This window comes from Lolium rigidum, chromosome 4 (assembly GCF_022539505.1).
Source record: "Lolium rigidum isolate FL_2022 chromosome 4, APGP_CSIRO_Lrig_0.1, whole genome shotgun sequence".
Lineage (NCBI taxonomy): Eukaryota > Viridiplantae > Streptophyta > Magnoliopsida > Poales > Poaceae > Lolium > Lolium rigidum.
The window spans coordinates 31,463,358-31,535,446 of NC_061511.1; the positions used below are offsets into that span (position 1 = coordinate 31,463,358).

General features: G+C 45.6%; 3 protein-coding genes, 1 long non-coding RNA gene and 1 pseudogene across 6 annotated transcripts; 3 read left to right on the forward strand and 2 right to left on the reverse strand.

Annotated features, from left to right (window-relative positions):
- The first annotated feature begins 24,954 nt into the window (after positions 1-24,954).
- LOC124706878 (calcium-transporting ATPase 4, endoplasmic reticulum-type-like) lies at positions 24,955-30,266 on the forward strand. The gene is made up of 8 exons (XM_047238543.1): positions 24,955-26,361; positions 26,887-26,956; positions 27,082-27,203; positions 27,316-27,594; positions 27,769-28,146; positions 28,674-28,783; positions 29,009-29,237; positions 29,356-30,266. The coding sequence occupies exons 1-8, from the start codon at positions 24,955-24,957 to the stop codon at positions 29,929-29,931; spliced, it is 3,171 nt and encodes a 1,056-aa protein (XP_047094499.1). The 3' UTR covers positions 29,932-30,266.
- Positions 30,267-34,745: 4,479 nt separating this feature from the next.
- Positions 34,746-36,410, reverse strand: LOC124706879. 3 transcript variants are annotated; one of them, XM_047238545.1, is made up of 4 exons: positions 36,202-36,410; positions 35,945-36,104; positions 35,384-35,519; positions 34,746-35,296 (listed from the first exon to the last, which is right to left on the reverse strand). In XM_047238545.1, exons 1-4 carry the CDS (start codon positions 36,393-36,395, stop codon positions 35,103-35,105), a joined length of 684 nt encoding a protein of 227 aa, XP_047094501.1. In that variant the 5' UTR covers positions 36,396-36,410; the 3' UTR covers positions 34,746-35,102. The 3 variants fall into 3 exon arrangements, with proteins under 3 accessions (XP_047094501.1, XP_047094502.1, XP_047094500.1); XM_047238546.1 differs by having other exon boundaries at positions 35,388-35,582; XM_047238544.1 differs by having other exon boundaries at positions 35,384-35,582.
- Positions 36,411-38,188: 1,778 nt separating this feature from the next.
- Positions 38,189-39,472, reverse strand: LOC124705754. Its single transcript, XR_007004150.1, has 3 exons — positions 39,346-39,472; positions 38,855-39,053; positions 38,189-38,770 (listed from the first exon to the last, which is right to left on the reverse strand). It is a non-coding gene; the product is annotated as an uncharacterized LOC124705754 (long non-coding RNA).
- Positions 39,473-53,538: 14,066 nt separating this feature from the next.
- Positions 53,539-54,378, forward strand: LOC124649229 (receptor-like protein 2). The gene has a single exon (XM_047188882.1). The coding sequence runs from the start codon at positions 53,539-53,541 to the stop codon at positions 54,376-54,378; it is 840 nt and encodes a 279-aa protein (XP_047044838.1).
- Positions 54,379-65,905: 11,527 nt separating this feature from the next.
- On the forward strand, positions 65,906-66,858 carry LOC124706567 (annotated as a pseudogene).
- Positions 66,859-72,089: the final 5,231 nt, after the last annotated feature.

Here is a 72,089-nt window from a genome sequence, read left to right on the forward strand (position 1 = left end):
AAGTATATTCGGAAGATAATCGGAAACAAAGCCAAGATTGAAGCATGCATAGCCGAGGCAACGTGCCTTCGGGAGATGGCAGATGCCGCAACAACATACTATCCTGATGAAGTTCCCACTCTGCATAACCCGGTCTCTCGTTACAATGTCGACGTGCCCATGAATGACCCCAAGCTTCAACTATTCCAATGTCCCGGTGGCAAGGCTGGTAAAGGACAAAAATATAGATTGGAGAGGGAAGAGAAGGATTGCATAATGCTCTATGTGCTTATGAACATGAAGGAAGTGGTGGGGGGGGGGACGACGATGATGGAGGTCACGATTTCATTAGGTAACATGGTGTACAAATTACTTTGTATGTAGTTTCGATCACCTACATGGTCTCGGTCTAATGCTTATTGTATCCTTTCAGCGAATTCACGGATGAACAATGGTGGCTACCGCGCGATCCCACGGGCGCGGAGTTGGACACTCTACTGAAAGAGGGTGCTCCCGGAGTAAAAATAAACTTTGTGTCTTGGTTCATGAAAAAAGTAATGTCTAAGCTGTCCCGCTTACCTACCAATATGTGACTTGTCCCTGTTATTCCACGTAACTAATGCACATAACAAATTTCAACCGTGCTTGTAGGGAGCTGATGCAAACGTTGAGATGACAGATGAGTTGAGATGTGTATCCCAAGGTTGTAACCGTGACGTCATGAAGTATGAAAAGTATGACGTGAATGGGTTTCGCTTCCATACGGAGACACACCGTGAAGGGCCGGGCGAATCCAAAAACGATAAATACCGGTGTCTTCACTAGAGGATCCGATACCTTTGATTACTACGGGAGGTTAGAGAATGTATACGAGCTGACCTTCAATCGTACAAACAAACAACTCAATCTCGTTGTGTTCAAGTGTCATTGGTTCGACCCAAGAGGTGGACAGAGAATTACCAAGTCCATTGGGTTAGTTGAAGTTAAGCCTTCCACCACCTATACCGGAGCCGATGTCTATATTGTTGCTCACCAAGCCAAGCAAGTTTATTATTTACCGTACCCATGCCAGAAAGTGGCACTCAACGGCTGGGAAGTCGTGTTCCGTGTATCGCCACATGGTAACCTACCGATTCCCTCCGAGGACGATTACAACAACATTGACCCCGTAACATACGAGGGAATTTTCTATCAAGAGGAAGAGGACTTCGGGCACTTTGAGTTAGAATGTGTTCTTGAAGAGGACCTCGGGAACGATGCGTAAACTCGTGGTGAGTCAGTGGTGGATCTAAAGGACATAGATATGCTCGAGAAGTTACAAGTGGAAGATGATAGCGATGATGAGCCTCCACCCGTCTATCAAGATCCAACTTACTACTCAAAAGATAGTGATAGTGATAGTGACAAGGAGAAACAAAATGAGATTGACGATGAGATTGATGACGGCTGGTGAGGGTCTTTTATGTGTTTATGCTTCTTATATATTTTTCAACATGCTTCTTAATTGTTTAGTGTCTTTATGCTTAGTATTTATATATTTTTCAACATGCTTCTTAATTGCATAGTGTCTTTATGCTTAGTATTTATATATTTTTCAACATGCTTCTTAATTGTTTTCTCTTTCTCAATGCAGGTGATTGAACAATATGAGCGGCGGCAAGGAGGACTCGTCGAGCTTGCTTAAGAAGATGCAACAGCGCAAGAACAATGTTACAAGGAGTGGGAGGGAACCGCGTCGCAATCCGCGTTACGAGGACGGCGCGGGAGGAGGAGGAGGACGAGGACGAGGACGGGGACGAGGTGGTGGAGCTGGAGGTCGAGCTGGAGCTGGAGGTGGAGGTGGAGGTGGAGGTGGAGGTGGAGGTGGCTGGGGAGGACCGGACTTTGAGCCACCACCCTCGGCTTCAGGCGACGTTGCTTCCGGGTTCTTTTTGGAGGGGCCGTCTACAGAGGAGGCGGAGACGGAGTCTAGAGCCGAGGAGGACTCTAGCCGCGGGTTTGAGACTCCGGAGGAGGATGGGCGGCCGAAGCCACTGAAGATTCGTGGGGAAGCGAGAGTCCCCGATGAGAGGAAGGAGCCTAAGACCCATGAAGCGAAGACCCTTATTATTCCTGCTGGCCCTGAGTAAGTGTACTAATTTGGCAATTTCGATTTTCATGTACTAATGTTTGATTTTCATGTGCTAATGTTTGATTTTCATGTGCAGCAATTGGACATTTCCTCCGGGGGTCAAGGGGCGCCAGCCTAGCAAGCATGATTGGAGCTTTGCTTAGGAAGTTCTGGCCGGGCAAGTACTATCCCCTCGGCACTCGTCCCAGCTGGCGAGAAGAAGCTAGCCACTACTTGGACGGACTACGAGAGTGCCCCCGGCGTAGGCTTCCCGACGGCCGCCGAGGCCGTGATGAGAAAGTTTTGGGTAAGACATATTTTCTCGAGCTTCGTTCATATTTGATGACCCCAATGTTCTAACTCATGACTCTCACAATTGTTTTTTTTGCATGATTGAAGTGTTTTTATCGTGTGGCGCCCGAGGTTGAGGAGACGGCCGCGAACAGGACTTTGCGGGCGACTTGTGAGAGGTTGACACCACAGGTGTGGTACAACCAAAGGATCACGTCCGCGGGTCACTTCGGGCGAGAGAGGCGAGAGGGTCCATAAGCCGGACATTGTCGGTAAGAATGCTAAGGCCGAGTACGAGATGACGGTGGAAGACTACATGTCGGTGAGTAAAATGTCAATGAGATTCTACATTGCTAGTAAGTTGCGATTGCATTAGATTGAGTTGAGTATTGCATTTTCAGGTTATCCCCGATTGGGCCGAGCCGCATGCCGAGGCATGGGAGGAGATGGTTAGGACGAGGTGGCTCAAGATGGACGAGGACTTTGCAGCCGTGGCGAGGCGGAACGCGGAGAACCGAGGCGACGGTGGCACACACCGTGGGGGAAACCTCGGCTACGAGCGCTACAAGGGGAAGACGGTATGTATACATTTTATTTTCCTTCAGGTTCAAAGTTGGTACTCACAACATTTCCTTTCGCGATGCAGAGGGCCGCGTTAGGACCCGAGGAGGAGATGTCGGACCTCGAGATATACAACAAGATGCGGCTTAAGAAGCCCGATCTCTCGCAGCCTCAGCCCTCGCTCCCCGAGTACTTCGGCACCTACGCCGAGGACGTCGACAACTACCGCGCGATGGTGAGGCATCGTCACCCGGAGGTGGATGACCCCATGAGCGCGGAGGTCGACGAGGAGTCGTTGGTCCCGTCGTCCGGAGGGTTGCCGCATGGCCGTCTCGCCATGATGAACAAGGCCGTCAAGCATACCCTCACCACGACCTTCACGCGTCTCAAGGCGGGACTCACCAAGGACAGCCCCCTCTCCCGCCTCGTCGCCGGGCTCGGCAACCCGCATACGACGTAAGTTTCTCTCATTTCCATCCTCTTTCCGACTTTCGTTCATACATTGCTAAGTGCTAATGAGACATGAATTTGTGAAATTGTAGCTCTGACTTCGAGGCGGCCTACGTGGCCGCTCATCAAGAATATCGGTGGCCTTCAACCAAGCACCGAGCAGCAGTTCATGGAGTACATGGCATATATACATGTAAGTTCCAACCTTTGTTTTCGCAAATGATGACAAGTCCCACTTTCCCCTAGTTTGATGCTTCATTTCGCAAAGACCGACATGTAAACTATCTTGCGAGCGTCATTTGTGGGCAATCAAACTGGACGGACAGCGGATTTAGGGCCGATGCCTCCCTTTCCGGGGCCGGCGCCAAACATGCCATCGAAGGAAAATTTCGCTGCGGAGTACTATGGGAGAACAACGGTAAGTTCTTCGCCAAACCGAATACTACGGCTTTCCTTTGCCTCGCAAATTGCTAACATCTCGGGAACATGTGTGTAGGGAACGGGATGTTCCGGAAACCAGGGTGGTGGGAGGGACATGACACCGGTTCATCATGGTGGTCCTTCTCCCGGTGCTACACCCGGTACTTCTCCCGCATCTTCTCCCGGTCCTTCTCCCGGTGGTTCTTCCGCAGCTTCTACCGGAAGGAATCGGCCCGGGCCGGTGTTTAGCGGCGACGAGCTCCTCTAGTAGTCCCATAGTAGCTACTTATGTATCCGCACTATGACACTACGACACTTGTACCTATGTTATGAGACTACGACTATGTATCCGCAACTATGTTATGAGACTTGAACTTCGTGTTATGTCTATTTGCACTTACTCTATTTCGTGTGAATTAATTTGTGATTTAATGTGCTGCTAATCCTGGGAAACAACCAAACCAGCAAAAAAAAGAAAAAATGATCATGTCTACGCCGACGGGTTCCCCCTCGGGGTAGCGTCGACATGAACCATATGGCACCCTCTACGCCGACGGCTTCCCCCTCGGGGTAGCGCCGAGTGAAACAGGGGCGCGACGCGTGGCAGTCTACGCCGACGGCCACCCGCTCGGCGTAGGATGCGCCACGGCCCGCCAGGACGCGCCGCGTGGCAGTGTACGCCGACGGCCGCGCCCCTCGGCGTAGCGTGCAGCGCAGCTCGCCAGGACGCGCCGCGTGGCGGTGTACGCCGACGGCCGCGCCCCTCGGCGTAGCGTGCAGCGCAGCTCGCCAGGATGCGACGCGTGGCGCGGTACGCCGACGGCTGCTCCCTCGGCGTAGCCGTAACGGCCGTCAGCACGACGGCGCCCGTTAGCGTGCTACGCCGAGCGCTAGTACGCCGACGGGTGGCCTGGCCCTCGGCCCTCTCGTTCTACGCCGACGGTCGCCGATACGCCGAGGGCCACGTGGCTTCTGCCGAGGCCAACCTTGCCCGAGGAGCTACGCCGAGGGTCCCCGTCGGCGTACCGTACGCCGAGGGCTAGGCTGTGGTACGCCGAGGGCCGGAGGCCGTCGGCATAGGTAGAGATTGTTGAAACAGTGTTTGTAGGCACTCTTGGATGTACATTCACCTGAAGGGGTTAGTTTCCACACCAAAGTGTCTTGCCCATCTGAATTAACAATGGGAGTTTGGAGAATTGCATTAGCAGTATGGGAGGTAAACAGAGAAAGTACTAAGTCTACATTCCATGCCTTCTGATTTGGGAGCCAAAGATCCTTAACAACAGCAGGATAAACAAAAGGCGTGGGTTGAATAATAAGATTATCATAAATGGTTTCCCATTCTGAAAACCAGGGCGTGCTCCGGACTGAACTACCACCGTCGAAAATTTGATAAAAGGCTGCTGAGATTAAAAGTGGCCGTACCTTGAGGATGGCAGTCCAGAAAGCAGATTTCGCCTTGTTTGGCTTGGCTCTCCAAATTGAAGTATCATGGTGGTACTTTGCCTTGAGAATTTGAGCAAGATGACTTTGTGGTTCTTTTGCTAATCTCCATGCCGCCGAGAGGATGAGTCCCTGGTTGACTGCCTGAAAGTTTCTCACTCCTAATCCACCCAGTTTCTTATCTATGCAAATATCAGCCCATGCCCGAAGACACAAGCTTTTTGTGGTTTGCTCCTCTTTAACACCTGTCCACCAGAAGTTTCTTATGATAGCTGTGAGCTTTGCTAGAAATTTCTTTGAGAAAAGAATATTAGACATATAATAGACAGGTATCGATGCAAATACAGATTTTATAAGAGTGAGTCTAGCAGCATGGGAGAGCCTGTTGGCTTTGTAAGCAGATAATTTTGATTTAAATTTATCGTATACGAAGTTATAAGCCGCATATCTGTCTTTTGCAGGTAGGATGAGTGGGTGACCAAGATGAATGGTACTGGGGTCTAAATCTGGAACCTGAAAAATCTGTTTTACCTCTTGTCTCACCTGTAAAGGTACATTTTTACTAAATAAAATGGCAGATTTGTTCCAGTTGGGGACTTGACCCGAGGCTTGACAAAATTGTCCTAGTATCTGGGAAATAGTAGTGGCTTCATGTGCACTGGCCTTACCACAAACGAGCAAGTCATCGGCAAACATCAAAGAATGTATTGGAGGGCAATTTGGTCCAAGAGAAATACCTGACATGAGGCTATCTTGTAAAGCGTCTTGTAGGGTCAGCGAGAGCTCATTCACTGCAATAACAAAGAGAGATGGAGACAAAGGGCACCCTTGCCTTATGCCTCTGCTGCTTTTGAAACAGCCAAAAGATTGGCCATTGATGATAACCGAAAATGTTGGTGAGGAGATACATGCATGGATGAGTTTTATGAAATGCTCATGAAGTCCTTTACGTGCCAGAGCAGATGTAATGAAATGCCATTCAATTCTATCAAAAGCTTTGGCTAAATCAATTTTTAGCATGAAATCAATGCCATCCCAAGAAGGAAGAGAGAAGGAGTGGGCAATTTCTTGAGCTACAATGATATTATTACTAATACGCCTACCTTCGATGAAAGCTTGTTGTGAAGGATGGATATAATTTGGCAAGTGATCCTCCCCCCTTTGGATGAGTAAACTACTCCAAGTAGCCCGGTATACGCTAGGAGTCATAGTTTTAGCTGACCTGGTCTCGAATCATATGGATCCAAGCAATAAAGCCTCTGAGAACTTTCGCGGAAGCACCGCGCCCAGGTATGCATATTCTCATGTCTAGAATAATCACGCCTGATTGGGAACAGCATTAGACTAGGATTACCACTGAAGTATAGTTAATCAAGAATCCATTCCAATGAATAAACGTATTTACTTACTCACAACTCAACATAATTTAAGTTTGAACAATGCATGTTATAGACAAAAATATACCAGATCAATATTATTAGGTTTGCAGTAAAATATATTTTGATAACATATTTATTTCATGTTGTAGTTGTTTATATTTTCTTTTTTAAATTTAATTGTACATATTAAGTTTTAAGTTTTGACTAAATTTATAAGGCTTATCCATCAGCCGAGGTAGTACGTATTAGTTGTTGTCATTTCTTTCGCCGGTTGCCCTTGAGCTGTTTCAGCAGGTAATGTTGTTTGATGATCGATGCGACTGTTAATTCTGGAGCATATGCTCCCAAGATGCTTAATAAATTATTAATACTAGAGTAGTACTAGTTACAGTACTAGTTATAGAATAGAAGAATTAGCAGAAGGAAATATACGTTGTCGAAAGAAAACAAAAGCAGCATGAAAGATACAAAGCATGCACGGCACGTATGTGTGTAGATTACAGTGGCTACGTGGTGGTTGAGTGGAGCCAAAGCGAGGTATATGTACGAGATGTCTCAATCATCCGTCCGTTGCTTGCTTGCAAGCATTCGATCCATCGATACCCAAACTATCCGTTTGTGAATGCAAGGTATTGGAAGAATGAGTATTTCTTTCCCACCCGGCTTTTGTTGATACATCCACTAAACTAACTTCCATGGTGAGTGTTTATCTCACCAAATGTAAAAAAAAGCATTATGGATGCTTTGCCCCATAGAGAATCAGAATATGTTCGTCTACTTCGTAAGAGCATCTCTAAAAGATTTTGTATAATCCAACCCTTAAAAACTCGTATATAGGACACCTTAAACTGTTTTTACGATGTGAAAATGACCCGCACAGAATAGAAACTATAATAGACCGTCGCCGTCCCTAGCGCCCACCCCCGCCCCAACGCCCGCCACCGCAACAATCCTTAAGACTAGTCATAGTGGGGAGTAACATAGAGTAGTAACATGCACATGTTACTACTCTATGTTACTACCTCTATAGTGGGAAGTAACATATGTGTAGTGTCATGCAAAACCATATTAATTAGGTTGTAGGCTCATCTAATCTTGGAAAATGTGATGTTATAGTAACATAGCTAGTTACCACAATGCTCTCTTTTCTCAATTAATGATGTGCCATGTCATCAAAATACTTAGTTGGCATTGCATGTAGCTCTATGTTACTACCCAAGTTACTCCCACTATGAGTAGTCTAAGGTCTAGCTGGCTGGTGGAATTGATCGTGTGGTTGCTCGCTAGAACCAATCGTGCCAGATGCGTTTGCATGCAGTGCTCACTTGCACCGCCCTTCCTGCGTCCTAGTCGTTTGTCGGAATCACCTAGAACATGGTGGCTCGCTTGAATCGGTTTATATCGAGGCGAATCGACGGAATTGGCAAAGACTTGGTTGGAATAGGAGCTCGGTAGCGGGATCTTCGAATAGCGGTGCACGAATTTGCATGTATACTACCCTCCGATAGGTAGATATAACGGTCAATGGTTCACATTTTTATAATATATGTTAGGGATACTCTAAGCAGCTATGTGGAGGCACCTCTGTACCTGATGTTGATGTCCTGATCTCGACAAAAGGATGGTCAATCCCCGGGTGTCCATGATGGCAAACATATTAGGGCATGTTTGAGTCACAAGATTTCACAAACGTAGGAATAGAAAAAAAAAATAAAGGAATAGGATAGGAATGCATAGGTCCATAGGATTGTGAAAGTATAGGAATTTGCTATATTGGATGTTTAATTCGTAGAAATAGGAAAACACGGGAATCTTTAAAACCATAATTAAATTATGATTAAAATAAATGTAAAGGTAAGATTAGGTCATTACCATGCAACTTATGACCTTTGCTTTGTTCTTTATGCATAGGATTGTGAAAGTATAGGTTTGAGTGGATTGTAGAATTTATTTGGTTTCTCTATGAATTTACCCCAAAAGAAACATTCCTAGACTTCTCCTATGCTCCATTCATTTGAATCAAATGGATGATTCGTGTCGCCAAAGGAAAAAATCCTATTTATATGGTTTTCCTCCAACATTCCTATGAATCAAAAATGCCCTTAATCTTCTCTTCTCTACAAGCACGAAAGAAATCTAACCTCTAAGAGAAAAATTAATGCAAAAAATAAAATTGCCTAATCACATTAATATTTTATATAATTTCAAGCATAATCACAAAGTAGAATGGTAATAGAAACATATTTAAATAAAAAATAAAACCTAAAAACATTCAAAAACCATAAATGTAGCATGAGCTACATGTAGCTCGCTTTAAAAAAGATTCAGAACTAGCATTTAAAAATTTTAGAAAAATCTAAAATAAATCTAAATGTAGACAATGTTGTGTTCTACGAGCGCAAAAAAATCAACGTGAAATACCTAGATCTGACATTTATAATAGTGAATAAGGCGGAAAGATTTTGTCATTTTTATGCTGCACCCAATGTAAGGTATCTCAAGTCTAAATTTTCCAAGTTGGTAGAACACTTATCTGCATCTAGATTTTTTAAAATTGTATTAAAACTTTAAGATATTATTTTTGAATTCTGAAAATAAACGAGCTACCGTATAGCTAAGCCTGCAAAAATCTCCACTCTCTATAGACATACCGATAAAAGAACGTCGTCGTATGTGTGACAGAGACGGGGCGTCTAATCGCGGCGCACGGTAGCATTCACCTCAGAATCACCATGATCAAAGAAAAAAATCCACCCACCGTGCCACCATCGTCGAGTCTTCCAAAAGAACGAGCTTTATTGAAAGAGGTTTTGGTTGAATTCCTCCCCATCGCCTCCGGCTCCGACCTCCGGAGCTCCGCTGCAAGAAGAATCACCACCGGTAAGGCCCAGATCCTACCCAGACAGATCGAGTCCCCACCTCCCGGAAAGAATTTGTAGACCATTGTATATCCGAAACCAAACCCTAAACCTAGTCCTAGGACACTTAGTATGTACAGATTGAACACTTAGTAGCCCTTAGGGCATGAGCAATGGAGGCAGCTGTCCAACTAGGTTTGGATAAAACTTTTGACATATGCATGCCATGTTATGGTCCCATTAATATGTCTTTCTCTTAAAAGCCGATTTGAGTTTTCTCTTTCTCTCTCACATTTTCACTTTATGGATGAAAAGGCTGCCTCCTGATGAAGAGGCTGCCTCCTTATCCGAACCTAATTTGGATCACCCGAACCAAGATAAAGTTGTGAGGCAGCACCCCTAGGGCTATGCATTGGGCATGCCCACGAGCAATGGTGGCATACACAACTAGATGCTTCATGTAAAAAAGTTGTCAGAAGCAACATGGTGAATTTTATCTCTCCAATGGAAGCTACACCTTTAGTCAGAAAAAAGAGAAAAGAGACCCCACAAGTATGACACTATGTATCTCTTTCTCTCAACAAAAAGCATGCTTTTAAGGCTTAAGATCCCACTTCTTGAAGAGGAGGCTGCCTCCTCATCCGAACCTACTTTGAACCACCCGAACCTAGCTAAAGGTGTGAAACACTACCTCTAGGGCAGTGCATTGGGCATGCCCTTAGTCCCCTCAGACAGGTACGTCACTAAGGAAGGCATGAGATCAGATGAGGAGCTTTTGAGAGATGAGAAAAGAGCAGATGAAATGTCTTTGTACCGTGTACGTTTAATCTGTCGGATTCGCATCGTTCACTGTTATCGTGTTGCACTGAATTATTAAGTTTTATCGTGTTTCAAAAATCTTGGTCGAATTAATTTGCAATAAAACATGTATATATAGTGCACTCGAGGTCCAGTAGTTTTGCTGCTCCCAAGAGAGCGGTCACAGTGTGGATCTCATCTTGCCGTCCCTAGTGCTCTTCTGGCCATGGCAGAAAAGGACACCAGCTAGCCACTATCCTTGCAATGCATCGATGGTCATCTCTGCTCAGCTGGGGTGATGTGTGACGTTTCGATAGAGTAGACTCTGCTTTCGTCTGGACTCTGGACCTCTGCAGGGTCGTCGAAGACTTGTGCAAAATGGGAGGAAAAGGAGAGAGACTGCTCATTACTGCGTGTGTGTGTGTGACAGAGATAGAATGCGGAATGGTTTCAATGTCTAGCTACTCTTTCTCTCTCTCTCTATACCTATCTACTCTATCTCGACATCAATCTTTTTCTGGACTCCCTTGTGGAGAATTTGAAAGCAGAGAGAAGTTTCAAATGGTTTTTAACCAGTGGAAATGCACGATTATTTGTTTGCCTGGTCGACCGGGGACAAGTCGAGTGGACTGCATGATCAACGTAGAAGTTTACATGGCCGAGTTCAAATACTCCCACGTCATGGTCCAACGTCCACCCTGCCTTCCGTTCTTTCTCCATCAGCCAATCTGTTTCGGTACCAAGAAAATCTGGCCATTATTTGGAATCAAAGCAAATCAATGGCGCTTCATAATCGTTGGAAAATGACCTGAAGAATCGGGATTGGTTTGTTTGGGTATTTCGAAGTCCATGAGGTGGTTGTAGACAAGTCAAACATGCAAATATGTATGGACCATGGCTCCCTATATCATTCTAACTTGTATTCTTCCTTCTGTACTCCCTCCATCCCTAATTCTTTTTTTGTCGCGAAGACCAAGCAAAGGTGATTAACGACAAATATGGTCTTCGAATCAAGAACTGAGCAAGCTTCCATCCACCTAATCAGTTTAGTGAATATGTGACAACAGTTACAAGGCAAAGGTCAAGAGACTTTCTCTGTTCATTTATGTATTGTTTGAAGCAAGTGGGACATTACCATTCATGGAAATATACATGATGCTCCTATTATTTAGGGAAAACAGCCGCCTAGATCATACTATCAACCATCGATGTGTCGATTGCCTATGGTTTGAAGCAGGTAGCAGTTGCATTGAAAACTTCAGAATTATTTGAAAAATAATCCAGCTTGACTTTGCGAAATACAACATGTCACTCCAACTAATTTACTACCAGGTGACATTAGAGGCTGAATTTCCTGTCAAAATCCAGATAGCACGTCATGCTAAGGCCCTTAACCAATGCAGTCTTCGAATCGAGGAATCGAGCTTCATCCATTTATTTTACCGAAAATGTGACAACGAACATCACACATCAGTCAGCAATATAGTTTTTGTTCCTCCATCACAAGATTTTGAAGTGAATAATTATCTAACAAAATCTAAATATTTATGATTGATTACCGGTCAAATATAGCCAAGACCGAGCAAAATCTGAGACATCCTTTTTTCCCGGCATGGAGGTTGTGAAAAGAACTGAAGCTAGTATTTCCCGCAAAAATTCAAACAACACATTATGCTAAGGCTGCCAGTTAATCAATGTATTAGTATTCAAATCAAGCAATCAAGTTTCATCCATCCGGTTTATAGAAAATACGACAACAAGCATCACACATAGGTCAACAAAAGTTTTCCTCCTCGCAATGAAAAAAAATTCTTGTCGATATTTTCTTTGTCATTTTAAACAGGTGAGATTATCATTATTTTTTAAGAACAAATAGCCCTCAGTTAATTATGCTAGCACACTGATAATTCTATAAAAATCTCTACAATAATTGATGATTTTTGCCAAGGAATAATTGTTGTTTCATTTGTCTATAGTTCAAGGCAGGTAACATTCCCGTTGAAACCTACCAAAAGTGTTTCTTAAAAACAAACCAGTCTTACTTTGCTACATACACCATATATGTAATCTAGTTGTGTTATTTACACTACGACAGCTGAGTATATGAGATTTAGTCGGCTCTTTTATATCTACCTGTCACCATCAAACAAGAACAATTGGCATGTGTATCTGCAAAAAAATGAAAGGAACAAATCAACTGCAAATCCAAATGGCCAACTATATATGCGGTGCATGCAAATGCATTGCCAAAATTTATTCTTTGGACCTCTGTCCATAAATAGATGTCTTAGATTTATCAAATTTTGGATGTATATAGACACTATTTAGTGTATAGATTCATCCAAATTTAAACAAATATAAGACATCTATTTATGGACGGAGGGAGTAGAATATAATTGAGGGTGCTGGTTTTCTATGCACCCTCGAACGACACCATGGCCCACTAATAGTTTTTATTTTTTTCTTTCTTATAAACCATCACACAACCTAAAAAAAAACATCAGACATAGGGCAACAACATTGTTTTTTTTTCGTCACAAGATTTTTTTTTGTCGATTGTTCTCTTAAAAAGAAACTGCTCCCACTTGGTCAAGTTACACTAGCACACAAGAATGCTAAAAAATCTATAAGAATTAATGTTTCCATTATCTATAGTATAAAATTTTGTTGAACTTTCTTAGTTGTCTAAACCATATGAAATTGTTGTTATTATTTAAGAACAAATTGTTCTCCACTTATATAATTAAATTAGCACAACAATGAAACCGATCACAAGTATTTTGAAAAAAAAAAGAGTTCTCTCTTAAAAAGCAAATATTTCTAACACATATATGCACTATAATTATGCTATTATCGTCATGAAAATAGAGTTTTCATCATATATAAGATTTAGCTTTGTCCAGGTGGTTAACAATTTTTTTTTTCAAATCAAGCAATCGAGCTTCATCCATTCAGTTTTTTTTTTAAAATATGACAACAATCATCATGATCTACACATTGTAGCAGGTAGCTACGATGTTGGAGTATTATCTATCTCCTCTCTGTTCAAACTTTTTGAGGGTTTAGATCTTCATAACCTCGATTGAGCAATATGTGTAAAAATTAAACAAAAATCATTATCTTACCAATGATTCTTGTTGCAAACTTATGTGTTACTATGAATTAGTTGTCAAAGATAGATAAAAATTAGACATCTTATATATTTTTGGAATGGGGGTGATACGTCTCCAACGTATCGATAATTTCTTATGTTCCATGCTACTTTATTGATGATACCTACATGTTTTATGCACATTATATGTCATATTTACGCATTTTCTGGAACTAACCTATTAACAAGATGCCGAAGAGCCAGCTTGTCGTTTTCTCGCTGTTTTTGGTTTCGAAATCCTAGTAAGGAAATATTCTCGGAATTGGACGAAATCAACGCCCAGGGTCCTATTTTTGCACGGAGCTTCCAGAAGACCGAAGAGATAACGAAGTGGGGCGACGAGGCGCCGCCACCATAGGGCCGCGTGGCCAGAGGGGGGCCCGCGCCGCCCTATGGTGTGGGCCCCTCGTCAGCCCCCCGACCTACCCTTTCGCCTACTTAAAGCCTCCGTCGCGAAAACCCCGAGTACCGAGAGCCACGATACGGAAAACCTTCCGAGAGACGCCGCCGCCGCGAATCCCATCTCGGGGGATTCAGGAGATCGCCTCCGGCACCCCGCCGGAGAGGGGATTCATCTCCCGGAGGACTCTTCATCGCCATGATCGCCTCCGGAGTGATGAGTGAGTAGTTCACCCCTGGACTATGGGTCCATAGCAGTAGCTAGATGGTCGTCTTCTCCTTGTTGTGCTTCATTGTTGGATCTTGTGAGCTGCCTAACATGATCAAGATCATCTATATGTAATTCTATATGTTGTGTTTGTCGGGATCCGATGGATAGAGAATACTATGTTATGGTGATTATCAATCTATTGTTTATGTGTTGTTTATGATCTTGCATGCTCTCCGTTATTAGTAGAGGCTCTGGCCAAGTTTGTACTCTTAACTCCAAGAGGGAGTATTTATGCTCGATAGTGGGTTCATGCCTTCATTGACACCTGGGACAGTGACAAAAAGTTCTAAGGTTGTGATGTGCTGTTGCCACTAGGGATAAAACATTGATTCTATGTCTAAGGATGTAGTTGTCGATTACATTACGCACCATACTTAATGCAATTGTCTGTTGCTTTGCAACTTAATACTGAATGGGGTTCGGATGATAACCTCGAAGGTGGACTTTTTAGGCATAGATGCGGTTGGATGGCGGTCTATGTACTTTGTCGTAATGCCCGGATTAAATCTCACTATATTTATCATATCATGTATATGCATTGTTATGCCCTTCTCTATTTGTCAATTGCCCGACTGTAATTTGTTCACCCAACATGCTTTTATCTTATGGGAGAGACACCTCTAGTGAACTGTGGACCCCGGTCCTATTCTTTACATAGCATACAATCTACTGCAATTGTGTTTTACTGTTTTATTGCAAACAATCATCTTCCACTCGATACGTTTAATCCTTTGTTACAGCAAGCCGGTGAGATTGACAACCTCACTGTTTCGTTGGGGCAAAGTACTTTGGTTTTGTTGTGCAGATTTCACGTTGCCGCCGGAATCCCTGTTGTTGCGCCGCATCACATTTCGCCACCATCAACCTTCAACGTGCTTCTTGGCTCCTCCTGGTTCGATTAAACCTTGGTTTCTTTCTGAGGGAAAACTTGCTACCGTGCGCATCATACCTTCCTCTTGGGGTTCCCAACGAACGTGTGAGTTACACGCCATCAAGCTCTTTTTCTCGGCGCCGTTGCCGGGGAGATCAAGACACGCTGCAAGGGGAGTCTCCACTTCTCAATCTCTTTACTTTGTTTTTGTCTTGCTTTATTTTATTTACTACTTTGTTTGCTGCACCTAAACAAAACACACAAAAAAATAGTTGCTAGTTTTACTTTATTTATTGTCTTGCTCTCTATATCAAAAACACAAAAAAATTAGTTACTCGTCTTTACTTTGTTTGCCTAGTTTACTTTTTGATTATTGCATCATGTTTCCTCCTAAGTACACTCTAAAAGACATACCGGTAGGCCGAGGGTCTATAATTGGAAGAGATAATATAGAGGAATTTTTCACTCATGTTAGCACAGCTGAAGATTTTGAGGATAGACACTTGGTAGAACTTGCTCCTACTTATGAAATTGTTGTTGCTTCTTTAGTACACATGCTGGAAATTAAATTTGTTAATCTAAATCCTATAATCCAACACATGTTTCTCACACTTGGTGATATGGAGGAAGGAGAGAAGAAAGACTTTGTTTTAGAAACCGTTCTTAAAGAATTTGGTGGTGTAGCAAGAGAGGCTAGAAAAGTCTTTGCTAAATATAAAATGCTTGGTTCTTACACCAATTTTGTTAGTCTCCTTGAAAAGATGGACATGGAGAGAGTAAAGTACACTAATAATATTAATGATGGTGGGGAGGTTAAGACAACAATACCATGTAAACTCCTAGGAATGCATGAAGCTCTAGAAAATAACTATGGTTGGTTTGTTCCTGAAAATTTGTTTGATGAGAATAGCAAGCCTAAGAATAATGAAAAAGGAGCCTCTGAAACTTACATAGACGAGATAACATGCATTGTGGAGAAAACTCCCAACTCCCAAGGTAATGATGTTGATGCTTCATCTCTCGATGTTACTTGATTTGCACTTTCTGCGCCTAGCTGAAATGCGTTAAAGAAAAGCGCTTATGGGAGACAACCCATGTTTTTACTACAGTACTTTGTTTTAATATTTGAGTCTTGGAAGTTGTTTACTACTGTAGCAACCTCTCCTTATCATGTTTTTGTGCCAAGTAAAGTTTCTATGTCAAAGTTGATGTTATATTTGGGATCGCTGCGGAGAAACAGCATTGCTGTCTGTCACGAATCTGGGCACAGGCCTCTGTAGAAAATTCGAAAAAATCTGCCAATTTACGAGCGTGATCCTCAGATATGTACGCAACTTTCATTAGTTTTGAGTTTTTCCATTTGAGCAAGTCTGTTGCCAGCTTTAAATTCGTCTTTACGGACTGTTCTGTTTTTGACAGATTCTGCCTTTTATTTCGCATTGCCTCTTTTGCTATGTTGGATTCATTTCTTTGATCCATTAATGTCCAGTAGCTTTATGCAATGTCCAGAAGTGTAAATAATGTTTGTGTCACCTCTGAATGTGTGAATTATTAATTGTGCACTAACCCTCTAATGAGTTTGCTTGAAGTTTGGTGTGAAGAAAGTTTTCAAGGGTTAAGAGAGGAGTATGATATACTATGATCAAGAGGAGTGAAAGCTCTAAGCTTGGGGATGCCCCCGTGGTTCACCCCTGCATATTTTAAGAAGACTCAAGCGTCTAAGCTTGGGGATGCCCAAGGCATCCCCTTCTTCATCGACAACATCATCGAGTTCCTCCCCCGAAACTATATTTTTATTCAATCACATCTTGTGTTCTTTACTTGGAGCGTCGGTTTGTTTTTGTTTTTGTTTGAATAAAATGGATCCTAGCATTCACTTTGTGGGAGAGAGACACGCTCCGCTGTTGCATATGGACAAATATGTCCTTAGGCTTTACTCATAATGTTCAAGGCGAAGTTTCTTCTTCGTTAAATTGTTATATGGTTGGAATTGGAAAATGCTACATGTAGTAATTCTAAAATGTCTTGCATAATGTGATACTTGGCAATTGTTGTGCTCATGTTTAAGCTCTTGCATCATATGCTTTGCACCCATTAATGAAGAAATACATAGAGCTTGCTAAAATTTGATTTGCATATTTGGTCTCTCTAAGGTCTAGATAATATCTAGTATTGAGTTTTGAACAACAAGGAAGACGGTGTAGAGTCTTATAATGTTTACAATATGTCTTTTATGTGAGTTTTGCTGCACCGGTTCATCCTTGAGTTTGCTTCAAATAACCTTGCTAGCCTAAACCTTGTATCGAGAGGGAATACTTCTCATGCATCCAAAATCCTTGAGCCAACCACTATGCTATTTGTGTCCACCATACCTACCTACTACATGGTATTTCTCCGCCATTCCAAAGTAAATTGCTTGAGTGCTACCTTTAAAATTCCATCATTCACCTTTGCAATATATAGCTCATGGGACAAAATAGCCTTAAAAACTATCGTAGTATTGAATATGTACTTATGCACTTTATCTTTTATTAAGTTGCTTGTTGTGCGATAACCATTCTTCTGGGGGAACGCCATCAACTATTGTTGAATATCATGTGAGTTGCTATGCATGTCCGTCTTGTCTGAAGGATCTATCACCTTAGTGGTTGGAGCATGCAAAATTGTTAGAGAAGAACATTGGGCCGCTAACTAAAGCCATGAATCATGGTTGAAGTTTCAGTTTTGGACATATATCCTCAATCTCATATGAGAATAATAATTGTTGCTACATGCTTATGCATTTAAGAGGAGTCCATTATCTGTTGTCCATGTTGTCCCGGTATGGATGTCTAAGTTGAGAATAATCAAAAGCGAGAAATCCAAAATGCGAGCTTTCTCCTTAGACCTTTGTACAAGCGGCATGGAGGTACCCCTTTGTGACACTTGGTTGAAACATGGCATGCAACGATCCGGTAGTCCAAGCTAAGTAGGACGAGGTGCGTGCACTATTAGTATACTATGCATGAGGCTTGCAACTTGTAAGATATAATTTACATAACTCATATGCTTTATTACTACCGTTGAAAAAATTGTTTCATGTTTTCAAAATAAAAGCTCTAGCACAAATACAAGCAATCGATGCTTTCCTCTTTGAAGGACCTTTCTTTTACTTTTATTGTTGAGTCAGTTTACCTATCTTCCTCCACCTTAAGAAGCAAACACTTGTGTGAACTGTGCATTGATTCCTACATACTTGCATATTGCACTTGTTATATTACTTTATGTTGACAATATCCATGAGATATATATGTTATAAGTTGAAAGCAACCGCTGAAACTTAATCTTCCTTTGTGTTGCTTCAACACCTTTACTTTGATTTATTGCTTTATGAGTTAATTCTTATGCAAGACTTATTGATGCTTGTCTTGAAGTACTATTCATGAAAAGTCTTTGTCATATGATTCACTTGTTTACTCATGTCATTACTTTTGTTTTGATCGCTGCATTCATTACATATGTTTACAAATAGTATGATCAAGATTATGATGACATGTCACTTCAGAAATTATCTTTGTTATCGTTTTACCTGCTCGGGACGAGCGTAACTAAGCTTGGGGATGCTGATACGTCTCCAACGTATCGATAATTTCTTATGTTCCATGCTACTTTATTGATGATACCTACATGTTTTATGCACATTATATGTCATATTTACGCATTTTCTGGAACTAACCTATTAACAAGATGCCGAAGAGCCAGTTGCTGTTTTCTGCTGTTTTTGGTTTCGTAAATCCTAGTAAGGAAATATTCTCGGAATTGGACGAAATCAACGCCCAGGGTCCTATTTTTGCACGGAGCTTCCAGAAGACCGAAGAGATAACGAAGTGGGGCGATGAGGCGCCGCCACCATAGGGCCGCGCGGCCAGAGGGGGGCCCGCGCCGCCCTATGGTGTGGGCCCCTCGTCAGCCCCCCTGACCTACCCTTTCGCCTACTTAAAGCCTCCGTCGCGAAAACCCCAGTACCGAGAGCCACGATACGGAAAACCTTCCGCAGACGCCGCCGCCGCGAATCCCATCTCGGGGGATTCAGGAGATCGCCTCCCGGCACCCCGCCGGAGAGGGGATTCATCTCCCGGAGGACTCTTCATCGCCATGATCGCTCCGGAGTGATGAGTGAGTAGTTCACCCCTGGACTATGGGTCCATAGCAGTAGCTAGATGGTCGTCTTCTCCTTGTTGTGCTTCATTGTTGGATCTTGTGAGCTGCCTAACATGATCAAGATCATCTATATGTAATTCTATATGTTGTGTTTGTCGGGATCCGATGGATAGAGAATACTATGTTATGGTGATTATCAATCTATTGTTTATGTGTTGTTTATGATCTTGCATGCTCTCCGTTATTAGTAGAGGCTCGGCCAAGTTTGTACTCTTAACTCCAAGAGGGAGTATTTATGCTCGATAGTGGGTTCATGCCTTCATTGACACTCGGGACAGTGATGTAAAGTTCTAAGGTTGTGATGTGCTCGTTGCCACTAGGGATAAAACATTGATTCTATGTCTAAGGATGTAGTTGTCGATTACATTACGCACCATACTTAATGCAATTGTCTCGTTGTTTTGCAACTTAATACCGAATGGGGTTCGGATGATAACCTCGAAGGTGGACTTTTTAGGCATAGATGCAGTTGGATGGCGGTCTATGTACTTTGTCGTAATGCCCGGATTAAATCTCACTATATTTATCATATCATGTATATGCATTGTTATGCCCTTCTCTATTTGTCAATTGCCCGACTGTAATTTGTTCACCCAACATGCTTTTATCTTATGGGAGAGACACCTCTAGTGAACTCGTGGACCCCGGTCCTATTCTTTACATAGCATACAATCTATCGCAATTGTGTTTTACTCGTTTTATTGCAAACAATCATCTTCCACTCGATACGTTTAATCCTTTGTTACAAGCAAGCCGGTGAGATTGACAACCTCACCGTTTCGTTGGGGCAAAGTACTTTGATTTTGTTGTGCAGATTCCACGTTGGCGCCGGAATCTCTGTTGTTGCGCCGCATCACATTTCGCCACCATCAACCTTCAACGTGCTTCTTGGCTCCTCCTGGTTCGATTAAACTTTGGTTTCTTTCTGAGGGAAAACTTGCTACTGTGCGCATCATACCTTCCTCTTGGGGTTCCCAACGAACGTGTGAGTTACACGCCATCAGGGGGCTATAAAGAAATCGAGGGCATTATTTTCCTGGAAAAAAAGAATAGAACGTGATGCTTTTTTTTTGAAAGAGAATAGAACGTGATGCTAAGGATGTAAAAATGAATGTAGTTTTTGAATCGAGCCACTGAGACTCATCCATTTAGTTTAAAGTAAATATGATGTCAACCATCAGGCATCGGTCAACAACATAGTTTCTTCCCTTGATAGCAAGAAAACAAGTTAGGTTTTCTCATTGGTATTTTCTTTGTCGTTTCAAGCAGGTGGCAATAACATAATTATTTAAGAACAAGCTGCTCTCACTAAGTTATTTGCGGTGGCACGCTGATGACGCTACAAAAATCTCTACAATGATTGATGATTTTTTTTGCAAAGGAATAATTGATGTTTCTATTGTCTATAGTTTTAAGCCAGGTAACATTCCCGTCGAGACCTACCAAAAGCATTTTAGAAACAAACATGTCTGACTTTGCTACACACTATATATATATGCACTCTAATTATGCTAATAACTCTATGCCAGCTGAGTATATATACTACGAAAATTTAGCTGGCTCTTTTATACCTACCTCTCAACATCACCAGACATAAACAAGAACAACTGTCCTCCTGTATCTCCAAAATCGAATGAACCAAAGCAAATGCCAGCTGAAAATGCCAATGCGCAATGTCCAATGATATATGGGTGCCTGCATGCAAAACTATTATTTGGAAGAAATAGAATTCGGGGTGCTGCCTTTCCGTGTACCCTCCAACGGCACCCTGCCCTACTGGAGTACTACCCCTACACGACTTTGGTATGTTTGTACTGGTCGGTGGGGCCCACAATCCAGGAATTCTACTGGTCTGTGGGCCCACGGGCACAGGGCCAGAGGTACAGGTCGAGGCAAAAAAGCGAGCGCATTCTGGGGTCAAATTCCATGACGTGGCAGGATGCGTCACGGCATGGGAGGAAGCTTCCAGGAAGGAAGTGGAAGTAGGAGTAGATAATTAACGAATCCAAAACCCCCGCTGACAAATGCTTCGGCCGCCAGGGCATATTCGCTACCCCCACGCAACTGATTCGTCAATCACCCTAGAATATAGATTACTGCACTAGCCGCAGGGTTTTAGTAGAGAAATCAGCTAAAATCCGTGGCTTGTATCACTTCCAACAATGAACAATGTTCGACGCAATGTATCGCTGTGATGAGCAATGCTATACGTACGATAGAAATTGTCGGATGATTTGGTACGATCAGACTCAAATCAGCTTCAGCCAGTATGTGGGCCAGATCATTGGAAGGCCCTTCTTGAGTCTAGTCGTACGGAGATCGTACAACTTCTATCGTACGTGAGGCATTTTCGCGCTGTGATATGGTAACAGCACCCAGCCTTGCCGTCAACCCATATTTTTCGTTTGTTGGTTTGGGTTGCTCGTTAAGCACCTCGCTCCATATTTGACTTTGTCTTTCCTTTTTTCTCTTTTTCATTTCATTTCTTCCACCCAGTCCACGCCGTCGTTGCCGACACACCTCGTTCTCCCTCACTGCCATGCCGTCAAAAGCTCTAAAGGCTTCGAAGGCGTTGAAGGGGGTGAAAAGGACCTTTGTCAAGCCACACAAGCAGCCGGCGCGCACGACAAAGCTTGAGGGAATGACGGAAGAAGAGTGGGAGTCCATCCTCATCTCGTGGAAGTACTCCACGCCGAAATTGTCAGGGGCGTCGCATCAGGTCTAAGAGCATCCCCAGCCGTTGGGGCTCCCCAGGCCGAAATCCGGCGCTATTTAGCGCCGGATGGATGTATTTTTTGGCCTGGGGAGGCCCATTTTCCCAGTGGCGAGCCCATGGTCGCCTTCACCCACCGCGTGCATAGCGACGGTGTCGCCGGGAAGGGCAACCGTTGGAGTGCCCTCGTCGCTTTGAACCGCCGTAATGGTCCGCGAAGTCGCCTCGTCGGGAACGGTCGAAGTCGCCTCGAAATTACAACCGCCGTAATGGAGCATGAACTCCGAGGAAGAGCAACCGCCGCTCTCTTCGTCCAGAGAACTACATATACGGTTTCGAACGGCCGACGCCATTCATCTATTCTCTCCTTACCATCTTCTGTCAACCATGAGCGACTGGTCGTGGCCATCGGACAGCGACAGCGAGGGGAAGCCGCCAGGATGGCGACATTGGTGGGATCGCGTTGCATCGTCCGGCCAGCCGACGATTCCCCACCGCCGTCCAGCCGAAGACGAATGGGATGACGACGACGAGGAGGACGAGGAGGAGGCCGTGGAGCAGAGCCGTGGAGCCGGCCGTGGAGCCGGCCGAGGAGCAGCCCGAGGAGCCGGCCGAGGAGCCGGCCGAGGAGCAGAGCCGAGGAAGAAGCCGAGGAGCAAAGCGGAGGAGGAGGAGGACGCAGAGGCGAAGGCACCTTCCTCCGACGAGGAGGTGACGAGCCGGAAGCGTCGCCGCCACGACGATGAGGCGGGGCCATCTAGGAAGAAGTAGTAGTTTAAGTTTGTTTTTAAGTTTTTATATGTAATTTTTATGTTTATTCGAACTATATATAATTATGTTTATTCGAACTATATATAATTTGACTATGTTGAGAGTTCAAATCTTTCGTTCGACGATGGTCTTGCGGTAGATCGGGAAGACAAGGGTAGTGCCGTAGATCGGGGAAGACGAGGGTATTGCCGTAGAAACCCATGCCATTGTCGCCGACAGGTCGGGGCCACCAAACGTTTCCCGTGATTTTCTCTCATCCGGAGTCCCCGAGCGCTCCCCGGGGGGCTGGGGATGGCGTGGGATCGCCGGATGAAATTAGGCCCAATTCCGGACGAAAACGAGGAACCGGGGGCGCGACTGGGCCGAATTACGCCGTCCGGATGGAAAAAAGGATCGCCGGGGGCCTCGTCGGGGGGACGAGTGGAGATGCTCTAACATCAAAAAGGAGGTGGACGCGAACCTTTCCTCAAGCCATGGGTTCGCCACGGGCATCATCGCTCCCGCCACCCCTGACGGAAGCCAAGGGAACACCACGTCGGTGACCCATTCAAGGAGCATGCCACAATCATCCACGACCTACATCCATGAAAAGCGTCGGCATGAGGCCACTGTCAATGTTCTTCCTCGAGTACGGCGATAGCAAGCATGGTGGATTCCACTCCAATGCGTTGTTTTCCCCGAGCATTACCGACCACAGCTCATGGCCCCTCGTCGACCTCAACCGTACCTATGATGGCTTCGGCGCCTTCGAGGCATGTGAACACCTGCATTGAGTTTTGTTTTTCACATTGTAGGCTTTACGCCGTTCTTGTGTTTATGCATAGATGGAAGCTCCGCCATTAATGAAATCATCAACGATGGAAGTGAGGCCGCATACGCCACACAATATGAAGAAGCAGGGGAGAATGAGGGAGAGGAAGAGGAAGATGAGGCGGAGATGAATACGAAGAGGGAAACGCCGATATTGGGACGGGGGGAGACCAATAAGGGCAAGGTGAAGGGTGGGCACCACGGCCACAAAGTGGAAGTCGTCAGAAGAACAATGTCCGTGTGATGCTTGGAATACGATGAGTATTTTATCCTATCAACCGCGCCAATGGAAAAAAGCGGGTCTATTGGAAGAAGATCAAAACCAAATTTAATTAGTGCGAGATAGTCAACCCCGAGTAAGTCGTAATGCAAATGAAAAAGGTGCCAAAAAGCTGGTTAACAAATTTCATGGATATTTTGAGAACACCCGCGCAAGACCGGAGAGTGGCCCGAACGGCGAGGATCAAGTAAGTGATAAAGTTTGTCAGTTTCGCATACTAGACCATGACGATATGTTGAGGTGTGTGCTTTCTTGATTTAGTTAGATCGTGCACTCGAGCGGGGCAACGGCAGAAAGGCGTTCAACTTGACGCATTGCTTCGCGAAACTCGAACTGATTTCGTGTAAACAACAAGTTTTTAATATTTTTTCTTTTAATATTATTAGTGTTGAAAACTCTGACAAGATGAGCAGTACTCCACTGTTCAACAGGCATCATGAATCCGTCGGTCGAGACACACCTGGTGCCCACAGCCCCACGCAGAGACACAGAGGGGAGAAGCGCGTTGGGCCGGCATGACGAGATGCCACCATTGATGAAGAAGGAAGCGAGGTGATTGATGATAAAAGGTGCTCTCGAGACGATTGTAGCCTCGAGCTCGCGCGTGCGCGCTTTTTGGCAGACAGCGCAGCGGAGCAGAGCAGCGGTTGAGAGTGGCCGCACCGCACCACATCTCCATCTTCAAGCCAAGGCTAGGCTAGGGGGAAGCTTCGTGCCACCTTCCCCTTGGAAGCGGGAGCGGCGGTACAAGTAGTGAGAGTACGAGTACGAAGCAGCACCGCGCATGCCCTTCCCACCTGCCCACCACCACCACCACTCCCACTTCTAGCCTGGGTCTGGGATCCCAATTCTTCCAACCACCTCCCTTCTTCTCTGCCAGTGTAAGAACCAGAGTCCTCCGGCCTTCCGCCGCCGTCGTTCTTGCTGCCGCCGGAGTCAGTCCGGTCAAGAATCCCGAGGCGGGACGGCGCGACGTGTCGCGGCCTTTGGGTTCCAGTTTGGGCAGCGCTGATTGGTTCCGTCGCGTGGCGGAATCCCGGCTCGGCACGCTAACAACCGCCCCGCCCCGAAGCAAGAGATCTCGCCCCCGACGCCACCTCTTCCCTTCCCTCCGTCGCGCGCGTATAAGACACCGCCCCCCGTCACAATCCAAGGCGAATTCCGCGAGGTTTCTCATCGCATTGCTCGGATCAATCGCGATGGGCGAGGCCGGCCACGACGCGCCGCCGGCGGCGCCGCCCGCCGACGACGCCTTCCCAGCCTGGGCGCGGACCGTCGACGAGTGCGCGAAGCGCTACAACGTCTCCCTCACCCACGGCCTCTCCACCGCCGACGCCGCAACCCGCCTCCGCACGCACGGCGCCAACGAGCTCCACGAGCACCCAGGCCCCACAACCCTGGACCTCATCCTCGACCAGTTCAACGACACCCTGGTCCGCATCCTGCTGGCCGCAGCCGCCGTCTCCTTCCTCCTGGCGCTCTCCTCCTCCGCCGGCGCCCTGACGCCCTCCGCCTTCGTCGAGCCCCTCGTCATCTTCCTCATCCTGGTCGTCAACGCGGCTGTCGGCGTCTGGCAGGAGACCAACGCGTCCAAGGCCCTGGACGCGCTGCGCCGGATCCAGTCCGACCACGCCACGGTCCTCCGCGACGGCGCCTGGGTCCCCGCGCTCCCCGCCCGGGACCTCGTCCCCGGCGACGTCGTGCAGGTGCGGGTGGGCGACAAGATCCCCGCCGACATGCGGGTGGCGCGGCTCGTCACCTCCACCCTCCGCGTCGAGCAGGGGTCCCTCACCGGCGAGACCAACTCCGTCAACAAAACCGCCCACGCCCTCCCCCCCACCGCATCCGACGCCGACATCCAGGCCAAGGACTGCATGGTCTTCGCGGGCACGACCGTGGCCAACGGCGGCGCGATCTGCCTCGTCGTCCACACAGCCATGTCCACCGAGATCGGCAAGATCCACTCGCAGATCCACTCAGCCTCGCAGGAAGACGACGACACGCCGCTCAAGAAGAAGCTCAACGAGTTCGGCGAGGCGCTCACCAAGATCATCGGCCTCATCTGCGTGCTGGTCTGGCTCATCAACGCCAAGTACTTCCTCACCTTCGACCTGCGCCCAAACTCGTACCTCCCCACCAACATCCGCTTCTCGTTCGAGAAGTGCACCTACTACTTCGAGATCGCGGTGGCGCTCGCGGTGGCCGCGATCCCCGAGGGCCTGCCGGCGGTGATCACCACCTGCCTGGCGCTCGGGACCAGGAAGATGGCCGCCAAGAACGCGCTCGTCCGCAAGCTGCCCAGCGTCGAGACGCTGGGGTGCACCACCGTCATCTGCTCCGACAAGACCGGCACGCTCACCACCAACCAGATGTCCGTCGCCAAGCTCGTCGCCGTCGGTGGCGCGCCGGGGACGGTTAGGAGCTTCAAGGTCGATGGCACCACGTATGATCCCCGCGATGGGAAGATTCACGACTGGCCTGCAGGCGCAATGGATGCCAACCTGGAGATGATTGCGAAGGTTGCCGCGGTGTGCAACGATGCCAGCGTCTCGCACTCTGCCAACCAGTTTGTCTCCACGGGGATGCCCACTGAGGCTGCTCTCAAGGTGAGAAAATTCTTTTTCATGCTATATTATTCCCAGTATTTCTGAAATTTTTAATGTTACTGCAAGGTGAGAACTACAGTTCTTCATGCTATATTCCCAGTATTCATTTTTTAATGTTACTGTAACAGTAATATTTTATTCTACAGTATAATATGCTTCTTCTTGGTTCCACAACTTAAAATATATTTTTTCCACTCATGCTGTAAATAGTGTAGGAAACAGGGATTACTGTATTCAGTTTGTCAGTCCAAACTCACAAAATATTGGTTCATGTTGGAGGAACATATTCTGCTTTTAAGCTCCCAATGATGATTATTTTACAGTATTTTTGTTCGACAGTATATGGTGCTTCTTGGATCCACGGCTTAAAACATGTTTTGTTTTTTCAATCATGCTGTAAACAGTGTAGGAAACAGTGATCACTGGATACTGTGTCCGTCCAAATTCAGACAACATTGGTTGATGTTGGAACACATTTTGTTTTTAAGCTCCCATGATGATGATTTTGTTGGTTTCTACCTGTAGGTCATGGTTGAGAAAATGGGACTTCCTGAAGGCAAGAACGGCTTGTCCGTGGATCCATCCGAGACATTAGGTAAGCAATTGCTTAGCTTTAAGATACTTTACTGTTTTCATTGATGTATGTTTCATAAATATCTGCCGCTCAATTGACTCAAAAAATCATATGCTGAGTACATTGTGATTTTGTTTGCTTACTAGGCTGCTGCCGATATTGGAGCAATGCTGCCAAAAGGATTGCCACGCTCGAGTTTGACCGTATGAGGAAATCAATGGGAATCATCGTTACGTCCAAATCAGGAAGCAACACTTTACTTGTGAAGGTGAGCTTGCTGTACCATCATTTCCCACTGATACATTAAATACAATTATCCTGTATATTATTTGTGCTCCCAGAAGTGACACTAAGTGCGTGATGATGTGTCCTGATGACAGGGAGCTGTTGAAACCTTGCTGGAAAGGAGTACACAAATACAGCTGCAGGATGGTTCAGTTGTGCCCTTGGATGAGAAGTCAAGAAAAGCTATTTTGGCAAGTCTCCATGAATTGTCAACAAAAGCTCTGCGCTGCCTTGGTTTTGCATACAAGGAGGATCTTGGAGAATTTGCAACATATGATGGTGAATTCCATCCTGCTCACAAGCTTTTGCTGGATCCAGCCAATTATGCATCAATTGAGACAGACCTGATATTTGTTGGTCTTGCTGGCCTAAGGGTAAGACTGTGCCTCCTCAGTATGCATATGTTCTGTATTAGTGTTGTTTTACACTTAACTCCACAGTTTGGAATTACAGAATGCATTTCCCTAAGTTTTGATTATATGCTTTTATGTATTTTATTTGCATGTGATGCTGACATATTTTTACTGTGGTCATTTTAACTATTTCAGGATCCTCCGAGGGAAGAGGTCTTTGATGCTATTGAGGACTGCAGAGCTGCAGGTATCCGTGTTATGGTGATTACAGGAGACAACAAAGAAACTGCTGAGGCAATATGTCATGAAATTGGTGTATTTTCACCTGATGAAGACATCAGCCTGAAGAGCTTTACAGGGAAGGAGTTCATGGCACTTGAGGATAAGAAGACTCTGCTGCGAAGGAAAGGTGGCCTTCTGTTCTCTAGGGCAGAGCCTAGGCACAAGCAAGAGATTGTGAGACTCTTAAAAGAAGATGGTGAAGTTGTTGCTATGACTGGAGATGGAGTAAACGATGCCCCTGCTCTAAAACTTGCAGACATTGGTATTGCGATGGGTATTACTGGCACTGAGGTATGTTAAGGCACACCATCTTAGATCTTTTTGGACCTCTGTTTTCGTTCTCTCTTCATTCTGGGAAAGGACCAGTTTTCTATAATATCAAATGAAAAAGTTCGCATAGTACTCACCATACCACCCCATGCCAGAGTAATATTGCAAATCACAAGTTCAGCAGGTGTCACAAAACATACCTTAGTCTGATCACAAACACTAGGCTGTAACTCCATGGTTGCAGAACCAACATAAAACTATGAACCGTCAGATATAACAGTTTTAAAAAACCTACTTTCATGATCCAGAGCAGAGAACAAAAGCATAGTCGCCCTTCACTAACTATCACTTTGCACTTCAGAGCCTGCAAGGTCTTCTGCTCTGAAATCACTTCTTTTGGTTTCCTTGCCGTTGTATGTTGTATTTGTTTTGAGCCAATCAAATAATAGCATTTGAATTAGAGCAGTAAAAGAGTAATATGTACAAAACTATGCTTTTGCTCAGCTTATACCTAAGAGTGGTATCTGAAAAATCCTATATTTTCCCAGGTTGCCAAGGAGGCTTCAGATATGGTACTAGCTGATGACAACTTCAGTACCATAGTTGCTGCAGTTGGTGAAGGAAGATCTATTTACAACAACATGAAAGCTTTCATAAGGTTTGTGCACTGAAAGCCTTTGTTCCCACTTCTGACTTGCAGTTTTGTGGTTGCTTGCATGCATTTAGTTGTTCTATCACTTTGGTAAAAATGATGTTTCTGAGTCTGTCACGATTGATTGATTGCAATTGCTTACATACTTTATCTAGATATATTTGCATCCAGTTGTTAGAAGACCTTGGTACTCCTTGCAAGGATTCTGACTTCTATGCTTTACTGCTGCAGATACATGATTTCCTCAAACATTGGTGAAGTTGCCTCGATTTTCCTTACCTCTGCTTTGGGTATTCCTGAGGGATTGATACCTGTTCAGCTTCTATGGGTTAATCTTGTCACCGATGGCCCCCCTGCAACTGCCTTAGGTTTCAATCCTCCTGACAAGGATATCATGAAGAAACCACCAAGAAGGAGCGATGACTCACTGATCACTCCCTGGATTTTGTTCCGTTACCTGGTAAAAGATCTTTCTCGTTATCAATTAGTGGCTACTTCTGTTTTCGATTTCTTTTAGTGATCTTGCCTTCCTTTCTGTGATTAATTAGTTTTTGTCCTCTGTCATATTTTACTTGCAGGTCATTGGCCTTTATGTGGGGATTGCCACTGTGGGCATCTTTGTCATCTGGTACACCCATGGATCTTTCATGGGCATTGACCTCACTGGAGATGGTCACTCCCTTGTCAGTTACTCACAGCTCTCAAACTGGGGCCAGTGCTCAACTTGGGACAACTTCACAGTTGCACCCTTCACTGCTGGAGCTAGAACTTTCACCTTTGACAACCCTTGCGAGTACTTCCAGGCTGGCAAAGTGAAGGCGACAACACTCTCTCTGTCGGTGCTGGTGGCAATCGAGATGTTCAACTCACTTAACGCGCTCTCTGAAGACACCAGCCTGCTCAGGATGCCTCCATGGGTCAACCCGTGGCTGCTCCTTGCCATGTCGGTCTCGTTCGGCCTACACTTCCTCATCCTCTATGTGCCGTTCCTCGCACAGGTGTTTGGCATTGTGCCGCTAAGCCTGAACGAGTGGCTGCTGGTGCTGCTTGTCGCACTCCCTGTGGTGCTCATCGACGAGGTCCTCAAGTTTGTGGGCAGGTGCACGACTGCTTCGGGTCCCAAGAGGAGAGTAAAGAAGCAGAAGGGCGAGTGAAGATGGCTAACAGCGGTTCTTTCAGACATCACACAAACTAATCAATTTGTTCTGGACCATGTAACAATGGTCGACGAAGGATGTTTATTCAGCCGATAATATATATATGTCCAATACAGGAAACTGAAGTAGATAAAATTTCTCAAACAAGATTGAACTTAGCAGCTCTGCTCTTGTTTTTTAGTTGTTAGGTTGCAACCTTAATTATATATATCCTGTGAATTATATGTAGCTAGCGATTAAAAGTCTTGATCGTGTTTTGAGGACAACTATTTGCCAAACAAGAGTGCAAATAATTATTCACCGCGGGAACTACCGTTTCTGTTTATTGTTGATTATGCCCCATGTTGGGCCTGTCGTTGTATCAGGTTTTTGGAGAGGCACAGACTATTTTGCTCTGGTTATGCAATGCCTGGTGGTGTGTAGTATCTGCTCTGTGATGTGGTAAATGGCCTTTGTCTGCTTGCTAGCGAAGATGAGGTACCACTGGCCTGAAGTTTGCTATCGTGTTTTTATGGTTGGAACTAGTGTGAGTTCAGCTGGTGGAACACTGTTCCTCTTGCGGCGGTCAGGTCAGCATGATGATGCGTTTTGTGGACCGCAGAGTTGTATCTAGATTCAAGCTCTGTCCCAGCATGACGATGCTTGAATATGTTGGTCTTCATAACCTGCAGATAGCTATGATGTTCTTTTTTTTCCGTTGCTTTCCTCTTGTTTTCTTTATATGCTTTGATTTTTTTGTTTGAATGCAATATGTTTAGATTGCAAATTGCAAGTTTCTAGCACCTGGGAGTACATAAGATCCGTGATTAGTTAGTTACCTTGGAATACACATAACCTAATAATGGGCGGCCATAGAACATTTAAAGCTTATGACAATCGGTGAGGTGTCGAGTGACAATGACTGGGCACACCCGCGGCAGGTCAATCATATCAATGCTAGGATAAGGTAATTTTATTATGTCCTCATTTTCCAACTATCTCGTTGCAACTAAAATCAGCATTACAATATAGTTCATGTGCTAGATCAAGTTGCTAGTAACATAGTTAAGCAAACAATCGAACTCTGTACATACTACTCCTAGTTTTTTGAGAAAACGCAAAGAGATTTCATTGAAAAGATAGGGAACTGAAGTAGATAAAATTTCTCAAACAAGACTGAACTTAGCAGCTCTGGTCTTGTTCTTTAGTTGTTAGGTTGCAACCTTAATTTTATATCATGTGAATTATACTTATGTAGCTAGTGTTAAAAGTCTTGCTCGTGTTTTGAGGAAAACTATTTGCCCAACAAGAGCTCAAATAATTATGCACGGCTGGAACTACCCTTTCTGCTTACTTTTTTTTTTGAACTGACTGTTGTTTACGCCCACTGTTGGCCTGTCGTTGTGTCTGTTCTTTGGAGCGTTTGACACACCGGAAATTCAATTCGGCTCCCGGGTGCGTATGCTCCCTCTACTATTAAATTATATTTCGAAATGTCAAAAAATTTGGACAAAAAATTCTACATGTACATCCTCATAATATAGGTGCGTTCGTCAAGTTTCACGAAAAACCAATATTTTGTGTGGTCTATATAAAAAAGAGAAAGTTTATCTTGTGAAAAGCATTATTTTTAGCACTGAATTTTGTTTTTTTATACACGTCACATCATAAGTCGATTTGTTATGAAACGACTTTGTGAGCACGTAGCACGTGAAGATGTACGTGCGAACTTTTAGTTTCAATTTTTTTAAAAATTTAAAATGTGTGTAACATGCATTTCGAAATATAGAGAGCATATGGACCCATGTTCCAAAACGCCGCTCCCGAGAGACACATACTATTTTGTTCTGGTGATGCAATGGTGGTCTGTTGTGTCTGCTTTATGATGTGGTAAATCGTATACCCGCACGGCCTTGGCCCGAAGTCTGCTAGCGTCCATGTGGTAAATGAGTCATTTGATACCTGTGTTTCGTGCTTGGAGGTAGGAACTGGTCCTTCTCGTTTGCAGCGAGTTCAGCCAGTGAACTAGTCTGTCTGCTGATAAACTTTGTACTGTTTTGTGTGAGCTCGGACAGTCTGCAATGAACATTATATGGTGTGTATCCTTCTAAGAATGTCCTCAAATCATCATTCATCGAGGCATGAATCCACACAAGGCTTATTTCAGATTATTTTAAACTATTACACTACTAGAAAACAGCTTATCAGTGGTGCACCTGTTTTACTTATCAGTGGCGCACTAGTGGTGCGCCACTAATATCACGCCACTGCTAATTTTTAGTAGTGACGCGCTAGTGGTGCGCCACTACTAAGTTATACAACAGTGGTGCACTAGTAGGTGCTCCACTAGTAAACAAAAGGGTGCACCACTCCTAGGGCTCCTTTGATTCAAAGGATTTGCATAGGAATTGTGTAGGATTTGGTTCCTATGGGAAAATTTTCTATACATGTTGTTTGATTCATAGGAACATATCCTATAGGAAAAAATCCTATAGGAATCTTGTAGTGTAATTCCTATAGGAAAAAAGCATTAGCTCATACCTCATGGAAAAATTCCTTTGCTACAATCAAACAAACTTCATCTTCCTATAGGATTCAATTAGACATGCCATTCCAATCCTATACCTTTCCTATTCCTATGCTTTTCCTATCCTTTAAATCAAAGGAGCCCCTAAAGTTATTGGATGCGCCACTGTATCGTTATGGGGTGCGCTACTCCTAAAGCTACTGAGTGCGCCACTGCATCGTTATGGGTGCGCCACTGCTTGTTTAACAAATTGAAAAATAAAAAAGGCCACGTGGCCTGCGTGTGGCAGGCAGAATCTGAGCTGACCCGTTTGTTGTATTATTATAACGTAGAGTTATTACATAACCTAAATGCAAAAATACCAAAATTTCTCAACTTTGCAACTAGAACCCTAAAAAAAAAAAAGCAATCAAATCCTTTCAGAATGGGAACGGGCTGGCCCGGACCTGGCCCTGGCCTCAGCCCCGATGGCCTCAAGGCCAATTTGAGAGGCCGCGGGTCGACCCATTCAAGAAAAGTTAATGGTCCTGCTGGTCCAATGGGTATTTCGGGTCGACCCAAATTTTGCTTCATATACTTTTTTTTTATAGATTATGTTGTTCTAGTGAAGCAATGTTTTGGTGTAGTCTGATTAGTCAGTAATTATGTGTCCTAATTCTACTAGATTAGCTACACTAAAGATGTATATACATGCACGAAAGCTCTATAATCTGTACCATTTTTTCTTGAAGTGTTACGGGAGGTTTGATACGGGAGGTTGAGTTTCCTTGTGTTTGCATATGTGAGTTGCTACGGTAGGAAAACAGTCTAGCACTAGCCTCGCAATATCTATGTCCATCAAAAATCGTTCAACCTGTTTGTACCTTCTACGCATGCATCTTGCCGAGTTCACCTCCCTGATCGATCAGCTCTGAAGTAAGGCCAACATACCTTACGGATATACCTTTCTCTAAAATATATTGAAACAAAACCAAAAAAATGTTAATAGGTGGGTCGGCCCTCCTGGCCCAATGGGTCACACAGGGCCAGCTCCATTGGCCCGATTCTTATATGAGGCTGACCCGGCTGGCCCAATGGCCCTGTTTTTTTTGGGTCGGGTCAGCGACCCGGTGGGTCAACCCGGCCCATTCCCATCTTGAAAATCCTTGAGGTTGCCTGCACGGTCTCCTACTTGAGGTGGTCGCCCGAGCTCGCCGGCGGCCGTGACGTTGTCCTCGCCGTGCTGGCCAGCCGCTGTGCTCCTCGCCGTGCCCTGGGTGGTCGACCATGGACACAGAGGCCACCATGGAGATAGAGTGAGGACGCCCGGGCGTCAGTGCCCCAGCGCGCCGTGGCTGCCGGGCCCGCCGACGAGGAGTTGCACGTCCTCGTCGAGGTTCTCCTCCATGAGCATGTGGGAGATGTAGGGGAGGACGAGGTCCTCGGGCGTGGAGGTGGGGAGTCGACGCCGACCGCGCCGAGATCATCGGGGTAGGGGGAGGGCAGCTGCTGCTCGTGGTGCCGCCCGCCAGTCGCCACCCGGGAGGGGACGCCGCCATCACGCCTTGCTCCGCACTCGCGGTCGGAGCCGCATCCAGCTTCAGGGATCCCAGCGCCCACCGTCGCCCTCGACCCGCGCTTCTCCGCCCTCCCCGCTGCTCCGGCTGGAGATGACCGGCCGAACGGCGGCTTCCACCCAGGCGGCGGATGTGGTCGGGCTCCAAGAATACCCGCGCTTCCGTCGCTGTCTCCGTTGACTCCCCCAAACTCTCGTAGCCTCCGGCCTCCCGCCCTCATGGCGCGCCGTCTCCGCTACCCTTCCTACCGGCACCGGAGAAAGCCGAGCGAGATAGAGGTACAGGGAGTTGTCGTCGGGGCAATCCATGGAGAAGGCGTGAAGGTAGGAGGAGGAGCCGAGGGAATCCATGGAGGATCTGCAGAGAGATGGGGGGAGTGGTTAGGTTTGGGGGGAGAGAGAAACTAGATCTTGGAGATGGGGGAGTCGTTGGGTTCGAGGAGGAAGAAGCCAGAAGAGATAAGGCACGACACATTCATATGTAGGTGGGCCTCAGGCATGTGCCGTGGCACTCGGGCGCGGCATGCATGTGCGGTGGCCGGTGGCGCACCCCTCAGTGCGCTATTAATATCTGAGGGTAGTGGCGCACCACTTATACGTGCGCTATTGGTAATTGAGTACCAGTGGAGCACCACTTTTTGGTGCGCCACTGCTACATAGCAATGGCGCACCTGTTTAGTAGCGCCACTGATAGCAATCTTACGGCTAGGCCTTTTTCTAGTAGTGTTAGGACCAACATTGGACCAAATATGGAAAGTTCGATCTCCAGAAGAGTAGACTCGTTTCATCGAAAAATCCTACAATCAGCCTTTACAATAATATATCCCTAAAAGTCATTCCTAGCTTTGTACAAAGTTATCGCATGTCCATTCCATCAACACACGCACATGAGGACACTATGGAGAGAGTGAGAAAGGACAACTGAGAACACCTTGAATAAGAAGGAAAAACACAACAGTTCCATCGGATCTTCTGAGCAATGCCGGAACATCCACCGACAGAAAAAGCACCACCCTCTTATCCATGGCATGTCAGACAGAGAACACCCCGTAACGCCACTTGGATAGCAGATCCGCTGCTTTGCCCAGCCAACCCCGTACCAGGCCGCTATATGACTTGGTCTTGCACACACGGTTGAGTTGCTGGAAGTACTTCAATATATTTATGAAAGAAGCAATTCTCAACTAGATAATGACCAGCCTCATATAAGGATCCATCCAGTGGGTGCTTCACTATATCTCCACAACCAAAACAATGTCGGGGATCAACACCACCTTTGCCTACGAGCTCCGAAAACCCACCTACAGAAGTGAAGGGTTACTATAATAAGGTTCGGATTTCAACAGAAAAAAGAATCGAACTAGTACAAAATTTGGTTGAGAACTAACCTACTCTCTCGTTTTCTTGTAGAGCAACTATGCATACAGGCACCCAAGCTTGTATATCATGATCAAGTCGTAGCTCCGCAAAGAAGAACTCCTCCTTTGAATTCTCCAGATCACTTTTTGCCGTGAAATTCACATGCTGATAGAAACCATCGTATATGATTTTGCAGCTGACAATGGCTTTTATGAGCCGATACTTGATCTAGGTTTTATTCAAGAGTAAGGAAATAAGAACGAATTGAAAACAACAAATACTACATTTTATTAGTACATGGAGTAAAGGTCAGAATAGAAATTCTCTCGTGGTTTTGCTCGTGTATATGTAGGGAAACTAACTGCTCAAAGGCTGCTGCGGTTTTTATGCCGTCGTTTAGTAGAATAGACGCTTCAATGCATATAATAATACTGCACATACAGATTCGAAACGGAGATAAAACAAAATCACCCAACAATACCAGTGCATATTTCGATTCGAGACAGAAATACAAAAATCATCCTACCATACTAGTGCACGTATAATATTGAGATAGATTGGAAACAGAGACGATTAAAAAAAACCTTCACCTTGTGCTCGTCCTGGCTGTTGTAGTGCTGTAGCGCGGTGTTGGCATACTCTGGGACATTCAGCAGATGTGCTTGGGAAGATTCATCCTCGATATCGCTGTAGTCTTGCTGCTCCGGGGTAGGCGGGCAGTCACTGTCAGTCTCATACTCGTAGTAATCCCTAGATTTGATCATCAAAAGGGATATAGTTAGATTGCGACGAAACCGAACAATGTGACGGATTCAAGTGGACCATATACAGATGACCAAGAACTTACTGTTCTTGGTTGTTGGTATCAGGGAGCGGGGATGTAGGGGAAGTCGGATCATCAAGGTCAACAAAGTGCTGTTGGGTTGCGGTAGTAGACAGAATTGATGGCGTATATGGTGGCTCCTTGTGACTTGCGGGCGGCAAGGGGAAAGGAGGCTCTAGAGGAGGACAGGTCCTCGCGCAGAAGAGCACCCGAGGCATGGTTTCTCCTCCAAGATTTCCCTCGATCGATCTTCTTCGCAAAGCAGTGCTAGTTGAGATCGGTCGGGAAATTATTACTTTTAGATTGAACGGCAGTTCTAGGGCAAGCAACTAACTGAAGATTACTAGTTGAGTAGTATCAAACTATCAATCGATTCTAGGGCTAGCAGCGGAAGAAGAAGACGATCCGATCTTCCGGGGGATTCTGCTCGCGAGCTCACCTTCAACTCGCGGCGTCGCCGTTTGCAGCCGCCGGAGGTCCACGAGGCGAGGCGAGGCGGCGGAGGAACGACAGTGGGGATCCGAAGGCGTAGCAAGCGTGCCGGCCCGGCGGAGGAACAATGCTTCACGCGAAGCGTATGCAGCAGACGAGCACCCCCCGGTGTTCCATATGGGCTCGGCCTAGTTTAGGCTTCCCATACGCGCTCGGTTCAGTTCATGTTCGGGAATCGATCGTGCTGCCGTTCGTTTTCTTTTTCTGTCGAAAAATGTTCATATTTTGAAAATTATTTAGATTTCAAAATAATCACATTATAAAATGTTCAGTATGAAAAATAGTCAAAATTTATAAAATGAATAAATTTTGAATTGGTCAAATTTGAAAAAAAAACACAATTTGAAAATGTTAAAATTTTGAAAAAGAAATTAAATAAACAGAAAAACAGAAAAAGAAAATCAGAAAGCTAGAGAAAACGGAAAACCGCAAAAAACCAACAAATGCTGACACGGGTACGTAGAGATGGGGGCAGCAGAAACTCGCCATGCCACCCCTCGCAGCCGCAGGGGCCGCCAATCTTCCTAGAGACCCGGGGTCGCTGTCCAACTCCACAAAAGTGGCCCCGTCCTCTCCACAGTGTAGCGGAAGGAAATGATCGAGAAAAATATGAATTTTCCCCTGACCGGAGAGTAGAACCATGGCCCAGCCACCACACTAAAACCGATGGCGCGGACAATGTGAGCAGTGTCAAAACGGCAACCCAAAGGCTCTTAACACATGATCGAAAAAATGGACGATGCAGACTACATACGGCATAGGATCGGACGGCCAGGATTCACATGTTGTGGATTGGCTCATTTTTCCCTGGGACTGTTTTCTTTAGATGTCCAATACAAGAAAGTGAAGTAGATAAAATTTCTTAAACAAGATCAAACTTAGCAGCTCAGCTCTTGTTTTTTTTTGTTTTTTGTTTTTAGGTTGCAACCTTAACTATATATCCTTTGAATTATATGTAGGTAGTGTTTAAAGGTCTTGCCCGTGTTTTGAGGAAAATTATTTGCCAAACAAGAGTGCAAATAATTATTCACAGCGGGAACTACCGTTTCTGTGCTTACTGTCTTTGGAGCATTTGAGGCCCAAACTATTCAGTTCTGGTGATGCAATGGACGTGCTAAATCGTATACCCACACGGCCTTGGGCTGCTTGCTAGCAAAGATGAGAGGCAGTGCTCGAAGTCCTGCTATCGTGTTGTACCGTTGGAAACATAGCGTCCATGTGGTAAAAATGAGTCTTTCGGTACTTGTTTTCGTGCTTGGAGGTTGGAATTGATCCTTCTTTCTTCTCATTTGCAGCGAGGTCAGCAGATGACTAGTGTGTCTGTTCATTGATCTGGAACTGTTTTCTGTGAGCTCAAACACTCTGTAATGAACATAGGATTTCTGTGGTGTATCTGTCTAAGAATGTCCCCCAATCGTTCATGAATCCACACACGGCTTGCATCTGATTATTTTAAACTATTAGAACCAACAGTGGACCTGATGGAAAGTTCAATCTCGAGAAGAGTAGACTCGTTTCATCGTACATAAACAACAATCAGTCTTGCTATAATATACCTAAAAGTCATTCCTTGCTATATGACTAGTATTTTTTGTAGAAAGTTATCACGTGTCCATTCCATTAGAGACAATTAAAACGCTTGTCCATTCCGTAGATGATTACACGGCACGCATGCGACAGCACTATGGACAGAGGGAGAATGGACAACTAACAATACCCTGAAAAAGAAGGAAAAAACACAACACTCCCGTGGATCTTCCAATGCTGGAATATCCACCGACTGAAGAAGCACCACGCTCTTCTCTGTGGCATGTCGAAACGCCGCTTGGATCCCAGATCCGCTGCTTTGCCAAGCCAAACTTGTCGGAGAAGAAACATCATCGAACCCGCACTGTGTTACTACATGACTAGTATTGTTCTTGCAGATCACACGGTTGAGTTGCTGGAAGTACTTCAATATATCTATGAAGGAAGGCATTCTCAACTAGATAATGACCAGCCTCATATAAGGATCCATCCAGCGGGTGCTTCACTATATCTTGACAACCAAAACAATGTCGGGGATCAACACCACCGTCGCTTATGAGCTCCGCAAACCCACCTAGAAGTGAGGGGTTGTTATAATAAGTTTGGATTTCAACAGAAAAAAGAATCGAATCAGTACAAAATTTGGTTGAGAACTAACCTACTCTCTCGTTTACTTCTAGAGCAACTATGCATACAGGTACCCAAGCATGTATATCATGATCATATCGTAGCTCCGCAAAGAAGAACTCCTCTTTTGAATTCTCCAAAGTGCCTTTTGCGGTGAAATTCACATGCTGGTAGACACCATCATACATAATTTCGCAGCTGACGATGGCTTCGATGAGCTGATACTTGATCTGGGTTTTATTCAAGAGTAAGGAATTAGGAACGAATTGAAGACAACAAATATATTTTTATTAGAAGTAAGATGCCCCTAATAATAACCAAATTACAGTATCCACATGTATATTCAGATGATTATGCATCTTTAATACACTTGATCAATTAATATAGCATCAGATTAGACAACAGTAAGATTCGAAATAGAGATAAAAAAAGAAACCCAAAACTCACTCTCTAGAGCTATAGAGAAAGAGCAAGAAATAATACATATAGATTGGAAAGGTAGACGATTAAAAAAAACTTCACCTCGTGCTTGTCATGGCTGTTGTAGTGCTCCAGCGCCTTGTTGGCATACTTTGGGACATTTAGCAGATGAGGTTTGCAACATTCATCTTCGATATCGCTATAGTCTTTCGGCTCTGGGCTAGGCGGGCAGTCGTCAGTCTCATACTCGTAATCATACCTAGATTTTATCATCAGAACGGTTGTGTATTAGCAACGAAACCGAAAGAGGGAATGAAATCACATGGACTAGAGATGACAAAGAAGTAGCTTACTGTTCTTCGCGGTTGGGATCAGGGAGCGGGGATGTAGGGGAATTCGGATCATCAAGGTCCACGTGTTGTTTGGTTGCTGTAGTAGACTGAATTGATGGCGTAGATGGTGGCTCCTTGTGTCCTGCGGGCGGCAAGGGAAAAGGAGGCTCTAGAGGAAGACAGGTCCTTGCACAGTAGAGCACCCGAGGCATGGTTTCTCCTCCAAGACTTCCTTCGATCGATTGATCTCCTTCCGGTTTTTCATTTTTTTAATCCATCGGCAATTCTAGGGCAAGCAACCAACTGAAATTACTAGGAGCGGTATCAGTGGATTATAGGTTAGCAACCGAAGACGAACGCGATCCGACCTACCGGGGGATTATAGCGCTAGCAGCGGAAGACGAACGCGCGCTTACCAGATCTTGTTGTCCCGAAACTGTAATGAACTCGGCCTGGTTCCGACAGTAGATTTCGGAGTTTCTTTTTGGGATTATTTTTTTTGGAATTACTGGGAGATGACATACTCCCTCTCTCACAGTTTTTTAGGCGTACGCGTACTCCTAGGTCGCAAATTTGATCAAGTTAACATTAGTTATATGTTATAAAAATTATATCGTTAGAAAGTTTAAATGTTCTATTATTTACTGATATAATTTTTGTATTATATAATTTAAATTATATAGGTTAAATTGGCGACCTAGGGATACGGGGAGGACTAGTAAACTGAAACGGAGGGAGTACATGGACAGACACATTTTTTTTTCGAGGATGAGACAGACACATACAGTAAGTATTGATAACAATGGACATTTTGGCTGTATATTTTCAATGGAATTGGCGAGCTTTAAGGAACCGGTCGAATAAATCTTGTCACACGTTTTGGTTGTTGTTCCATGTTTTGCACTGTCCGGAGTACCAAAGGCAGCATGGGAGGCCGCGGAGGCCAGGTGCCGCGGCGCGGTGGACCGACCCTCCAAGATGCCCAGCTCGCCGCCCACCCCAAGCGCGTTCGGAGGTGGTAGCGTCGCTGCCTCTTGAGTACCGTCACTATAGGAAACAAGATCTACGCCGACGGCAATTGCCGTCTGCATAGGTCCACATACTGCGGTATATGCCTATACCGACAGCCGCTGGCGGCGTAGGACCGTTAGCATATACCCCTCGTCAGCACATCCCGGTTGCCGTCGGCACATTTATTACCGTCAGCATAGCTCATCTACGCCTTTGATACACCTCCGCCACCTGCTGCGCCTCATGGACCATGGCAGCCGCCACCACCTGCGTCTCCCCAGGACGACATCGACGAGGACGAGGAGGCCAAGGACGAAAGTGACGACTTCATCGGTTGCGTCTTCTACGAGTGGCACAAGGCCACGGCGGAGGGCCGGGAGTTTCAGCTGCCGTCGACGATGATCGACGACGAGATCAAGAGGCTCGACGTCCTCGTGTCGGAGGTGGACCGACCGGTGCGTGCATCGCTGTCCCGGTACATCACCGACATCGTGCCGCCAGGCCTCACGGAGGATGATGCCCTCCAAATGGGTGCTGCAGAACTCGGCCCCGCGCCAGCTGCCACCTCCACCTCCGCCATTCAACCGGTGGGCTGCGTCGGCTACTCCACCACCACCTCCACCACTGACAGCACCGGTGTACATCCCGCCAACTGCCAACTGGCCCTTGGAAATACCGGAGTTGGCCGTGATCGACGACAAGGACAAGGAGTAGGCTAGGGTAGCAAGCACTACATAGGCCTTTTAGTTTTATTTATTTTTCCTTTTATTCACTATGTAAATTATGTTTCTTTTCAATGATTTTTTTTTAAAAACTGTTTGCGTCGGGCCGTTGGAGGCACCTCGAGCAAACGGCTGCGCGGTCGAATTCGACCATTTGTACTGATGCAAGAGGAGACGCACGGCCACTTTGATCGTCTGTTTTGCGCTGTTTTGCGTCGCTCTGTTGAAGATGGCCTTAGCTTGAAGAGCTTTATGGGGAAGGAGTTTCATGGCAATTGAGGATAAGAAGATGCTTCTGCCAAGGAAAGGTGGCCTTCTGTTCTCTAGAGCAGAGCCTACGCACAAGCAAGATATTGCGAGACTGTTAAAAGAAGATGGTGAAGGTTTTGCTATGACCGGAGATGAAGTAATGATTCGGCCACTCTAAAACTTGCTGACATTGGTATAGCAATGGGTATTAGGCCATCTATAATGCAAGGTGCTTGCGAAAATAAATCAAATATTTTTGTTAAGTACCAATACTTATTTGTATAGGTGAGATGTCTAGTTAGGTATCTACCTTGTATAAATAAGCGCTAGTGTTTAAATAAAAACCAGTTTATTTCTCTAAGCACCTCCATAAGCATCTTGCATTGTACATGCCCTTACCGGCACCGAGGTATGTTAAGGCACATCATCTTAGATGTTTTCAGGCCGATGTTTCCTTTCTCTCTAAGGCACATCAGCTTAGGTGTTTTCAGACCGCTGTTTTCGTTCTATCCTCATTAGGGGAAGGCCCAATATTTTGTAATGCCCAATGGAAAAGTTTATTTAATACTCACCACACAATCCCATGACAGAGTGATATTGCAAACCACAAGTTTAGGATGAGTCACAAAACAGACCTAGTCTGATCAGTGATCACAAACAATAGGTTGTAACTACATGGTTGCAGAACTAACAGAAAACCACGAACCATCAGATATAAGAGTTTCTAAAAACCGACTTCCATAATTGTGTGCAGAGAACAAAAGCACAATCACCCTTCGCAAGGTAGCACAGCTGAACTATGGCCAAATGATGTTTATTCAGCCCATAATATATTTATATGTCCAATACAGGAAACTGAAGTACTCCTTCCGTCCCACTAAAAGTGTCTGAGATTTGCGAAAATTGAAATGTATCTATATGCTTTGAGTGTCTAGATACATTCGAATTGGGAAAATTCTCACACTTTTCGTGGGACGGAGGGAGTAGATATAAAATTTCTTAAACAAGATCAAACTTAGCAGCTCAGCTCTTGTTTTTAGTTGTTAGGTTGCAACCTTAATTATATATCATGTGAATTATATGTAGGTAGTGTTTAAATGCCTTGCTCGTGTTTTGATGAAAATTAACAAGAGTTCAATAATTATTCACGGCGGGAACTATCTTTTTTGCTTACTATCTTTGGAGCATTTGAGGCACAAACTATGTGCTAAATCATATACCTACACGACCTTGGGCTGCTTGCTAGCGAAGATGAGGCAGTGTGCTCGAAGTGCTGCTATTGTGTTGTACCGTTGGAAACATAGCGTCCATGTGGTAAAAAATGAGTAATCCAATACTTCTGTTCGTGCTTGTAGGTAGGAATTGATCCTTCTTTCTTCTCATTTGCAGCGAGTTCAGCCGGTGAACTACTGTTATGATTGACCTTATTTCGGTGAGCTCAAACAGTCTACAATGAACATAGAATTTATGTGGTGTGTATCTGTCTAAGAATGTCCCCCAATCATTCATGAATTCACACATGGCTTTCTTCTGATTATTTTAAACTATTATAACCAACATTGGACCTGATGGGAAGTTCAATCTCCGGAATAGTAGGCTCGTTTCATCGTAGATAAACTACAGTCAGTCTTACAATAATATCCCTAAAAATCATTCCTTGCTATATGACACGTGTCCATTCCATAGACAATTACAACGTGTGTCCATTCCATAGAAGGTTACAAGGCACGCACAAGACAACACTATGGAGCGAGGGAGAATAGACAACTGATAACACCCTGAAAAAGAAAGAAAAACACACAACACTCCCTTGGATCTTATATTCACCGACGGAAGAAGCACCACCCTCTTCTCTATGACATGTCGGCCAGAGAACACCCCGGAACGCCGCTTGGATCCCAGATCCGCTGCTTTGCCCAGTCAGGGAAGAAACATCATCGAACCCGCACTTGGCCGCTATATGACGAGTCTACTCTTCCGGAGATTGAACTTGCACATCACACGATTGAGTTGCTAGGCCTGGAAGTACTTCAATATATCTATGAAAGAAGGAATTCTCAACTAGATAATGACCAGCCTCATATAAGGATCCATCCAGCGGGTGCTTCACTATATCTGCACAACCAAAACAATGTCGAGGATCAACACCACCGTTGCCTAGGAGCTCTGAAAACCCACCTACAGAAGTGAGGGGTTATTGTAATAAGTTTGGATTTCAACTGAAAAAAGAATAGAAGTAGTACAAAATTTGATTGAGAACTAACCTACTCTTTCGTTCTCGTCTAGAGCAACTATACATACAGGTAGCCAATCATGTACATCATGATCATATCGTAGCTCCGCAAAGAAGAACTCCTCCTTTGAATTCTCCAGAGTGCTTTTTGCCGTAAAATTCACATGCTGATAGACACCATCATACATAATTTCACAGCTGACGATGGCTTTGATGAGCTGATACTTGATCTAAGTTTTAATCAAGAATAAGGAATTAAGAACAAATTAAGACAACAAATATATTTTATTAGAAGACGAAGTAAAGGTGAAAACTAACAGTTGCCGAAAGGTAAGATACCCCCAATAATAATCAGATTAGACAACAGATATAATCTACGACAGTATCCACATACATAATCAGATGATTATCCATCTTTAATACACTTGAACAATTAATATAGCATCAGATTAGACAACAGTAAGAAGAAAAAAGGATAGTGGTTTCGCTTGTGTATATATGTATGGCAACTAAGAGCATCTCCACCGGTGCCACCCTAACAGTTGACGAAAAGTAAGATACCCCCAATAATAATCAGATTAGACAACAGATATAATCTACCACAGTATCCACATACATATTCAGATGATTATGCATCTTTAATACACTGAACAATTAATATAGCATCAGATTAGACAACAGTAAGAAGGAAAAAGGAGAGTGGTTTCGCTTGTGTATATGTATAGCAACTAAGAGCATCTCCACCGGTGCCCCCCTAGGCAACAGCAGGTGCGCCGGCACTACCGTCCTCCATTTGGGGAACGGGTTCCCACACCAGCGTCCCCAATACGAAGGCCCCGGTAGAAATTTTTAGCTAAAATAAAGAGTTTTCATAGGTTGATGGCATGGCGCCACCGCTCCTCGTTATCCTCCTCACGGGCACGGGCGTTGTCCTCCACCTTCTTGAGCGACTCGAACGACTCGAGGATCGCCTTCTATTGCGCCGCCTGCTCCTCCGCGTCTAGCCCGTCATCGGACCAATCGAGGGACTCGTCGTCGGACCAATCAAGGGACTCGTCGTCCTTCGCTTCCGCTACCGCCTCTTCCTCCTCCCAGGCCACCAAATCCGTGCCCGCCGCCTCCTTCCGCAACTGCAGCTCCTCCCGCCGCTGGTGCTCCACCCTCTGCGTCCGCAGCCGCTACTCCAACGCCTCCACACGCCAACGCAGTTCATCCTGGAGCCGACGCTCCTCCTGCGCCTCCAAGCGCCACGTGTTCGCTTCCCGTAGCCGCTGCCGATCCGCCTCCTAGTGTCGCTCGTCCGCGACAAAAGCATCTACCTCCTGTTGGTGTTGGTGTCGCTCGACCGCAACAAAAGCATCTACGGTCGCCGCAAGCGTCACCGCTTCCCACTGCTCGTATTCTACGAGTTGAGGGTCCTCCTCCACGTCGTCAAAGTCAGGGGTGCCGGCAGATGGAGGTGCAGGTGGAGACGGGGGTGGAGGCAGGGCGCGAGAGTACATAGTAGTAAGGCGACGAGACACTTTTAGCTACGGCGGCAGCTATGGTGTCCGTTCAGCGGCGGTGGCGTTCATATGCGATGACGAGCAAGCGTGGGAAGCGGCGAGAAATGGCAGAAAGGACGTGCGGGAACCGTCGTGGCGCTTGGTCCGGCGCGGCCGATTCGCGCCCTTGGCGAGGGGCCGGCACGGGGTTGTCTGCGCTTTTATTGGCTCGAAACCGCGCCGGCCCTTTTTAGGACCCAAAAAACCGTACCAGCCCCCAAATAGCTATCGGGGGTGCCGGTGGAGATGCTCTAACTGCTCAAAGACATGCATCGTTGAGTAGAATAGAACATTAAAATAGCTAAAACCGTTTCATTGCATATAATAATACTGCACATACATTTTCAAAACAGAGATAAAAAGAAATCACCCAACAACACCAGCGCATATTTCGAGAGGAGACAGAGATACAAAATCATCCTAGGTACAATAATAGTGCACATATAGATTCGAAACAGAGATAAAAAGAAACCCAAAACTATCTCAACCTATAGAGCAAGAAGCAATACATATAGATTGGAAACGGAGACGATTAAAAAAAAAAAGTTCACCTTGTGCTTGTCATTGCTGTTGTAGTGCTCCAGCGCCGTGTTGGCATACTCAGGGACATTTAGCAGATGGGATTGAAAACATTCATCGTCGAGATCGCTGTAGTCTTGGTCTTTCTGCTCCGGGGTAGGCGGGCAGTCGCTGTCAGTCTCATACTCGTAATAATCCCTAGAAGATTTGATCATCAAAAGGGTTATGTATTGCAACGAAACCGAAAGAGGGGATAAAATCAGATGGACTACAGATGACAAAGAAGTTTTAGCTTACTCTTCTTCGCGGTTGGGATCAGGGAGCGGGGATGTAGGGGAATTCGGATCATCAAGGTCCACGTGTTGTTGGGTTGCGGTAGTAGACTGAATTGATGGCGTAGATGGTGGCTCCTTGTGTCCTGCGGGCGGCAAGGGAAAATGAGGATCTAGAGGAGCACAGTAGAGCACCCGAGGCATGGTTTCTCCTCCAAGATTTCCTTCGATCGATTGATCTCCTTCCGGTTTTTCTTTTTTTAGATCCATCGGCAATTCTAGGGCAAGCAACCAACTGAAATTACTAGGAGTGGTATCAATGGATTATAGGGCTAGCAGCCGAAGACGAACGCGATCCGACCTACTGGGGGATTATAGGGCTAGCAGCGGAAGACGAACGCTTACCAGATCTTGCTGTCCCGAAACTGTAATGAACTCGGCCTGGTTCCGACAGTAGATTTCAGAGTTTCTTTTTGGGATTTTTTCATCTCGTACACTAGGCTGGATCCATCGAGATGAAAAAAAGGCATAGGAGGCAACCAGCCATGCAGGCCTCGCACACAGCTTTGCAGTTGCGATTTTGCGAACCAGAAGCAGCACCCGCATAGCAGCCTGTCAGTCGATCTCCGCCGGCGCTCACCCCAAGCAGCGCAACGCGAAACTGTATACGCGGGCGTGCAGTTGAGCAGCTCCAATCCCCCTATCCACGGATCTAGGGCCAGGCGCGCACTCAACAGCGCCTCTTTCTTTTATTATTCGCTGATATGAATCCACGTCAATTCAAATCCTCCCCCTGGTAATTTCCTGATTTTCCCAAATATTTCCTCTAATTTCCTGCAAAAATTGTAGCTAGTGGAAACTTATGAAAAATTAAGTGTGGACGCGGGTTCCAAGATCTTAACCAGGTCTTGCTGATCCTGCTGCCTAAGCGCCCAGATGCGGCTGCGCTTGGCGACTCCGACCGATCAGCCTGATCCATATCTTTGTCAAGCTGGTTGCAAAGGCGTTGGCTACTCGTCTAACCCCTCGGATGGAGTCGCTGGTGGATCGACCCAATGTGCGTTCATTCGCAAACGTTGTATCCACGACAACTTCTTATTGGTCCAGCAGACAGCTAGATTCCTACAGCCTCGAGTGACGCTCAAGCTGGACATTGCTCGCGCCTTTGACTCCGTCTCTTGGGGTTTCCTTATGGAGATCCTCCGCAAGTTAGGGTTTGGACCAAGGTTCCGGGAACTGGTGTCCATCCTCCTATCCATTGCGAGTACTAGGGTGATGCTCAATGGCGAGCGAGGCCCCCCGATTTGGCAACGGAGAGGCCTGAGATAGGGGGATCCCCTATCGCTAGCGTTGTTTGTTCTGATGATGAAGTCGCTCAACAGGATGTTGGCTAAGGCAATTGAGCTAGGAGTTTTGAGACTCTTAGCGCGGCGGGACTTAGCGACGTCGGTGTCACTATATGTGGGCGACGTGGTGATCTTCTGCCACCCATATGAGACGGAACTGCGTGTTGTGCGCGGTATCCTGGAGCTCGTTGGACATGCATCAAGGTTGCGCACCAACTTTGCTAAATGCTCAGTATCCCCGATCGCTTGTTCGGATGTTGAGGCCGCTGGCGCTGCTGAACTCATGGAGTGCCAGCTAGCGCCGTTCCCGGTGAAATACCTTGGCATCCCGTTGTCTATCAGGAAGCTGACGCCTGCAGCATTCCAGCCCCTGTTAGACCGATTGGCTGACAAACTACCTACCTGGAGGGCATCGATGATGCCGAGAGCGGGGCGCTTGGCGCTAATCCGCTCGGTTCTCGCAACGATTCTGTTGCACTAGTTGTTGGTGCTGAGTCTCGACAAAAAAACACTAAAGGAAGGTCAACAAAATCTTGCGAGGATTCCTATGGGCTGGTAGGGCTGATGCCAACGGTGGACATTGCCACGTCAACTGGGCGCGGGTGTGTAGGCCGCTGCTGGCGGGGGCCTGGGAATCCCAGACCTCGCACGCACTGCCATCAGTGTGGTGACCCTGCATACCACTGCATGTTGTAGTATGCCAGTCGTTGATATAACATTCGCGAAGTACCAATCCGCAAATATTACATCCCTCAGAGTAGTACAACAGAAACATAGCTGATCCATAACTCATTCACATATTATTACAAACCATATATATACATCATCTCGGAGCTCCTCCTGGGTCCATAGAGGTTTACTCCTTGGTTCGAGGTCGGGGCACGCTCGGCTCGGGCGAGTATTGGGCGATGGCGACTTCACCCGCCCGGGCAAGCTTCGTGGCATAGAACCAATACTTGCGCCAATGCGCCTGTGCCTTCTTCAGGAGCGCCATGTCAATGAAGGCCTCTCCGGACTTCACCTGGAAGGTGATCCCGCCGTTGGGGATGAGCGACTGGTCGCTCTTGCTCACCCGAGACGCCCGCCCATGGAAGATGGACACCCACACTGGGAAGTAGGGCGGGCAGCCCAGGTAGCACTCGCACAGCGCCATGAACAAGGCGATCTGCTGGACGCTTTCCGGCCCGAGGTCGGAGATCTTGATGTTGTAGGACGCCAGGAGCTGCCGCAGAAAATCGGAGGTGGGGAGCGCGAAGCCGCAGTCGTGGAAGCTCATGAAGATTACGAACTCCCCCGGCCTCGGCAGCGGCTCCGTCTCGTTCGCCGCCGGAACCCTCCACCTCCCGTGCCTCATCTCGGGGATAATCCCGGCAGAGATGTATGGGAGGAGGGCGTCCCTCGTCACCTTGGACTTCCCCCATCCTTTGGCCGCCATCAATGCAACCGGAGCTTGGTCGCGGGGTAGACTGAGTATGAGAGCGGAGAAAGACGAAGGAATGGAGAAGGAACAAGAAAGAAGTGTGGCGGAGTGTGCATTCCTAGCCCGATGTTTAGTCTTTTATACCTTTTCACTCGCCCGAGTTAAGGAACAAGATCCGCCGTCCAATACCGTTCCGAAATCGTCGCCCGAAGATCAATGGCCGAGATTTGCACCGGAGTTATTTGCGCGGTCGTTAACTAGCCATTAACTATCTTATCACGCCCAACGGTCAAACGCAGAGCAGCAGCTCACGCCTCGGTCAACGTGAATCTAGCCGTTGGATTCGCCACGTGTTCCTTCCTGACAACGTGCGCCGATTGACACACGACGACTGGCAAACGCCGACTGTCATACGTCGAATGGTAAACATTAGTTGGAGCATTCCGACTGGCTCCTTGCGACTGAAGGCTGGGATTCTACTCTAACTTTTGTTTCAGGAGCCCGTCAACGACTTGCTTCAACCCATCGCCAGATCTCTTCAAGCCCTGCCTCAAGCTCTTGCTTCATCATCGACGCGCTCGGGGACTACTGATGGGGATATACCCTAGGGGGTGTGTCACCAGTCTCACTCGGCGTAGGAAAGGGGGCCCAAGGAGAGTTCTAGTCGACACAGGCGACTGGGCCCCAAGCCCCTGGAGCGACTGGGCCCCAAGCCCTTGGTGCGACTGGGCCAAGACCCTGGTGCGACTGGGCCAAAACCCTTAGGGGCGACTGGGCTGAAGGCCCAGGCGACTGAAGACGAAGCTTATTTGGAAGAGGAGTAACGAATCCCGGATTAGTAGCAACTGATATGATTCAGACTTATCTCCATGTAACCCTAGATCGGGGGTGTCCATATAAACCCCCGAGCTAGACCCTAGAAGACACACGATCTGAGATCCAATCTCTCCCTCATTGCTCTTAGTGTAGATGCTATGTCTCCTTGCTCCCGCATCAACGAAGTGTTGGACCCTGTAGCACCTGCCGTGGTCACATCCGGAGAGTCGTCTCCTCCTCTTCTGTGGATGGGCCGAATCACCCTGGTAAATCGAACGGATCCGTTTGGTAGCCCACGACATGGGGGTAACCCTACCGTTCCGCGGCTCTTCCCCGGGAGCCTATTCCACACCTTGAGAGGTCGGGGAGGAATTCCCTGCTCGCCCTCGCGACAACGCGATGCCTCAGCCTCCGAGCTCCTCCGCCCCGCGACCGCGAGCGACGCCCCAGCCGCAATCTCTCGACTCCTCCAGAAGGGACCACAAGCGAAGTCCTGCTGGTCCTCACCCGCGACCTTGCGACACGGTCCTGCTGGTCCTCACCCGCGACCTTGCGACACATGGTTCCTTCATCCACACACATCCCCTTCCAACCCGTGCTGTTACCAAACGTCCGTGGAAATCTCTCCCGGGTAAAAAGGTGGTTCCCCGATTACACTTAAAAACCCACGTCGGGATTTGGCTCCCTGGTTTAATTACCAACTGGGGAAAAGAGGCGAGGGCCACGGCAACGAGAAGAATATATACGTGGGTCTTTTCGTAAAAGAATAGTGCTACATGTTTTTGGCAGAGCAACTTTTGTACTAATTTGCACCCGCCTAGCAAGTTATTGTACTACCTGACCACAATTTACAAGTAGTTGTACCAAAATTCACCCGGCTAACAAGTTCTTGTACTTTCAGCTCAATTAGCTCTTCCAAATTATAAGTATTTTTAACAAACTAAATTAATTTACCAAAGCGGGGAGGTGGTGTTTTGGTTCATAGGTGCATATGAACTTATTGTTAAAAATGCATACAAATAAAATTTAAAAATACCAAAAAATTCCGAAATAAAACTTCACTTGTACATCCAAACAGTCTATGTTTGTACAGAAGTTTTCTGTAAAAATAGTATTTTTATGGTCTGTGTAAAAATGACAAAAAAATTGTTCCCTAAATAATCATCTTTGAAAATCAAAATTTGTCTAATTTATATGGGACAATTTTTTTTTCCCTTTGCCCGAAAACTTGCATACAAATAAAGAATGTCTAGATGCAGATTCTGATATTCTGAACAATTTAAAATATGTTTGCACACAGCTAGTTCATACACACCTGTGAGCCGGACTGAATTTTCCGCCAAAACAGCTTATAATATAGAATAGAAGTAGTATTTTGCAACGTTGAGTTGCCCTGTGCATAACGATCGTGCTATGCTGCTGCTGCCATCCACTCATACGGAAATCACACGGTTGTTAAACTCGAGTGCCACATAAAATAATCCTGTTGGTGCCATCCACTCGACTCTGCCACACCCACTGAACTGAACGCTTCTGAAATGATGAAAAGAGAAGAAATCCTCAACTTCTGTAGAATTTTAATATATCCAAGATAAGACCCGGAGCACCGAATCTCTGCCACATTACCAGATCAACGTCTGAAAAGACAAATACCAATAATCCATCACTTCACTTCAGTACAGCCTCCAAAGTCTGCATACAAAAAGATACAAACATTAGTAAAATCATGTGAGAAAAATATTTGTTTAAAATACATAAATTTATTTGCTAGGCTAGAGGCTCTGTTATGAAAGTCATGTATGTATACTTCATGTGATGGTTTTACTATTTTAGAAAATAAGAGGAAACCCGTGTTATAACTGGTTTAGCCTCTGTAAGACTAGAATGATGATTATAAACAATTGCCACCGCGCGCTTGCTCATGCATAGGCCACAAAATACAACACGGTCAAGCCCATCTACGTATTAGCCTTTACTCGGCTGATTCTTTCAATCTACGTAATCACATGTTCAATGAATACTACTGTATATTTTATCCCTAGGATAGGGAGTAGGCAAGATGTCGGCAGGAATCCGTGTCCGAAGAGGGTCGTACATGTGTTGTTGCGGACATGACATCTCCACGAAGGATCGCACAATATGATGTTACACACCAGTCAATGTGGACATTATCTTGCTCCTCCCACCTAGCCTAACAAATCACAGATAAATATATACCGCAGATTCATGACGATATGCCGCATGACAATGTAGACAACCATGTCGGCACGAATCCATCTGTGCAAATGAGGCTCGTACGCGTGTTTTTCTTTTTCCTTTTCTTTTTTAGAGGAAAGGACCAAACGGCGCCTTGCTTTTTCATGAATAGACACCTAGTATTATTTGGGTGCACCAGATTACACAACGAAACAGATTCAGAAAAACTAGCTAGGGAAACCAGCTAAACAAAAGAAAAGCAAACAAACTTAAGCTGGCTACTCCAGACAGTGAAGCTCAGACCCACAGAGAGAGAGGAAGAGATAGCTAGTAGCCAGCTTGGACAACACTAACAGGAAAAAACAGACACCAAGTAATCAGCCAATTCCTCGCCTTTGACCCGATATAGTCTGCATGTTGCAATGTTTCCACCAGGCATCTCCATCTCTTCTCTCACTTCCCCGGCAACATGCAAGTCCACTGAGACAATAAAGAAGATTTTGAACGGAATATTAGTTGGGAGAGCTTATAATTTTTTTTTTTTGAAAACTGCATCGTTACGAGTTAGCCAAACAGACCAAGAGAGAGGGCTCCAAAAATTACCTAACCAATATAATTTCGAGCTATCCCCAGGTTTACACATTGAGATTGACATTAAATCATCAAACGATTCAGGACGCCTACTCCAACCTAACGCCTCTGTAACACACCATTGAAAGTTTGACACTGCGCATTGGAAAATCAGGTGATTTTCTGACTCCAGTTCACCATAGTAGGTGTAGCCCAGCTCCCCATGCCACCCTTTTGATTTGTGATCCATAGTCACTTGAATCCTTCCGCGAAAACACATCCAACGGAATTTTTTTACTTTCATCGGCAACGTCGATTTCTCATTTCTAACATCCTTATATATTTTACCCCCTGAATCAAGGAAACTTGAATAAAGAGATTTCACTAAATAATTTTGATATCTGTAATTAACCACCAGTAGCCAACATCTCGTCAGCCTCCGGAAGCTCAAAATTAGTGAACATCAGGCTCGTACAAGTGTTGCTGCTTGATGTCTCGCCATGGCCTCTCCCCGGAGAACCACACGATATCATGTTACACACCAGCCAGCAGGGACATTCCTCGCGTAAGTCCGTACTCCTCCACCAGGGAGTATGTATATCTAACAAAGTCGAGATATATAAATTTTATTGAAATATATTTCTTATTTTTTAAAGGTTTACGAAATAGTTGTTATTAAACTATATATGTTCATGTAACTATATTTCAATATAATTATTTGTATTACAGCAGAAAATCATTATTTCTATTACTTTGTATTATTATTTTGTTTTGAGCGTTGTAAAATTGGGAATTACAGCTATACTATTTTCGTATGGGAACAATTTGTTAATTTTTGTGTCCCTCTTTCTCTTCGTAGCTAGCTGACAGCGAGAACAAAAACCAAGATCTAATTGTGGAAGTAGACTAGTAGTCGACCACCCATGCATGCTTACATAAGGAAACACACGCACTATAAGATTGGATGCACCACCCAAGCACTATAAAATAGGATGCACCACCCAAGCAAATTTTGCCCACAGCACTTGTTTGCAATCAAAAAAAAAATCTTACATAGCTGAACCAATGGAGAAAAGTTGGTTCTTGCTCCTTTTCTTGGCGTTCCTCCTGCCGGCGGCGAGCGTGGCGGTGTCGTGCCACCCTGATGACCTCCTTGCACTGCGCGGGTTCGCCGGTAATCTCAGCAATGGGGGCGTCCTCCTCCATGCCAAGTGGTTCGGTAACTCTTGCTGTAGTTGGGAAGGTGTGGGATGCGACGGCGGAAGCGGCCGTGTCACTACTTTATGGCTCCGTGGGCATGGACTCGCAGGCCACATCCCAACAGCATCCTTGGCTGGCCTTGCACGGCTGGAGTCGCTCAACCTCGCCAACAACAAACTGGTCGGCACAATCCCATCATGGATTGGTGTGCTTGACCACCTTTGCTACTTGGATCTCTCAAATAATTCATTGGTTGGTGAGATACCCAAGAATTTACAGAGAAGGCTCAGTTGCCCCAACATTGTTGGTCATTCACTGGGTACGGCTTCCACTAACATGCCATTGCAGGTGAAGCATAACCAAATAGCACTGAGTGAGCAACCAAACACAATAACCGGGACCAATAACTATGTCAGATCTGGGATCAACAATGTTGTTTCTGGGAACCACAACACTGTCACATCCGGGAACGACAATGTTGTGTCTGGGAACCACAACACCGTGTCTGGGACCAACCATGTTGTAACTGGTAACAACCATGTCGTAACAAGGAACCAGAATACCGTATCTGGGAGCCATCATAAAGTATCTGGAGGCCACAATACTGTATCTGGGAGCCACAATACCGTATCTGGAAGCCACAACACAGTATCTGGGAGCAACCACGTCGTACATGGGAACAACAAAGTCGTGACAGGAGGTTAACAATCTATAGCGAATTGTTTCCATATTCCCTAACGGAGTTCACGTCCTTGTCTAAGCTGGGTGTAGCTAAATATCACTTGGTAGGGCCAATGGCGTTATGTAACTTCGTGGATATAGCATCACATTACTACTTTAAATAAATTCCTACTAATTTTACATACATGTTGACATGAATATCAACATCGGCTTGCAGCTGATATAGACCAAGTGTGTTTTCTTATGTACAAGTTTGCATCGTGGATGTCTGATTGTTGTGATTATTGCATGTCTTGTGTTTTTAATGATGTGTGGTGCTTATTATTCTGATTGGGTCGTGTGATCCACACGGTAAATCATAATTGGGCAATGTCAGCTATATATACACTTGTCATGACTCATGCGCAACTACTAATATTGCATGCACGAATGTCTAGATGTAGGAGATGGATCAAATGAGATCGAAGAGATTAGTATAAATAAGTATCTACCATCCATCCAACTTGATTTAATGGCCAGAGCACTTAATCTCCCTTGTACAAAAAAGTCTTGCAGTGGCGTGGATTTGACACACGATTGATGTCGCGTCAGTTGTATTTTGTACATGTGGCATGTATTTACCATGCCACATGTATTGTACATGCATGTAGTGTGCGAGAGCCACGCCACATGTATTTTGTACATGTGGCGTATCCTTGCCACGCCACTAACTGATTTTTGTGAATTGAAAAAAAAGACGTGTTATTATTGAATTCCCAGCAACACTATTTATATCATATATCATAATAGGAATAATATACAGGAGATAACATTATACTAGAACATAACATCATCCAGAAGTTGCCATTACTAAATCTACTAGACATAGTCATATCATTGACATCTTCACTACATTGACATAGATATATATCTCTCGACATAGAAGATAAAACATATATAACTTAGCTAGAAGTACTATTAGAAATCTCGGAGAGACACGTAGCATCACCAACAGCTCTTGGAGGGAGCTCTTCAGAGTCACAAGATGAGGAGTTCTGCGGGTGGGTGTACTGGAAGTAAGTAGTGTGAAACTCATTGTCGAGATACAAGATGAACTTCCTCTCATGGTCCATCTCGTATCGGTCTGAAAGTCGTTCCCAACCAGGACAACCGAAATAGGTTCGATTTGTATTATTGGTGACTGACCATGATCTCCTTCAAAGGTCGTGCCCACTCAACTACAATAACCTGAAAGGATCCTAGTGTGCGAATGTCTCTATTTAGATGGTCCAAATCGGCACGCATTCAGTTGCATGGGTGCACTGACCAAAAACATATACAGTATAAGAAAGCAATTATTACAGAACAAATATATTTGAAATACATATATGGTAGATATTTTGGCAGAACTATGTACATGCGGTCAAGGTGTCATGTTTTTAGGAAGCTCAATGACAATCTTGTGGTCATTGCACATCTTGTGACCACAATCAGCCCATGGATCCATAGTTGATGCATGACATGCAAATTAAAACAATTTCTATACAATTTATATATGGCGCTACATGTACATGCTACACAATTTCTTCACAATTCATACTACATTATTTAGCAGACAATTTATTCATAATTCTAGACTACTAGATAATTTCTACACAATTTAATATGGTGCTACGCCAATTAATTTGGGTCGGGGGTGTATATAGTACACACTTTCTACTACAAATGTACTAGCAATTATACTAGCAATTTTTACTACAAATCTACTAGCAATTCTACTACGAAGAGAGAGTCGGGTTGACTCACCGAGACGAAACGGATATGGGATGGCGACAGAGCGAACGGAGGTGACGGCTCGTGGCGGTGATACGGGCACGGACCGGAGGAGGCGGCTGCTGCATAGACCATAAGAGGGGGCGGTGGCACGGACCAGAGGAGTCAATGGCACCGACTGGATAGAGGAGGCAACGACGCGGACCGGAGGAGGCGCCGGCGGCTAATGGAGGTGCGGCGTGAGTGGGGAGCAGAGAGGGGCAGAGGAGCGACTATCCCAGGACCATTGGGGATGCCTATGTCAATGGGCCAATTGGTCACACCACTAGCTTTATGGCCACTATTTTGTTAATGTTTTTTAGTTTCACTTGTTTCCTATATTTTTTTTCATAAAACTTAGTGGAGTGGAAAATTAATTAGCCACGAGTAGAAAAGTTTTAGTGGCGTGGTAAAAAAATACGCCACGACTAGAAAATTCTTAGTATCATGTAAATAAAAAGCCACGCCACTACGGTTTTGCATCCAGGTTGGGCCATGGCCCCCACATTCCTATGGTGTGGTACTTATTTTCCCATGCCAGTGGTACGCCCATAATGGTGGCGCACCAAAAATTCCTACGTCATCGATATTCTCTGTGTTGTGTTTACAATGTGCACCGCCACTGACCATATGACCCATATAAGAAGTTTCCTACTAATGTGTTGGTACAGTGTAATGGGTGGCAACAATTCAAAACTTTATTCTTATGATAGAAGCTAGACCAGAGTTCATGTGTTCACTTGACCTCTTTCTCATAATCATGGTGGCACAAAATAAGCACTTATAGACAAGATACATGCTATGCAACTTACATGTAGTGTTTGATTCACATTTATATGGGCATTACTATAACACCCATCCTTAAATTATAATATTCTAAATTTATGCATGTCATCATGTCAACATGTAAAATGTTTTAATTTTCAAAAAAAATTGCTTTGCTCAAAAACTTAAATCCTATTTAAAGGTTCAATAAATTTCCAAATAAGGTATTATGCGCAATAACGACATTTTTGTTGACCAGTAAGTTTCCTAAATTTCCATATAAGATATCATGTAGTTTCCTAAAGTCTAAATTGGATGTGAAGTCTGATAACTGGTGAGTTGCTTTTATCCACCCCTAAGTTTTATTTTGCGAAAAGTGTACCAATTTATTCATAATCTTCAACCACGACACAAGAAATTCCCAAAGTAAGAAAATTAAAAACAATTCCTTGGACCACCTAGCGTTGACTACAAGCACTCAAACGTGATGAAGATGCGCCACTGTCCTTGCCCCTTCCTCATTGGAGCTAGGATAAGCTTGACGTACTAGAAATTGTTGTATTAGACAGACTGCTAAGGCCCTAGAGGAGCAGTGCACGAGAGAAACAACCATCGCTGAGAAGCCTAGATCAGAAGGAACACCGACAAAATCTGGTAGATCAACCTCCGCACGTCCGTCGACAAAGCTAGACGCAGCATCGGGTCGGCCGTCGGGGACAAGACGGGGAGGACTTTATTCCATCTTCAGGAAGTCACCACCGCCACGTGTTTATGGATATGACAAAAACCCTTGAAAAATAGAGGAACACATCAAAAAAGGATCCTTCCTGCCGACAAGAACCGAGATCCACCGTGCCTCCATGGTCCTAAGGCCACAAGAGGCGGGTCAGATCAACGAAGCCGCCAACGGGTGGTAGGCCCTAATCGCCTAGGCATCTTTCTCGTGGGAAAATTGGTATGCACGGGTCTCGTTGTAATACACCCACCCCTAAGTTGGAAGTGCATGCATCCATAAACAACTAAGTTGGATGCGACATGGGTGACGAGCACGGGTATCAGAGGGAGGCGGTCCAACACTTCAGGGCCGAATCCGGATGAAAGTGGACAAGTCCACGGAATTGCTCGCGTTTCCTGTATCAGCCGCACAAGCTATAAGTGCGGGCCAAGCAGGTTCCTGCGTCCGCTAGTGCAAATGCCTGCAGAGCCCAGCAGGTTCCCGCGTCCTCTAGTGCAACTGCCTGCACATTGCATATGGACATGTTAATTACGTCTAAGCCTACGGAGCTCCCTTGGAGCTCCTCAATGGCTGGGAAGAAGCCGGGAAGAAGAGGAGCTGCGGAGGGCCCGAAGGGGTGGGAGCCACCGTTGCCGTCCTGGAGCATCCGTTGCGCAGATGCCGCCGCCGCCATCCGTGGGCTCTGGCATCCTTTGGGTGGCCTGTGGGCGGCAGAGCTGCGTCGGCCGCCCCGCACCTTCGCCGCCACCGGACCCTCCCTTGTTACTCCTCCTCGCGTGAGGTCATTCTTGGGTTGGAGTTGTGCAGGAGGTGGAGGAGCAGCGAGGAGCTCGAGATCCTCGGGCAGCTGGAGCCGGAGGAGGGTCGCACGGCGGCATGCTGCGGCAGGACGTGGGTGGGAGATAGGCGGCGACTCCGGCCAGAGGAGGGGCGGCACAGTGGACAGGCGGGATCCGAGGCAGGATGGCGGGATCCGGGGCAGGGCCGGCCAGATCGTGGCGGGCGGCGGATTCGACCGCGGGCGACAATGACCGGCGGCGCAGTAGATAGCGGTGCGGGGAAACGACAAAGACTGAATACCTTCTCGTCTTCGTTTTGGAGACAGCGGTGTAGGCCAGGCGGGCCAAGCAGGCTACCTGCTAATTGTATGCAAGGCCTGCATAAGCAAATAAGGTGGTCCACGATGCCACCAATCGTTTTTTTCGTGGCGCGGCCAAACGAGTCTGTGGAAGCCTGCGTCCACCTGCATCCTGAGGGCCGAATGCAAACCCGTCCACCTAGCTCGCTGAGGCCTTGTTCGGTTTGATTGGATTGAATCCAGACATGGATTCTATCAGGTATGGATTGGGTGAATCCAAACCTTCCACCCAAACCTCAACTACACCTGTTAATCCCTTTCTCCTAATCCATTTGCATGTTTCCAACGTTCGGTTATTCTCTGTACTTCCACTCCTTGGCTGATTGGCTCGCTCTCTTGCATGGTGGCAGTCCAGGAAATCTGTCCAGACATTAGGTGGGGATGAATTTTTCCAGACTATGTTAGCGGAAGGTGTACGGGATTGGTTGGGCTAATTTTACCTACAGGGAGTAAACGAAGCCTTAATTTTGGGGACGAGTCTAGGGAGCAGCCGCACGCCCGTTGGTACATCTGAGCGCTCAACCAAAAAAGAAAGCATGCTAGTTTTGTTCATGTGAACGCCTGTCATTTATGGTTAGACATCCAGTGATTGTAGCACATGCACTACAATGACATCATGTACATTAATTTTTCTTTTCAAATGTTTAAAATCATATAACTTTTGCACCAAATGTCGAAATTAGGATCCGCTTTCACGTTGAATTTCTTGCGGTGGGCTCTTCAAAACTAGATCTCACTTCTATGTATTTTGATGAAGTTTTTCTAAAGCAACTTCTACGTGCAACAAAGCAATTATAATGTGAGATGATGCAACTTTAGTGTTGGGGGAACCAACTTTGCTGCACATGCGTAATCTACATTCACAACGAAAGTTGCATTGCTGAACGCCAAAGTTGCTCAGCCATCCGTCAAAATTTATTCGGTGGGCACCAAAGTTGCTTCGCTGGACACCAAAATTGGGCCGTCAGAAACAAAATTTGCTCCGTCGAGTACCAAAGTTGCTCTGCAGAACACTAAATTTGCTCGGTCAGGCGTCAAAGTTGCTCTCCAGGATTCGAAAACTGCATCGCCAGGCACGAATGTTCCTCCGCGGGGCACTTAAGTTGCTTCGACACACATTCAAATTGCTCCTATGGACACCAAAATTGTTCTCAGGCACAAAAGTTATGCCTTCGTGTACCAAAAAGTGTTCATGTTTATTGCACACCAAAGTTGCTTTGTCGCACACCAAAATTATTTTGCTGCACAATAAAGTTACTCTGTCGCACATCAAAGTTGCTTGTTAAAAAAATTCGTCGAAACATATGAAAATATGGTCTAGTTTCGAAGCTCTCATCGTGGGGATTTTAGAAGTAAAAACAAATTGTACTTTCGTCGCACGGTTTAAAAGTTATAGTTTTTTAAAAAACCACACCTAGCATTAGCTAGCCTACCAGTCGGAGGCAACAACTTGTGGCCTAGTGCGTGTGCCCGGAACGTCCGTGTGGCCTTGTAAGATTTCAGGTAATTTTGGTGGGCTGGAAAAAAAAAATACGTCGGGCTGGAAATCCAGGAAGGAGCTTTAATCCAGATCAATCCAAGGCACGTAGGGATTAAACGAACATGGCCTGAATGTGCTAAGAACCAAGCCACTAGTGTTCGACAGGAACTACGTACAAGTACTGGATGCAACCCAGTGAAGGAAATTATCCAGATGGATCACGGAAGGAACCCGGCTCTCTCTCTCTCATTCCCCGGTTCTCTGAATTCCCCATCCTTGCTTCTATGTTCTTCCCCAATCTTTTCTGAAATCCTTGTATCCAAATATTGTGTTGCTGATCAATTCGAATCTTAGAGGTACCTTTACACCTGGGATCAGAGCCATCCCACCACCCTTCCCAAGATTTCCCACAAAATTTCCCCCAAAATTTTCTCATCCATCTTCTACATTCCGCCATGGATAGACTCGCCATTTCCCGGCTTCACTACCACCATCTCACGATCTAAGGACTAGTTCGGCTCTGGCTGGGCCATGGACGACATCTACCCCTACCCGCTTTTAGCCGAACTGCGACGGGCGCTCCTAACTGATGAGGAGTGGGCTGCCATGTCCAGTTGGGAGAAGGACGTCTGGGAGATGTCCTACTGGTCGGACTCGGAGCAATTAGCATGTTTCGAGGGGATCCTAGAAGATACACGAGTGGCGCAGATCGAGGGCACACCGGCATAAGGAGATCCTAGAGGTGCTATGCAACTTGGGTGCATCGTCTCGCAAGGGTGCATCACCTGCTAATTCCATCCGACTACCTCGACCGAAGCTACGTCGTCCTCGTTGACGTGGCGTTGTCCGCCATCATCGAGGAGGGATTCAAGGTAATCCTTGCTGCGTCTATCGGCCTCATCACCACAGTGCCTGCAACGTGTTCAACAGATTGCCTGCCCGAACCGCGAATGGCCGCCCCTGTGCTCGTTGCGTTCTCGCCATTGACCCCGGGCGAGTATGTCCTTGACACCAACAATGTTCATGTTGCAGCAGTAGCTCGGGCCATCATGGGCAAGTTCTGGGCGGCCCCTGCCTTGGCCGTCTTTCGGGGCAATTTACATTTGTGAGTCTCCAAGTGATGCTACCATGAAACCGTCTTGGCGATGCACTTCTCATCACCCCTCTGCAATGCTTTGTGATATTCTGGAATTCCAAATGTTAGCTCACAGTCCCTCAAGGAAAACGATGGATGATTTATGTGCCTTGAGTTGTGGGTACTTCGCTGGCGACACTATTTTCTGCATGGGTGTTTTACGGTAGCTCAAGATGGCTATGAATCCACTAAGCTGTCCGTAGTCTCAGCAGTAAGTTCCCTTGTACTAGCAGCACTTTGAGCATCTCCTTGTTTCTGGGTTCTCCTAACTATTCTTCATTGGCATTGTTTTCGAATTACACGAAGAATTACGAGAAATGAGCCAGTGAATGCCTTGTTGCCACCAAAGGGGCTTCTCTCTCTATGAACTTATGAGGAACGCTGAAAAAAAATCGTGAACATACAAATAGGAGGTCGTGCACTTAAATCTTAATTTTAATATAAATTACATATTGGAGATATGCTCAAGAGGCAATAATAAAGTAGTTATTATTATATCTTTGTGTTTATGATAAATGTTTGCATCCCATGCTATAATTGTATTAACCGGAAATATTAATACTTGTGTGTTATGTAAACATAAAAAAGTCCCTAGTAAGCCTCTTGTTAAACTATCTTGTAGATTAATAGATGATCATGGTTTCCTAACCATGAACATTGGATGTTGTTAATAACAAGATTATGTCATTAGGAGAATGATATAATGGACACGAGAGTGGATTTGGTGATCAGGGGGATACGTGAGCACCCGGTTATCACCGTCTGATTTGGTCCACCACCGTTGAATTCTGCTACTCACTAACGGTCACTAACGGCCACTACCTCGCTGGCCTCCAGCTCCACTTTGCCGGCCTCCACCTCGCGCATCTGAGGTCGCGGCAGAGTCTCCCCGGCCAAGCGCGTCGCCGTGCACCTTCCCCGCGTCTCTCCGCCCTTCCACTCGACGCGTTGGACCGCGTCGATGCGTGTACAGTGGTAACGTCGTTAGACACGTGTCGAGCAAAGAAGGGTGCTCACGTATCCCTCTGATCACCAGGCTTCATCCGTAATGGACACACACCCATAATAAGCGTAGCATACATCAAGTCATTAATTTCATCTTGCTATAAGCTTTCGATACATAGTAACATAATCCTTCGACCATGAGATCATGTAAATCACTTACACCAGATAGGTACTTTGATTACATCAAACGCCACTTCGTAAATGGGTGGTTATTAAGATGGTATTAAGTATTCGGAAAGTATGAGTTGAACCATATGGACCAAGAGTGAGATTTGTCCAACCTGATGACGGATAGATATGCACTGGGCCCTCTCGGTGGAATGTCATCTAATTAGCTTGCAAGCATGTGACAAGGTCACAAGGGATGACATACCACAGTACGAGTAAAGAGTACTTATCGGTAACGAGGATGCACTAGGTATAGAGATACCGATGATCGAACCTCGGATAAGTAAAGTATCGCGCGATAAAGGGAATCGGTATCGTATGTTAATGGTTCATTCGATCACTAAGTTATCATTGAATATGTGGGAGCCATTATGGATCCTCAGTCCTGCTATTGGTTATTGATCGGAGAGAAGTTTCGATCATGTCTGCATAGTTCATGAACCGTAGGGTGACACACTTAAGGTTCGATGTCGTATAGTAGATATGGAATATGAGTTGGATACCTAATATTTTTTGGAGTCTCGGATGGGATCCAGGACATCACGAGGAGGTACGGAGAATAAGATTCATATAAGGAAAGTTATTTTTCGGGGTTCTGAAAAGTTTGGGAATTTTTCGGTGGAAGACTGGGAAGCTTCTAGAAGGTTACAAAGGGGCCACCTATGGGCCTACGACCACGGGAGGGGCCACATGAGCCGAGGGGTGCAGCCCAACCCTAATGGGCCAGGCACACCACAACCTCAATGCCCAGGCCGGCCAACCACCTAGAGTTTGGAAAAACCCTAAAGGGGGGAAGACTTGGGGGGTAAGTTTCACCCTCCCTTTTGGTGCGCCGGCCCTAGGGCTTGTAGGAGGGGCCAAGGCAACCCTGGATGGCCCTCCCCCTATATAAAGAGGGGAGGGGGTAGGGGCGCAGCCCATCCGTTCCCTCCAACCCTAGTCGTCACCTCTCCTCCTCCTCATAATTCCTGCACCGGCTTGGCGAAGCCCTGCAGGATTTTCTCCTCCACCACCACCAGCACGCCGTCGTGCTGCTGGGATTCTGAGGGGATCTACTCCTCCGAGCGTCCCGCTGGAGCGGGGAGAGGAAGGACGTCATCGAAATCATATGTGTGACCGAGTACGGAAGTGCTGCCGGATTGCAGCACCGAAACGATCGTCTACATCAACCACAAGACCTGATCTCGTTAAGGCTTTGGATCTTCGAGGGTTAGTGTCTCTTCTTTCTCGTTGCTCCGATCTCATAGATTAGATCTTGGCTTTTCCATAGATTGGATCTTGGATTTATTCTTCTTTACGGTAGAATTTTTTTGATTTCCATGCAACGAACCCAACAGTGGTATCAAAGCCGTGTCTATACGTAGATCTGTTGCACGATAGAATACAATGGTTTTGTGGGCGTTGATGCTCTTGTTGTCGTTTTCTTTTCGTGTACTTTGCATCTTGCGGGATGGGGGCATGAAGCGGCCAGAGCTAAGCTTACATGACCGCGTTCATGATACTTGCTCCATGCTTAACATGCAACTTGTATTACATAAGTGGCTCAGCGGGTGTTAGTTTCTCCCACCATAGTTAAGATCCAATTTACAATCTGCACTTGACAACACTTGTATCAGTGTTGTGGTTCTTGTTCGTAGGTAGATCGGATCTTACTTGAAAGCCTCAAACCACGTAAAACACGCAAACACTTTTTAGAGGCATCTAACTTGTTTTGGCAGGGGCATGTGATGTGATATGGCTATGTGATTGTGACTATATTTGTTGTATGAGATGATCATTATTGTATTATGGCAACCGGCAGAAGCCTAATGGTTGTCTTTAAATTTGTTAAGACCTGCGTGTCTATTCATCATGTAATAACTTTATTTCAAGTAGTTGTTATAGTTGCTATTAGTGATGGACAACCATGAAGCGGGGCCACTAACCTTGACGCCATGTTGGTGATGATGGAGATCATGTCCGTGCTTTGGAGATGGAGATCAAAAGTACAAGAAGAAAGGCCATATCATATCACATATTATGAATTGCATGTGATGTTAATCATTTATGCAACTTATTTTACTTAGATCGCGATGGTAGCATTATATGATGATCCCTCTCACAAAATATTAATATAATAAAGTGTTCCTCCTTAGTATGCACTGTTGCTAAGACTCGTCGTTTCAAAGCATCACCTCATGATCAAATGTTATAGATTCTACATGTGCATACAACGGCTGCAAGCCAGATTTGCACATGTGAATACTGAGATTAACCTTGACGAGCCTAGCATGTACAGACATGGTCTCGGAACACGGGATACCGAAAGGTAGAGCATGAGTCATATGAATGAGACAAATTTTCTTATATAATGGTACATTAGAAATCTTCATGTTGAGATATTTGTTAGGACATATAAAAAGATATATCTAACAAACTATTAAAGATATTGAAACAATAATGTAGATGCAAAAAAATAAGGTGCATATTTTTTTCAATGTAGAGTAGTAATAACATTGTTTTTTTTAAATACATTTGTTTACCACAAGTAACTAATAATTAGTGTATATTGTAACAAAAAATGATAAACTAATATTTGTAAGATTTCATATTTGATTAACTATGCTAATATTGTAACGAGGAAGCTATTAACACTGTGGTATAATAAAATAAGTTATACATATGTATAAAAGTTAAGAGTAATTTGTTTATTGAATACCCCATGTCAAAATTTATGTGGACCGTCCTTTCCCGGGGAGGCTTGTAGGACATAAGATCAATGGCTTTATGGCGATGCGGCCACCTCCCCGCCAAGATTACGACAAGGCCACGCCACATTTGCACCGTGGGAGTCTTCAACAATCAGGCAGTGCAATTCATCCAGCTCGAGGTAAATCAAGAAACAATAGTAAGGGTAAGAGAAGAGGAGGTCAGTGGGCGCACCTTACGGTCGCTAGTTGAAGACCGATCGGCTGATCCAACCTGCAAACAAAATGATGTAGTACAAAATTAGGCGAGGCGAGAGGGCAAGAGGAGAATCCGTGGTCCGTTGAGGAATTTCGTCCGGATGAAGGGAGGACGCGTACCTGGGTGCTACGTGGGTGGATGGCTGCCGGCCCTGGACACAACAGCGGAAGCGCCCCTACACTTATTGTACAAAAATCCTTTTTTTGTGAAGGTTCCATTCCACCTAAACTTATTTGTACCTTGCATAAGTTGCACTTACCTACTACCGTTGTTCCAGCAGAGTATTACATTAGAGTATATAAGTCGAAGGAGGTGCGTGCATCAAGCCAAGCTTGAAGAAAATAAATAAAAGAAGAATGAAGGAGATGCATCATAAAGCTTCGTGCACACAAGCAATGCAAAACGACTAGCCCAGGGAGTAGACATAGGGCCCATGGATGATGCTGGCCGGCGCGGGTGAGGTATCGTTTCCTTTCTTTCATCTCCCATCCCACATATGGTATATCTTCCATCTCACGTCGTGATTGAATATTCAGGGCTCCCTCTATATATCTGAATGTATCCCAGCTGATGTCCAACCACGACTCCTCTCGCAGCAAGGCAACGATAAGTAGAAGAAGGGCAAAAGCAAGAGATCGATGGAGGCAGCAGCATCGTATCGCTCTCGTCGTGTCCTGGCAGAAATCGACCCCCACAGCGATTGGGTTCATGGTGATGAGTTCGACACGCTCATCGTCGACGTCTCATGTATGCATGGACGCGGGCTCACGCTATGTCTGGGGCTATGATGACACATAAGCCGGTATTGCAGGATTCACCAAGAACCAGCTGAAGGTGCAGGTGGAGCCGTCAGGGAGCCTGAGGATCAGCGGCGAGCGCGCCGTCAACGGCGGCCAGCAGTGGTCTCACTTCCTCAAGCGGTTCGACCTCCCGGCCGCCTGCGACGCCGGGGCGATCAAGGTTCAGCTCGACAAGGGGATGCTCTACGTCCAGGTGCCCCGTCCCACTCCCAGCGCCGCCGTCACGGACGACGATGATAGCGAGGAGTACCCCGAGGAACATGCCCGCGCCTACTGGAGCGGCGGCCACACAGCAGCGTGGCGAGACGACGCGCGCCCGGTGTGGAGGCTGGCCAAGAACCTGGGCAAGCACCGATATGTCATCCTCAACGTCGTGCTCGCCGTCGTGCTGCTCTGGCTCGTCGCGTTCGCCCAGAGCAGACCGAGGGGTGGGCAGATCAAGAGCGAATGAAGCAAGCCACACCTATGCTGTAACGCGGATATGCTCACACACACTGCGGTACTGGCTTACAGCACAGCACATGGATGTAATTATCTAGGTGATTTATCGGAATAAGATCCCTCTAAATAAGCATAACTGGGAGTTTGGGACTGTTCAAATCCAAGTCTCAAGATGTGAATCACTCATTTCTGTCGTTGAACTGTTCGTCTGTTCTGAACCTCAGTTTCCACAACGGGGTTACACGCACTATGATATCATGAGAATGCACAGCAGTAGGGCCAGGCAAACTGATTGAAAAAAGGTTCGCACTTACATCGTATTGAAACTGAAACTGACATCTCACCGCCAGTCAAGCAAACTGTGGGAGGAAGAGACAAGGTGAGCCACATTGTAGGTTTGCTACTACAAACTCATGGGTGCAATCAATCGAACTGCACATTTATGAACTTAATCTTCAACGCACAAACATTCAAAAGGATGCAGAAAAGTACCAGGCCAATCAACTAAGCACTTCTACCAAACCCCACACCTCCACCGTACCCATCACTACCAAAAGAAGAAACAAAACAGAAGCTAAGGCAGTAATAATAAGGAATAATCTTAGTACTTACTGAAGCAAATTTGCATAATGGAATGAAGATTCAGATGCTTCAGCCTAGTGCGAGGAAAACATGTGTTTTACACAGAGGGGACACATCATTTTCATAGAAGAGCATTACATGATATCTTGAAAGAAATTAAATATATACTTTCTCTTTGACTAAACAGTAGACGGTGGATGCTTAATCCTAGATAATGTCACTACTAATATTACTTTTTTTATATGACTACTAAGATTAGTTATCACGTCCATTGATAGGACAATTGGCAACAAGATAATCAGGATCACCACATTGATAACAATATCTCTTTGACTTCCTCATCTTTGACTTGTTGATGAAATTGCGAAATGCATCTGTGAAGTTGATATGGGGCAAAGTTGAAATCTGGGCTCTTGCATGGCATAGGGATGTCCATTTGTGAGTTCCACATATTTAACTACTCACTTTAGAAGATTCTTTTCTCCAAATACACTACTAATTGAGAAACTAGCACAACTTTCACGTAACAAATGTAAATGAGTTTTTGTTATCATATTCGACTTCCTCGCGGCGAGCTCTTTAAAATGAGTCTAATATTCAATATTTTAAAAGTTATTTCGTAAATTACATCTATAGAGTTCTCTATTATTTGGGCATGTTGTCCGGACACTATGTCCATGTAGTCCTACAATATGTCATACTAGTTTTATAAAGTCTTTCCAAGTCTATTTTTACACACATGACAGTCGTAGATTCTTTTTTCACGCGGGAACCATTGATCTGAATCTCAAGAAAACTAGAATAGGAAGAGTGGCTGTGATATCACCTCCGCCCCAGATCAGCCGCACCATCTGTGTGTCCGTGAAATTGCTTCTTCTTGCATCATACTCTTTCTTTCCAAGCGTCCTTCCAAAGTTCTTCACCAAGAATATGATTTGTTGAATATGCTCTCGGTCTTGATCTTGATCATGTTCCTCATCGCTTGATTCCTCCACTAGGACTCGCTGAGCCATTGACGAGATTTTAACCTTTTTGCTTAGCTTGGTGAAGCATAATCATTCACGATTTTGGAAGGTTTTTAATGAGACAGTCTTGCGTCCTTAATATAGTGGAGTATTGATTTTTTTAAAAAAATCATTCACGATTCTGGATTCCTTTTGCACTATGTCGTACAGGAGGAATGTTGCAAGAACATCCCGAGGGGTGAGTTGTTCAAAGTTAGGCTTCTCACGGATGAGGGTCACATCATGACATGAAGCATTTTCCTCACAACATAGGAATCAGTCATCTCTTTGCATCCAAGACCCTTCCTCTCATTGACCAAATTGTTGAGTCTTGTATACATGCCACTGGGCGTCTCGTGTTTTCCCAAGGAGAACAAGTCTATCCCTCTCCTCAACAAACTGAGATTTGGCTCACGAACGGCTTCATCCAAAATCCGAATAGTATCCCAAATCTCCTTAGCACTCTCAGATCTGCAAACCCAGCTGAGTTCACTACCACTCAAGGCACATAATAAGGCGCACCTAGGTTGGGCATTGTACACTGTATATTCCTCTCTTCGAGAGTGGTTGGATTTGCTTTATCTACATGACCGGTTTCCACAATTCTCCACACAAGAGGGAAGACAATAAGTCAGTCACCATGCAGGTTAGAATAAACTGCCAGTGAAGCAAACTGTGGGAGGAAGAGACAAGGCGAGCCACATTGTAGGTTTGCTAGTGCTCACATCTTGTGCAAGAGTGTCAAACTAGGGTTGCAAGAGGGATCCAACATAAACCTGCGCAAGCATTATCCAGGGTAAACTAGACTAATTTGCTAAAGATAAATTACAACTCATTAACCAAATCGGTTTTAACTACGAAACCCGGGAGGTCGGCTGGAAGAGTGTCAAGCTGCAAGGCAGACAGTCGACTGTATATACTCAAACGACCAGTGAAGGACAAACTAACATGACCACCCATTTTGCGAATCCAACTCCATTTTGCTAGCGCATGTGATCAAATAGAATGATCGGGACCTAGCCCTGTTCCCCTTCCTAGTGATTACCAAATATGCTGAAAGAACAAATCAGATAGGTTACTTGTGGTGGAACCAGCCCACCTAGATTCAAGTTCTAGATTTGGCATAGGTGTTTGCATTTACTGGATTTATTCCAGGATTTAACCGACGTTATTCTTTCAGTGGTACGTGATGTGCCCGTCAACAGCGAGGCGCCTACGTGTTTGTGAGCGTCTACGTTGGCTCAGTTTCTCGAAAGTTCAGTCGGCTTAGTTTCTCGAAAGTGCTCATAGGGGTAGGGTGTGCGTGTGGACGTTCATAGAGATGGGCGTACATGCGTGTTTGTGAGCGTCTACGTTGTAATGTGTTCTTAAAAAGAAAGTCAGAAGAGATGGTGGGTAGGCAAGAAGAAGAATGTTCTTCTGGACCAAGGCCCGGTTCTCTTGTCACTCGTTCATTGAGGCCTTAGATGTTCTAAATAAAAGTAGTGGCCTTAGAAATATCTCCTGAACTCCACCAAAATTAATAATAGAGAATAAAGAGAGGAGGTGTACATTCCTGCTGTTTGGCAATTACATATTCCCCAGGGTTCATATTTTCCTTTGTATCTTGTCTCATATATAACAATCTTATGACCAGAGACAATCTGAAAAAAGACACCTTAACAAACCTATAGATTGCACTTTTTGCACTGAGGAGGAGTCTATCCAACATATCTTCTTTGGGTGCATTGTAGCTAAAGAAATTTGGCAAACCATCTCTCAGCATTTTAACATTGTGATGGGAGATAACTATATTTCTATTGCTAAATTTTGGGTAGCTAACAAAATTATGCAATTCTCAATGTTGTTTCTGATGCTTCCTTGTGGTGTCTTTGGAAAATGCGTAATGATATGATCTTTAATGGTCACCCCTGGATGGATATTCGGCAGGTGTGGAGAAGGATCATGCTTTCACTGACAGATGGAAGCTCATTTTCAAGACGCGCATGGAACCTGAAGTGGACCTCTTGTGTGCAAAGGTGGAGTCGATCTTCCGATCGAGCCCTTCACTTCCCTGATGGGTAGCCTTGATCGCTGCTCTTCTCTTGACGCCAAGAGGCCGGCGATCCAAGGCACCTAGAGGACTCCCACCTGTGTGCTGGAACTAGCGGCGTTCAACTCTTGAGCTGCTCCCTAAAAATGATGATGGTTTTGAGCAGCCTTGCTAGTTGTTCGTTGTTTCTAGTTGACATGATTTTGCATGAGACCTGTAAAAAAGTTGAACCTACTTTTGTTGGGATTTTATTGAGTTAATCAATGGAATCGGGGATGAGATTCATGTTGCTCTAAAAAAATAATTGTGCATGCTCCCAATCTTTTCCCATGTAAACCCTGAATTCACCCCATGGATCTATATATCTATGGGTTTCGGGTGGATTTGGATTAAGCGCGACACAGCCACTTCTTGGCCACCCTCGTCACTATGGCGTCGAATCTGGGTTGTTGATCTCCCCAATCTATCGCTTCCTTTTTCCTGCTCTTCCCAGCCGAGAGAAATGTGGCTGGTGAACAACTTATACCACAATCGGTAGCCAACTCCTCCACACCGTGCGTGTCCGCGGCGGACACTTGCATTCACTCCCCTACCGTGTGGCGCATGTTGCAGGAGCTTGCTGACTGCCACCTCCTCCATCGTGGACACGATCCAGAGGCGGGAAGATCGTGGGATGCCACGCAAGCTTCCTCACATGCTTCGTGCCTATTTTAGCTAACTCCAATGAAGATGGCAATGACGCACCGCTAGGTCCCATCGACGCTGACCACGGGACACTAGTAGGAAAATACTATAGGGGCACGACTAATGGCAGCGGGCGCTGAGGGGCGCACACGAATGCTGCTTTTAGTAGCGGCCGGAAAACGGGCACGCGACTAGTGATCCGGTAATGGCAGCATGTTCACCGAACGGGCACGCGAATAGTACGCGGGGACCACCTTTCCCGATGACAAAAAAATACCAGCAGTGGGTGCACATGGCAACACGCGACAGGTACATTGTTAGTGGCAGCGCGCTCAATACAGGCACGTGACTGATGTTTGTGAGTCTACGCACCTAACAAACGCATTACAGTCTACTTTTTATGAGTGCGCACGATATCGTCAATGGCTACACTATATAAGACGATAAGCATAGTGTAAACGCACCAACTTTGATGCTATATATATGTATGTATCCGTCACACTCTCCCGAAACACAAATTTTCGCGAAGATTTTCGTCTATTGACCGTGGGAAGCTCCTATGGCAGAGCTTCTCGGAGATGTCTTTGTAAGACATCTTTGAGGAGCTCGCCTTAGAATCAGATCACACACATCAGAGAGATTAACTAATTATATGGGCAGGTTTATTGGCAGCGTGTCCCATGCGCACCACACGGCTAATAGTAACCGCGGCGTACACAATGCGTACGCGGCTAGTAAGTCAGCTTTTTATAACGCGCCTCCCCCGGCCCTCTCCTTTCCTCCTCATTCTGTCCCCGAGAGCCAATACTAACCGACGCGCGGCGCCAGCCCGTGCCGCCGCTCGCGCCCGCATCTGCGCCATCTTCCCCGCACGCGCCCGCGTCGCCGCCGGCCGCCCCGATCGGTAAATGTGATGTCCATGTTAGATTTAATTTGTTGTATATTTGATTTTTTGCTACTATGTAGATTTAATTTGTTGTATTTGATTTGTTTGCTACTATGTAGATTTAATTTGTTGTATATTTGAT

Bases quoted from the DNA above. Each gene is read 5' to 3' on its own strand.
- LOC124706878 (XM_047238543.1), top strand. From the start codon at position 24,955: ATGGGCGAGGCCGGCCACGACGCGCCGCCGGCGGCGCCGCCCGCCGAC. The intron at 26,957-27,081 runs GTAAGCAATTGC...TTTGCTTACTAG, and splicing joins GGATCCATCCGAGACATTAG to GCTGCTGCCGATATTGGAGC. The intron at 27,595-27,768 runs GTAAGACTGTGC...TAACTATTTCAG, and splicing joins TTGGTCTTGCTGGCCTAAGG to GATCCTCCGAGGGAAGAGGT.
- LOC124706879 (XM_047238544.1), bottom strand. From the start codon at position 36,395: ATGCCTCGGGTGCTCTTCTGCGCGAGGACCTGTCCTCCTCTAGAGCCT. The intron at 35,583-35,944 runs GTGAAGGTTTTT...AATAAAACCTAG, and splicing joins ACAGCCAGGACGAGCACAAG to ATCAAGTATCGGCTCATAAA. The intron at 35,297-35,383 runs GTTAGTTCTCAA...TCACTTCTGTAG, and splicing joins ACAAGAAAACGAGAGAGTAG to GTGGGTTTTCGGAGCTCGTA.
- LOC124649229 (XM_047188882.1), top strand. From the start codon at position 53,539: ATGGAGAAAAGTTGGTTCTTGCTCCTTTTCTTGGCGTTCCTCCTGCCG.